Raw genomic sequence first — 62,183 nt, 5'->3', positions numbered from 1 at the left:
TGGTAATATTTTTTAAAAATTATGCATTAATAATACATTAAATCAATAAAAAAAACCATTACACACACTACCGTGTATTTGACACGCACACATATATATACTCTTTGTTTATTGTCAAACTTTTGTTATTGCTTAAAGTCTACGGTCAAATTGAGAACAGATTAGTATTGTTTATCTTTAATATAATTTATATATAGTGTAGTCTTGGCGAAATCTGTGATTAAAGAAGTATAGTAAATAGCCTTTGGCAATAAAACCTTAATAATGTTCAAACTTATAATTTCAATTAATTATAGACGAATTTCGACTACCGCGGAACCACTAGTTTATACAAAAACATGGCTCACATTCTCACACACCTGTATTCGTTTAGCAAATAAATTGCGGCATCGGTACCTTGGTTCGCGTGTCGTTGAGCCATATCTGGAAGGCGTCGGGGTCCGTGGGCGGCTGGAACCTGCCGGGCGGCGGGCGCGCGTCCACGCTCTCCTCGGCGTTGGCAGCGGCCGCGATGCGCTGTTTATTCTTCTCTATACGCATTTGTTTGTTCGATATTTGTCTCTGTCGTAAAAGGAACAATTTTTTTTTTATTGCTTAGATGGATGGACGATCTCAAAGCCCACCTGGTCTTAAGTGGTTACTGGAGCCCATAGACATTTACAACGCAAATGCGCCAACCACCTTGAGATATAAGTTCTAAGGTCTCAGTATAGTTACAAAGGCTGCCCCACCCTTCAAGCCGAAACGCATTACTGCTTAAAGGCAGAAAAAGGCGGGGTGGTGGTACCTACCCGTGCGGGTAAAAAATAAATAAAGCGTCTCTAATTTTTTTATGATCGACGTATGTATGTTATCAAGATTTGTGTGACACAATTGAGGCTTTTTAAGCTAAATATAAAGAAATTTAACGTCCAGGTTAACGTAGCGGTAATTCTTAGTTAAAATTAAATTATTTGGATAATAATTTATGCAAAATAGAAAACTCGATCTTATAATTGCCCAATTCGATTCGCATTCTCAGCCCGCTTTATCCTGTCCAATCGTAGATACACGCGACTGATGATGATGACATCACGGTCATGGAGGGCCGAACCTCAAATACCGAGTACAAAATCCTGTGGTTCTTTTTTCTCTCCTACCTATGCTGATAGCCTTGAGAGGCTATTTCAGCTTCTACTTGCCGAGTAAGTAAGCTCACGTGGCTCAAACCGGAGTGTTGCTAACACTGACTCTAGCAACAGCAGTACTTCGTAGAATCTACCACCGCACCGGATCGAAAACGCAACCCACTGAGAAGATCCGGCGAGAAACTCAGTGAGCTGTGTCTATGGGTCAATTTACTCGTCGAACCTTTCGTCGCAAGCGATGGATTCGGCGAGGACAGTGACCGGTGCTTGATGTGCCTAAAAGCACCGTTAATGGATCGGTAGGATCCGTAATGACGTGTTTAGGGCAAACTGGGGCAAGGACGTAGCGACCGCAAAAAATTTTCGAATTGTAGGTACCTACTTCAACTTTATACTTATAATAATTAGCGTTTAATTTTAGCGGTAGGCAGCGGCTTGGCTCTGCCCCTGGCATTGCTGAAGTCCATGGGCGAGGGTAACCACTCACCATTAGGTGGGCCGTACGCTCGTATGCCTACAAGGGCAATAAAAAAAAAAATTTTTTTTAAATTTAATTCAGTAACAAAAGTGGAAATTTCACTTCACGTACCTGGAGATCTTCAAAGCTTTTGATATCTAAATCACGGATGGCTTCGTCAAATTCATCCGTGTCTCCGTCTTCCATAATTTCCTGTAAGACATAAATACATGCATTTATTCTCATTGCAATAATGGACGGATATATAGAATATATAAATAAGACTGAGCCTTACAGTAATAAGAAAAGCTAATACAGCAAAGGAGAGGCTGAGATGGTTTAGTCGTATACGTCAAGGTTCACATGATCATGTCAAAATCGAGAGGTAGAGAAAGAGCAGTAGCCTCAATCGAAAAGGTAATGAAGGTCTTACGAAAGATGTCGAGAGCGAAGCAAATGGTGAATGATAGGAGAGGCAAGAAGGTGAATAAAATAAATATCTGAAAAGATATAAATCACAAGATGACCCGTAATCTCATATACATCGTTGTTTAGAAACTTGTATAAGTATGTATATTGATTGTACATATACAAGTTTTTAAAGTTATCAATGTATATGAGATTACGGGTCATCTTGCGATTTATATCCTTTCAGTTACTTATTTTATTCATCTTCTTGCCTCTCCTACATTAATTGGACCATGGTCTTCTGAGTCATTTCACTCGCTCCGTAGAAGATCTTTTCGTTGTCGTCTTCCAAAAGAAGCAAAGTCACAAGCCAAAACAATTAGGGATAATTTTCTTCTCTGTTTGTTGAACAGACAAACAAACGAACTATTGACGAACTATTTTTTTGGAAATTGTCAATAATGTATGAAAAGCGAAAATGTAACTTATAAATATAATTTAAATCGTGCTGTAACCGTGATTTGACAAACTCTAGTTAAATTAAGGAGTGACGAATAATAGCTTCAATAGAAATATTGAGTAGATTTTGATATACTTATGGGTAATAATAGATTACAATAATATATCAGAAGTGACAGTTTTTGTAACATGATTTTATGTAAATAGTAATCCAAAAAATAAATGATATTTAAACTAACATGTAATGCCAGCAGTTGGTTTAACTGTTCTTCATCCTCTGCAAGTCTCTCTTCTCTTTTTCTTGCGTTAATTTCTAAGAGCCGTTTGGCCATCTCTTTCTTTCTTTCCTTTTGTTGCTCCGCTGCAGAACAGGCAATAGATATTTCTAATTAACTGTGTGGTATATACATAATTTTACATATTGGAACTATGCTGCATTTCATTATAACACTATTCGCGAAACACAAACTTAACTATACTGTGGGTGGCGCATTTGCGTTGTAGATGTCTATCAATGGCGGATCCAGGGGGAGGGTCATGGGGGGTCATGACCACCCCCTGAGCTGGGTCCAGGACTTAGGTGGCCCACTAATTGAATATAATGATTTTATTTATATATTTTGTCACCATACAGAATTTATGTAACTACATACCTTCAATATTTAATTAATTTAATATAATATAATAACTTTGTATAATGGCAAACGTTTGGGAACGAGCGCATCTAAATTTTACTATGTAACCCCCTCCTGGCGCCAAAGCTGGATCCGCCCTTGATGTCTATGGGCTCCGGTAACTACTTAACCCCAGGTGGGCTGTGAGCTCGCTACCCATCCAAGCAATAAAAAAGAAAAATAATTAGTTAAACAAACTTTTGCTTAATTTTGTTTTACTTAGAAGGGTTACTGAGCTCTCAGCTCACCTGGTTTTATGTCTTTAATGAGGCCCACAGACATAAAACTGATTGCAGTCACTCATCGTGAGAAATGAGGTTGAAATCTCAAAAAATGGTTGTACAATAGATGACCCAAGCATGGTATCTGTGTGTGGTTGTGGTACAGAAAATATGCCCTATCACCTGTAAAACCTTTCCCTATGGACAGTTTACTTCAGATTTTTCATTTTTAATTCCTTGTTTAATTTACGCACGGAAAAGGGTCTCCGAATGTAAAATTACAAGTTCAGACATTTGTTAAACATGGTGCAGGGTAACATACTAACATGTTTTTTAAAATAGTAGCAAAATAACGAATGAATTAATGAAAAATGATTCAAGGATAGTTGTCAAAGTTTGATTCAATCGATTGCTCTTAGGACAACTAGTTACAGATGAATTCAGTCTTTACCGGTCAAAGTAGAAGAACTACTTGAGCTTTGTATAACAGGCAATTGAAGCTTCTTCACATTGGCATCGTAGTAATCAGCATTTGCCCATTTCGTGATCTCCTCCTTGTAATCAAGAGCCACCGAACAATGCTCTTGAAGAATCTCTTCCGCTCGAGACATTGTAATAGCGTTCACATGAACGGGATATTTTAATTGGAGTAGTTTGTGTAAGTAGAATATCATTTCACTGCCACCTACAAACATGTATTAAGAAATGACTCACACTTGTTTTAATTTTCACAAAAAACCTTTGATCCGGTATACATACCTAAGTTTATTCTCCTAGCGTGTTCTGCAATAACTTTTCCTTTTATAACAGGGATTATATGTATGGTATGATATCCACAATTTACAAGTAGCGCTGTGTCACCAATGTCATTCTTATAAAAGCTAAACAGAGAATCCACACCATAACTTACAGCAGGAATACCATAGCCTTCAAATAAAAGTTCTGACATCACTGAAAACAATATAATTCAAAACATTTTTTTTTATGTCGATAATAGTAGCACAGCTATGGTAGAATTAAATTTACAATAGTATAACATGTTACAGTTTACAATAATATAATATGATCTCGTAAATGAGTAATATTGATTTTTTTTTAATAATTTAGAGTGTAGATATTTTGTATGTATTTTACATGGTTGATTACATTTTGATTTGAAGTCATTGCAAGTCCACACAGATGGTACCTCTATCCTAACACCCTTGTTGTTCCTATCAAGTAGCCAAACCGAGAATTAAGCATCTGCTGCCCACCTAACACAATAGCAAAAGACTATGAGAGCCATGTGGCCTTAACTTCAAGGACTGCTTTTAATCACTTTGAAAAATTTATAATAAAACAAAAATAAATTACATTGCCTGCTATAATTAGGAGTGACAAAAGCTTCTGTCATCACAATGGGATGATTAACGGCACCTTCACTGTCTATTCCCAGGTGTGAGAAAATATAATCACAAACTTGTTCCTGCACCTCAAAATGTGTCACTACATTTTTGTCGAACTGAGTTTTTAGCTGAAATCTAATTTTTATAACAAATGAATAAATCAGTTACATTATATTTTTATGTGAAACCCTATTTGATACCCTTAACTATGATTCTTTATTTACTTTTTATTTGAAACCAAGGTAAGATTTAATTGCCAGAGGCAGGTACGTGGAGTTTTCCAACTAAACATCCCATATTTCAATGCCCACTTGACAATATCCACACTACCTGGGATAAGCTACTACTAAATAAGGTCAGAGTTTAATTTAATGCATCAGTAGGTTTTTAGAGTTGTCTTAATACACAGGTTGCATCTCATTGTTTTCATAAAATCCACCATCAAACCCCACACTGGCATTCAAGTGAAATTCTAATTTTATACTTGGCTGAAGATCCCCAATGATATATAGTTTGGTAAAAAAGTTTCTCAATTATGAAAATATAATTTTTATTCTCTATGTAATTTGTAAAAAAAAATTATTCATTTTATAATGAAGATACTTGCCTTACTGCTTCTATATTTATTATGTCATTGCCTATTTGAATGGGTGGCGTTACAGGTGGTTCGGCATCTTTTTTGCACCGATCTTTACGAGGTCTCGCGATAAGGTTTTTAAATATTAAATGAGGCTCTTCAGATATAGACCAGCCTACACGACATTGATACGAACCTAAAAAATGTATCATTTAAATGATCACATAAAAACTTATTTATTTGTAAACTTCTTGTTAGAATGAACTAATTGTAGCTTACCATTGTCTATAATCAAAGGTATATGTTCAAATTTCAGTGTTGGAGAGTATTCGTGAACAACGTCTGGGACAGTTTTATAGTCTTTAAAAATTATAACATTTTCTTCATCCATTTTAGCAGTTCTCGTAGATAATTTCGTGTTTTAATTGTAAATTTAGTATAGCATAGAAATACACTTATACATAAGAAAATTGAAATTTAACCTATGTTTATTCATTAAATTTCAATTAAAAATACAAATGTTTACATCTTCGCTAATGCTATGATCAGGGGGGTGCAACTCCCATACAAAGGAAAATAACATTCAACTAGCGTCATCTTTAGGAACCGGCGAGGTCATTTTTGAAACGTTTTGGCTTTAATGAACTAATAAATTCACTAGATGGCAGATACGAGTTCTGACTCAATAAAAAAGGTTAGCGTACTTTGAAGCAGTGCTTCCACTTTTAGGGAATTCTCCCTTTTTTAGGGAAAAATAGCTGATATTTTGGATGATAAAGACAATTAAAAAAATACCAGGATTTAGGATATTTCTGGGTAAAAAGCAAAGCCTATACTAGTAACTGTTGTGAATTTTAAAATAAACGATAATTAACGTAAAACAATGAACATTTTATTTTATGGAGAGAGAATGACATTAAGTCGAGTTGACAAGTAAAAGAATAAAACAGAGTTGTGTATAAAAACTATAAAGAAGGTTTGATTCAACAGTAACCCTCTAGTAAAGTAAATCATAGATTAAGCCACTGCTTTTTTCTTAGGGATTCCCCAGAATCCCAATAAGTATAATCCGCCAAACTTTTATTTACCTATTTTCGTTGATGTCACCAGAACTTACTTGTATTGTAATATACAAGTACTTCATGTACCATGAAATATTATCATGGTAATTTCATTTACGAAAACCTTGTAATTGTCATTTCACTTTTGCTAGCAGTTCCTTCTTCAAAGACTGAGGTGGAAAGATTATTCAGTGTTCTCAAATGTAAAAACTGACAAAAGAAACAGGCTTTCTAATGAAACCCTGAACGGCTTGCTTCATAGAAAGTTCCCAACTTTGCCAGCAAACAATTGCTCAATTTTAGAACCGAACAGTGTTAGGTTGCGTGCAGCAAAAGAAAATAAAAGTAATGCGTCGACTTCCTTGAAAATTCTAATCCTATAGATCTATGATCTTCTGGGGGCGTTTATATTATATATACCTACATTAAATAATATGCTGTGGTTTATTTTCTGTATTTTATTTATGCTTTCTATATAAAGGATTTATGAAAGTTGTCTAGGAAATTTTAGGGAAAATTCAAAAGAAACTAGGGTAAAATGTGTTAAAAAAAACGTAAGTGGAAACACTGCTTTGAAGTTTTCAAAATTCCAGGGCCGTAAAACAATCTCAAAAAAAAAAAAGTTTTCAAAATGTCGTAACGATTTAATTTTTTAAATAGTTTTTTTTTGGTCTTGGTGTGAGTTATTTTACGTTGTAGTATTAATTTAGAGCATCTTTTAGCTTTATGAGAATATTAGACGATTAGACATTGAGAAACTCCGTTTTGAATTCTCTTTAGACATAACTTGGCTCCAATACTTTTTTCTTCGTTAGCGTTTCGTAAGCCTGTGTAACTATTTTCATTTCTTACAGAAAGTTTATTATTAAAAATCAGCATGCCTCGAAGAACGAAAATGAAATGCTATTTCGGATGCCTTGATAACGGTGAGTTTACACTATTTTCCCGGTATATTATTTGCTAACAGAATTATTATTCATAATATAATTAAATGAATTAGCACCAACTAATGGTCCTTCCTATTTCTGCTGCCTAGCTATCATATATGTTAAGTTTGATCAAAACAGTCGGTATTAAGTCTCGTGCTATCACACACACACCTCAGATAATAAAATTGTCTCGAGTGGGTGGAAGTATTTATGTTTTGCAACTCAGCGTATTATATGCTTATTGTCAAGTGGGCCCGAACTAGTTTTTTGGAATGATCAATCAGTCATGCTTTCCTGTTTAAATAAAATACAGCACAATTGATCTAACATCCAAAGTTAGATGATGGCATTCACGTTTTGTTTCCTGGTGTTTGATAACCAAGTTACACCAAGTGGCCTGTGACCACGTTCATCCTTCTACCCAATATAATATAATGTTTTTATTTTTGTAGACAAAGGTTTGATAATGACAAAATTTTATGGAAAAATTATAAGGAGCACTAAAATGTCTGAAACATGAAAAGATTGATGCACTATATTTGAACCAGAACGTGTTATGTAATATATTAATTTGTAAGTATGATTACATTAACACTAAATTTTTCATGGTCGTATTTTTTCAATATTTGTTACATACTTAAGATACTTTGTTTCTCCGTTTCAGAAGAGAAACTGATTCAGCAAGGAACGTGAACTCTCAAGGGATCTTAATTTTTTTTAAATATGTTTATAATTTATAAATTAATAATTGAAATAGTTCATAAGAACTAAATTGATGCCAATTTTGTTTTTAAATAGGTTGTTTAGTTCTTATAGTTATAGTATTACGTTTGAATAGTTGTAATTAGTAAGTTAGTAATATATGAAAATACTGATATACATTTTTGTAAATAACCTTTTGTAAATTCTACGAGTAGATGATTTTAATTAATGTCAACGGTCTTCAAAAGCATTATTTGCAATTATTTAGATTAACTGTGGAATATATTTGCTAAGTTGTGTTTTCTGTATGAGCAGATATAATTGAAAATGCCCAAACATGATTATGTTTCTTACATTTTCATTATGTGAAATCAATATGCTTGTGACTGAGTATATTAATAATTTATTAAAACTTCAGTGATAGACAGGAACCCTTATGGCACTGCTGAAGTTTATAAGCACTGGTGACCACTTATCATGAGCCGGGTTGCGTGCTCGTCTGCTGTTGAGTGCAATAAAAAATTTCGAAACCCTTTCTATTATTTAGATGTAATATTAATGTACATTTAATTTGGATTAAAAGATAAATTTACATTTTATGTTTGCATGTGTATGATTATAATTCATTTGCATGTAACGAACATCAGTTTCTTTTGTAACAAAATGCAAACTAATGGTTTGTAATGAATGTAATTAACTTTAAGATGATTTTCTTTCAATCTGCTGTTTGTTTCATCTAGTATTACCAAAGCTAAAGCATCAGAAACGTCAGAATAGAAATAATTTAGATAGGGAATAAAAGTATAACTAATGTAATCATGTCTAAAATTACTATAAGCGTCATTAAGTACAAACTATCAATATTTAAGAGTACTTTAAATCATCATTACATTTTTTAAACATTTTTTGTTTTTCAAATCATGTAACAAAACGTTTGTGCAGAACAAAATGTCACATGTTATGAACATGATTGTGGGTTAATCGTTTCTTAAATTTCTAAATATTTATAAGAGTGCTAAGATTAATTTAGTATTCACTTTGTGTGTGTATTATCTCTACAATGCTAGTTTAAATGACAATTATTGTATGACGAAGCATAGGTAGTGTTTATAGATGTAATATTTTCATACAAGGTCATGATCTGTCACGATCAACTTTAAGCAAGAACTGCTATTGTTAAGAAACAAATTTATTAAATTTAATTCAAATTGTCTACTATGTTTGTAATGGAAAGCTGACATGTTTATATTTCGCACAAATGACTTAATTGACATTGAATGATTTGATTATCTAGACTTAATTAACTTTTAGATAACTTTCGATTTAATGTGTACGCTAGTAGGATTAATCTAGAGGAGTTATTGTTATTCGAAATTTTATACAATTGTACGTTCATACAATCTTTTAACAGAAAATTGTTTGTAATATAGGGAAATTAAATAGCTTACAGAGAATTACAGCTTTTTATTTTAAAAAACTGTTTTCTCTCTGTATGAAAAGATCTTATCGATTAGAATGCTGAACACAATCAAAGATTCCTTAATATCTCATAAGTACTACCGGGAATTTCAGCGATTCTAAACGATAAGATTTTTTCATAAAGAGAGTTATTAAAAATATTAAAATTACTAAAAAAGCCACCTGGTGGGGGGTAGGGAGACTAATAATCGACCGTAGCGACGCCTGCTGGACCGGGCTTTAACTAAAGCAAAAATAAAAATGAGAGTTGCGCATCTATCTCGAATATATTAAGTGTATAATCTATGGCTATGATCATAGATTTCATCATTTTTTTAAAGGTGTTTTATGACCTGGTAATTAAGACCTTTAGTCAAGTCTTATTTTAATTAGAATGAAAACTTTTTTATATGAAAAATTATATTTTGAAATGAAATGAATAAAATATGGCATGAAATTAAATGGAACGAAATGAAATGAGACGAGATGATATGGGATGAAATATTATTATAATCTCAGTAAAATGGTGGTCATTTACTGAGACTTTTTCCGTGGACTTTTTGGAGGATCCTGAGATGTTTCTTTCAGCGGCTTTGTTTCATTTTCCCACATTTGTGCACTTTCACAGATATTAAACAGATAATAAACAGATAATATATAATAATATTACAGATTCAAACCTGACGAAATACTAAATAGACAAAATAAAGCATATCACACAACTTCACTCCTCACGTTCCCGCGAAAAAAGTTAGATTTCATGAAGTACGGTACTATGATTCCATCAGGGTACTATCTATAGATTCCATTAGTAATTCCATTATTCCAACTGGAAAAGACGAAGGTACTACATACACCATACATCTTTATCTTTTATGTGCCTTTTTTTCAACCTAATCTTAGAGGGTTATCCAGCGTAACTTAACGAGTGGGTGAGCTCACGGGGCTCTAACTTGTTGACGTTGCTAACACTAGCCCTAGCAAAAGTAGTGCTTCGCAGAATCTGATGATGATTCATCCGACCGATTTCGGCCATGGCGACCACTTTGACTCCTATCCGTCGATTTGGCGCTCGTGCGCTCGAAGATGGCTTATATAGCCTATCTTCGCGGCAAAACTCCTTGCACATTGAGGGCACGTTAGCACGCCGTTCTTGTAATTATAGGTTATGGCAGCAGGAGGGCGGGCCTTCAACTGGTCGCGTTTGTAATCAAGGTCAGCTTGACGCTGATCCTCGAACTCGCGTACTTTGCTGTTCACCATCCTGCGCCATTCTGGCCGCTGTGCTGCCAAGCGCTCCCATTGAGAGGGCTCTATATGACATCTCTTCATGTGTCGTTTCACGACATCCTTGTACCGCAGGAGCTGTCCGCCATACTTTCGCTTGCCATCCTGTAGTTCAGAGAAGAAGATGCGCTTCGCCACTCTTTCCTCCGCCATGCGTGATACATGACCGCACCACCGAAGCTGCCGACGCATTAAATAGGTCTCAATGCCACCAACATTGGCACGTCGCAAGACTTCGGTATTTCGCACTCTATCCGACCATCTGATTTTCATGATGGCACGAAGGCATTTAAGGTGGAAGCGATCCAGAGTGCGAATGTGGCGGCGGTACACACACCATGACTCGGAGGAGTATAGGAGGTTTGGCAGCACAATTGCCATGTATACTGAAATTTTAGTGGCCAACTTAAGGTCATGCGAGCAGAAGACCTTGGAACATAGCTTGCCAAATGCCGCAGCAGCGGCACCAACCCTGCTATTGATCTCATCATCAAGGTCACACTTGGATGTTAAAGTGTTCCCCAGATAGCGAAATTTATCCACCTGCTTCAACTCATCCTCACCAAGCTTTATGGTTAGTGCCTCGTGACCGTGACTGTCCAGGGACATCACCTCCGTCTTATTGACACTAATCTTCAGGCCGAATTTACGGCAGGCTTGGTGAAAAACGGACATCAGCTGTTGCAGGCCGGCTGGGGATTCTGCTAAGAAGCACAAGTCATCAGCATACATGATCTCAGTGATCAATGCATACGACACTTTGGTGCGAGCCTTAAGTCTAGCCAAATTGAAAAGGCTGCCGTCCGTACGAAAGCGGATGCGGACTCCTTGGGAAACAGTTTGTAGAACCTCTCTAACTACGACCGCAAAGTACAAGGCGAACAGAGTAGGCGCTAAGACGCATCCTTGCTTCACCCCACACGTAACGGGAAAGAAGCCCGTCTGTTCACCATCTACAGCGACGCAGCATTGCATGTCGTCATGCAGGAGTCTAAGAAGCGCTACAAACTTCTCCGTGCATCCGAGTTTCCGCAATACCAACCATAAGGCTTCGCGAGGCACGCTGTCAAAAGCCTTCTCCAGGTCAACAAAACAGAGGTACAGCTGACGACCCTGTTCTCTGCTCTTTTCTTGTAGTTGACGCACAGAGAAGATCGCTTCGCATGTGCCTCGGTCCGGTCGGAAGCCAAACTGAGTTTCGGGCAGGATCTTTTCAGATAAGTCCTTTAGGCGGTTTAAGAGTACCCTAGCAAAGACCTTTCCGGGGGCCGATAGGAGCGAAATACCGCGGTAGGAGTTGCAGTCAGATCGGTCGCCCTTGTTTTTATAGAGAGCAGTTATGCGCGATACTTTAAAGCTATCCGGAATGCGCTCTTCCTCCCACATACGACCAAACAGCTCCCACACCAACGTGTGCAACTCCTCTCCACCGTACTTGATCAGCTCTCCTGGTATAAGATCAGCGCCAGCCGCCCTTTTATCTTTTTGCTGTCTGATGGCAGCAACAATCTCGTCACGTAATAGAGGCTCGTCCAGCTCAAGGGCAAGAGGGAGTTGAGGCATTAAAGCGATGCTTTGCAGATCTGCTGATCGATCCACATTCAGCAGGGCATTGAAGTGCTCTGCCCAGCGCTTTAGTATATCCGCCTTGCTTGTTAAGAGGTACCTACTATCTAGAGACTTTAAAGGAACCTTTGCATGGTTGGATGTACCCATCAGCTTACGCACCTCGCTATAAAACTCACCGAGCTGGTTTGTGTCAGTGAGCCATTGCATATGACTAGTTTTGTCCTGCCACCACTTGTCTTTTATTTGTCGTGACAGTTTGCGCAATTCTAGGTCACTAGCTTTGACCGCCGCCACGCTTCCTTTACGTCTTCTGTGCTGTCGCAGGAGATCACGGTGTTTGTCGAGTGCTGCCCGCAAAACTCCATCATTTCCATCAAACCAGTCTTCATTGCGACGGCATTTCCTACCCAGTGCAATTGAAGCGGTATCCATGATATGAGATGATAAAGTTCCCCAGTCAGCATCAACATCGCCTGTCTCATTAACTGGTAATAGCTTTTTAGACAACGCTTCAGCATAGTTCTTCCTCACCTCAGGATCTCTTAGCTTCTCTATATCCAAAGACGCAAGCTTTTTCATAGGAGATCTACGCGGGCGGTGGAGGCGGAGTCGTAGTTTAGTGACAATAAGTCGGTGGTCAGACCAGCAGTGCGCACCACGCATAACACGGGTGATCTGTACTTGACTGAAATCTCTTTGCTTTACGATAGCATAGTCGATCAAATGCCAGTGCTTGGATCTTGGGTGCATCCATGTTGTCTTGTACTTAGCGGCAAGTCTAAACATAGTGTTCGTAATTGCTAGACCGTATTGAGCACAAAGACTGAGCAGCAACTGACCATTGCTGTTCATGTTGCCGACTCCGTGTCTACCCAGAACTCCAGGCCAAGCCTCATAGTCCCGACCAACCCTGGCATTGAAGTCGCCCAGCAATAGTACCTGCTCTCTGGCGTTTATGCTGTCAAGGCAAAGAGTCACTTCCCCATAGAATTTGTCCTTGATGTCATCAGACTTGTCAAGCGTTGGAGCATAGACACTGATGACATTAAGGTAATTGTCTTTGTCCAGATGAAGGCGCAGTGTGGTAACGCGGTCTGAGATATGTACAGGGTACTCCTCTAATCGCTTTATTAAGTGGTTCTTGATGGCAAATCCTACGCCTGAATGTCGTGTTTCAGAGACAGCGGTACCTTTCCAGAAGAAGGTATAACCAGCACCTACTTCCACCAGCTCTCCTTCATCGGCAAGGTGTGTTTCGCTGAGAGCAGCCACATCTACGTTGTAGCGATGAAGTTCCCGAGCTACTATGGCGGTCTTGCGTTCAGGGCAGGCGTTGCCATCTCGATCAAGAAGCGTTCTCACGTTCCACGCACCAAATGTCATGATATATGTTTTTATGTTTTTTCTTTTGCAACGTCGACCACGATTTGACTGATGCAGTGGCAGCCGCGGTTACTACCACTTATCAAGTTGGGACAAGCATTTTTTAGGGCACCTTTTCTAGCCCCCTCCCCGGCTGAGCGGGGAAAGCAGTGCCTCCCTAAACAGGGCTGCTTTGTCATCTCGGGTGCTGCCGAACCCGCGCTGTCGCCCCAAACTTGCAGCGCAAGAACGACCACGGTGCGTACTCGCACCCCCGAGACCGCCTGTGTGCAGGTATCGGACAAAGCCTAGCTTACATCAGGCTAGACCTCTCTACTTCTACCCATCGCCACAGGACTTTTGCTTGTTCGGAGTCCATTAACGGAAGCGGTCAGATACGCAGGATATATTTGGGTGCGCAAACGTTTGCGCTCACGCAGGCGCACACCCTCGTCCTACCCTTCTTGGATCAGTGGAACGGGAAACCGCTACGACTGAAGAAGGGGTTGGATGTTGTGTCTGGCCGACGGCGACTATATGCCCTCCACCGTCGCCCTAGGCCATCCACCTTGCCTTGCTGACCCGTCGAGTCCGCCAAGTCACGTTGCATATCTGCGTTGTGTTGCCTTCCTCGCCAAGTCAGACTTTGTGTGTTTAGCGGGAGGGAGCCGCGTGTAGGGATGGGTATTAAAGAGATGAGGAGAAGAGGGAGTTAGGAGTAGGAAGGACAGGATACTGTAGCCACGGAAGAGTAGGTTGTGGTCTATAGCAGCTCAGGGAAGGCGGGATCGCGTGCCCGTGCACTCAATAATATACTACCGGACAGATAGTATATTTGAGCGCCCCCTGCCCCTGCCGCAGAATCTATCACCAGACCCGAAAGGCGACCCACTGAGAAGATCCATCAAGAAACTCATTGGACTATGTCTTTGGTTTAATTTACTCGCCGAACAGACAGTATCGACGAGAACGGTGATCGGTGCTATCTAAAAGCACCATTAGTGGATCGGGAACATCCGAAATTTATGTGCCAAAACAGTTAATAAACCTCCGTTATTATACGTTTAAACCTAAAGAAACACTACCTACAATAACAAAATAAATAAATTCACATCTCTTTTTTTTCAATTGCACACTTATAGGAAATAATGAGCCTACAGGCGTAAAAGACTGCTGTCATCTATGCAGTCGTCGTGGCCTAAAGGATAAGACGTCCGGTGCATTCGTATCTAGCGATGCAACGGTGTTCGAATCCCCCAGGCGGGTACTAATTTTTCTAATTAAATACGTACCTACTTAACAAGTGTTCACGATTGACTTTCACGGTGAAGGTTAATCCTTCACATTACTGAATAATTTACATAATTACTGGTGGTAGGACCTCTTGTGAGTCCGCACGGGTTGGTACCACCTGTTTCTGCCGTGTAGCAGTGATGCGTTTCAGTTTGAATGGTGGGGCAGCCGTTGTAACTATACTGAGACCTTACAACTTATATCTCTCTTGCGTTGTAGATGTCTATGTGCTCCAGTAACCGTTAAGTGGTGGTATCAGGTGGGCTGTGAGCTCGTCCACCCATCTAAGCAATAAAATAAAAAAGCATGAAATTTTAAGTACCTATACTATTTATGAAGTGAAATGAACAGAAACTACACTATTTACTATAGAACGGCATTCGATAAAATTGAGTAAAAATCAAATCAAAAGGTTGAGTTGAAATGAGATAAAGCTTATTTATAGTCCTTACTAAAATTGTTGTGATTCAATCTGACGTATCTGGGTTTCAATCGATTTTTTTCTCCCAACTGGCTAGCTTTTCGCTGGTAGTCTAAGGGGCTATTCTACCGTACCGTATTTACCATAAGAGCACACGGGGCCCGTGCCCAGGGCCCCCATTCTCAGGGGGCCCCTAAGGACCGACAATTTCTCTCACACATTTAATCGGTTTCCGTTATCGTGATCGTAACCAAAAAACCAGCAGCATTCTAATATAATTAATGACATATTATATCATACCGTATTTGATTACCTATAATAAATGGTCATACTCAGTAAAAAAATGTTATTATAATTCGCTTTTTTTACTTTCCAAAAGGGCCTCAAATTCTTGTGTGCTCAAGGGCCCCAGCCTAATTTAAGACGTCCCTGGCTATTCTAGCAACTTTTGGTGGGGTAGGTGAGTTTACAGGCTCAATATTAGAGAATTTGGTAACATTAGCAACATCAAGAACCGAATTCGGGAATAGCTGAATCTACCAACAAAACCACCGTGGGTTCCGTTTGAAGGCTGTGCTGTAACGGCTGAAAGGATAAACTTTACAATTGAAAGTTAGACCTTAATGTCTCAAAGCCTTTAGGTGTCACGATCTCAAGGAGCTTAGGTCTCAAGATGAATGGCGAATAGAAGTAGTAGTGGACTTAAAGCCAAGGCCGAGAGCTTGTTGACCCTTAAGTACTTGCATAAATATAAAAACGTTACTATCAAGCAAAGTAGCCTATGGGCATGATTGTATCTATGGTCTCAGTAAAGTACAGACTTTACATTTGAGTTGAAGATCCTCACCTTTGTTCGTCTCGTTAAGGTTGAGGAACTCCACACTGGCCTAAGTTGACTAAACGCGGCTCTGGCTTTATTTATATGAGCCGTAATGTCTGCCTCGGTGCCTCCACTATCGTCCACAATGCTGCCCAGGTAACAGAAGCTTCCCACCTGCTCGATGTGCCTCCCTTTGATCAACATAGGAGCCGAATCGGTGGTATTTATGCGCATTTCTTTTGTTTTTGAGAAATTAATACGCAGCCCTACCTTTTCAGCTTCATCTACTAGATCATCTGCTTTGTTTTGTAGCTGCCGATTGGTTGCTAGGAGGCAAATGTCATCAGCAAAGTCGATGTCCTCTAGGTCTTCATCCGCGGTCCAAGGTAGCCCTTGTCGGCATTTACAGGTGACTCTGCGCATCACATCATCAAGCACCACTATAAACAGCAGGGGAGACAGCAAGCAACCTTGCTTGACGCCTGCGGTGACCACGATACTATCCGTGAGTTTTCCCCTGTGGAGCATTCTACACGACGATCCATAGTCAAGCGCTTTTATGACATTTATGAACTTGTCGGGCACGCCTTTTTTCTTCAAAACAGTCCAAATGCTGGACCAACTGACACTGTCAAAGGCCTTTTCGAAGTCGATAAACAATGTGAAAACTTCACACTGCATCTCCTGACATTGTTCTAGGATCATTCGTAAAAGGTTTATTTGGTCCGAGCATAAACGTCCTGGTCTAAACCCTGCCTGTTCTTCTCTGAGGTCAGTGTCAACCACTTTGGCTATCCTCATCAGCATTCATAGATTATACATTAATATAATTGTATCATGACAAAACTGAAGTCATCCATGGTCAGAGAACTATGAAAATGATGAACTATGAAGATGAACTATGAAATCAAGTGAATCTTTGCAATAAAATACATATCTTCAACTAATATAAGAACTTTATTCACAATACTGTTTTAATTCACATATCAACAAATGGCAACTATTTAATATTTCTCTACTTAATTTACATCATTTACATGACCTTACGGAATGTGGTCTGGCATGAACAAAATCAAGGCCAAATGGCTACTAATGCATGTACAGTTTTGTGGTTCACATAATAAATAATATTTATCAAATCATAATTAAAACACAATTTTTATACATGTAATATTCTATCATATTTCTGAATGGCTGACACTAAAATTGAAATACAATATTTACTTCAATTGATGTGTTTTTAATCAAGCAATCTACTTTTTATGTTTGATTAAGTTTTATGAACCATAATAGAGCATATAAGAATTGTTTATGAATTTGTAACAGCATTCTATCAATGTAACAATAGCAACAAATTATATATTTTTTTAATTTACAATGTTATGTCATAAAAAATTTATGCCTTAGCTCCAACCACAGTGCCAGCCTGTTTGTCGATTTGTTCCTTCTCCAGTTGCTTGCCGAGATATTCCCTAAAAAAAAAGGAACTAATGTACTATCTGACATTCACAAGAAACTTTCTATAGATTTTGTTTATATTATTTTCGTTATATGTCAGCTACTTAATTAATAAATACATAAATAGGAAAACAAGTTTTTTTTTAATTAGTGCTTACAGTTAATTTTTGTTTTTTTACTGGTTTTTAATTTACATTATTTTTAACATCACTCCCAGATTGAGTTAGTTTCAGCGAAATGCATGACTGCTTCGTAGTATAAATAGACATGGTGGTGGTATTTTCTCGTTCAGAGTCAACAAAGGCTGTACTACAAGTACAGATATGGCGTAAATGTTATTTCTCAAAATTAGTACTGTTTTCATACCAGTTGTGAACCATAAGTTTCTGCACGGCGAGCAAGGCTTCGTAACGTACATTCGGATCGTCGTGACTCAGGAGGTACATGACACGTTGTTTACCACCAAGTTGTTCGATGATGCTGTATAATGAAATATTTCGTTAATATTATGTTTTACAGCGGAGGATCATTCATTGTGGCGGACTATGGGAAAGGCCTACATCCAGCAGTGGAGATGGAGAGATACAGGCTGACGATGATGGTGTTTTACGACAACTTAAAAACATTAACTTTACATAACGTAAGTTATGAAAATAGACAATCCACGTTGAATAACTAAGCTTGGATTTCTTCTTGCTTTAGCTGGTGTATAAAAATTATTTTTATAGAAACGTACTGTTTGCCGCGCGGATAGTGGCGCACATATTCTCCGATGTCATAGCAAGCGACGGCGAGTACGACAGGGTCGCGGCTCTTCTCCAGCAAGTGCACCAGGGTGCGGAGCAGTTCTTGGCCACGTTCGTTCAAACGAGCCGCGTTTTCGCGCCAGAACTTGGCCGATTTGTGTACCGGCGACCATTCCAGGCTGGAAATTAAAGTATTCGTTTGTTATTTTCTTAAAATAGTTCATTAGCGGCGCACCTGTATCTTTCGCATTCTTGATATCCATAAGCATTGGGGACCACCCACCATTAGATGCTTTTTTTTTATTGCCCTTGTAGGCAGACGAGCACACGGCCTACCTGATGGTGAGTGGTTACCGTCGCCCATGGATTTCACCAATGCCAGGAGCAGAACCGAGCCGCTGCCTACCTCAATGTGCCAATGCTCATCTGCTTATTAAATATCTAGGAAAGGTGTGCATTTCACAGTAATAGAAGTTAAATTTTCATTCTCTCATCTCAAGCTATAAATATTTATATTAGTGTCTTTTTCAGTTTCCTTTTGTTAGTCAGCAACAAATATCAGTAGTACCAGATTTTAAGAAAAATATTTAAACTATCTTAATTCATAAATAAATCTTACCGGCCACTCTTTACTTCAGTAGCATATTGATCAAAAGAACTAAGATCCTGTACGGAAGCTTGTAGACGTTCATTCAAATATTCCACATCATTCATAATATCCTCATCATCAGAACGCTTCTGTTCAAGGATTGACAGTTGCTTGAGTACCTTGCACTGTACCATGGCAATGCAGTGCTCTTTGGCAACCTAAAAAACGTAATGGTTGCTTTATTAACTGAGGATGAAGACTAAATAGTTCATCATATTAAGCTATGTTGTTCAATTGGTGGACTTTAAATGGAAAAGTTAAAATTACACCTAAATATACTTTATTTGTTTACTTGTCCCCAATGTTAGCTTTATGAATCAGGCTTTTGTCTCCATATTTAGTGTTATTAATTTAGTCGAATATTGATTTTCATTTAATAAATTATTTAATTTCATACTTTTTGTATGTTTTCATACTTTTATAAATAAATTAAATTCGTTTTTGTTCCTCTGGATTATAGAATACAACAATTAATAATTATTTTTCTTCAATTTTTTTTAAACACTACTGAATTAAACATACTCCTTTGGAAGCTAGGTAGGTCCGTATTGGGATACGATTTCACTACCAACTGTTTCCTTTTCAAAAGCGTTTTATTACACCCTGCATTTAGATATGTTTAATTTCTATAAAATTACCTGTTGATCTTCAGGTTTTTCAATTAAATTCCTGAACACTGCGAGCACAATACGCGTGACCTTCTCTTTAACGGAGTCGCTAAGGATATCAGCTAAGATTGGAATAACATTGAACTTGTTCATTTTTTCAGCCAATAGGGGATTGAATGTCAAAACCCAGAGACAAAATACAAGTTGGTATTGAACCTAGAAAGAAAATATAATTGTTATTATAGTTTGCTCATATTGCTAATTGATATAATGAATATTGAATGAAATATTTTTCGGTCACTTTGGACGTGACAAACTTATCATACTCTAGTTTATTATTATTAAGTGACTAAAATAAATAAAAATGTAGATGCCGAAGACAGTTCCTAGGTTGTAAAAGCGGAATCATTATTTTATTTGATTTAATAAAAAAGTGATGGGCTTTCAGTTATTTAAATTGTAATATGGTAAGTGTTAAATATTTATTTAACACCCCAATAAATATTTGTAATATATTCTTTTTAAGAGGCAACTTACCTGGAAGTTCACTCTGGAGGCCAGAATCGACAGTAAGGTGGATATACCATCGACAGAGAGGAAAGCAAAGCGGTATTCATCGATACGCAGCATCATCTGCAGACACCGGGCCACAGACTGGATATAGTCGTTGTTCTGTTTAAAAACAAATTTAACAATTTATTGATTGCTGATACACCATTTATTGTGTTTATTATATTTTAGCAATAATCTGTAGTATAATAACTACCCTATATAGGTGTGAAAACCTAAACATTTTTTTTTTAATACAATTTCATAATTCTCACATTAGATCGTAATTGATACAAATTTTACACAATAATTCTTAATCATTTATTTACAAAAATAATCTTACTCACAGTAACATTTTTCTTTAATGGATTATGTATGCAATGAGTTCAGAGTAATAGAGTCACAAAGGATTTAAATTATAGCTTTGTAATGATTTGGCCGAAGTTATATGTGATGATATCATTTTGTATTTTTCATCCAGTGTAATGTAGCATATCATATATATTATGTTTCACTAAATATTAAACAGTTTATTTTTAAGATTTTTAAAATTCCCAATCAACTACTCCATTAATACAAATGTTTTGGAAAATTATAGAATCCTTAAATTAGTAAGTTAAAGCACATTTAAATTTTGCCTTCTTTTAAATATCACCAATTTAACTTTTATAAAATCATTTATGTGTACAACATTTATAATATGTGTTAGAAGAATTATACAATTTTTATGTTACATTTATTTTTATCACTAAATAGCATTTGTACAGACTCAAAATTAATAAGCTATAATATACACAAAATTATATAAGATTACGACATAACAATATAGTCATTCACAGTTATGTTAGGACACAAAATTTTTACAGGCAGTTGTTAGTATTTTTTGTTACAAAATTTACACAAGGATATTGGCGCCGATATCTACATGTTACACAGAATACCTTATGCAGGCCAGGCGGCAAGTCCTCATGCGGTTTTAGCTCGTCAAAAGAGCTGTAAAGGCTCGAATATTTTTCATTTCCTGCATCAGAATGATGAGCCTTCTCCTTGTGATGTTTGTGTTTATCGGAGAACTTTTCTTTCTCATGCTCCAACATAACCTGCTCAGCATGCTCTAACTCAGCTGTCATTTCCTCGGCCTTCCCAGAAAACAAACCCTTTCAATGACATGTTGCCTACTTCCTCAAAGCCCCAACGATGATTGCTTGCTGGCGATGCTCACACCAATATATTACAAAATGGTACCTTTCAGATTCTCTCACCATCAGTGAGTAAATTTTAATGTCATCTACTCAACGCAAATGTTTTGTGCATACATATATTTTTAGTAGAATATATTTTAGTTTAACATTAAGGTGACAGTTCCGCAATGAGAATGAAACAATATCAATTGATCAGTCTAATCACTAGGTATCAGTCTACAAACCAATGTATGTATATTTATTAGAATACTTCTTTTAAACTAAAAGTTAATGCACCGTTTATTTATTAGCTGTTGAAATTTTAAGGAAATACCTTTAGAGTATGCTAAATTTGATGAAATTTTAAAACTAATATTTCTAATGCTCCGATGACCTATGATAATCCTTTGTATTATTTCAAGTAGTTTTTCAACTTTCAATATCATTTATTCAATTGAGTACTCATAAACTTCAAAATCAACAACTACAGGCCATACCTAATTAAACATTGAGTGCTGGAAAACAACCAGCCAATACATAAACCTAAAGACAACTGGATCCAATGTTTTAGTAACTGCAATCATCATCTTGTATCACTATGAAACCGTGAAAAGCACACAATTCAACTTAATAGTTTAATCAATTTAACAATTGATTGTATGTCTGCGGTAGGCTTACTGGATATATTTATAAACTATGAAAAAAATTGAGAATATGGTGAAAGGTTCTGTTTAGACACATAAATGATTTTAGTCAATTTGGTACTGTTCTAAGCTTGCATAACTTTTCCATAGGTAATTTATGCATATTGAAAATAAAATTGAATTTAATTCTGATTGTACGACTGAAAAACAGTTCTCAAGATTCAAATGAATAGATTGGTGAGTTTGTGTTATTTATTGTCTTTATTTATAGTTTATGTTTTAATATAAATGTTGGGGACAGTCAAGTTAGTTCAGGAAAGGTTTAAGTGAATCTGTATTTTATTATAATGAATTTTACTCTGTATTATCACAAGTGTAGATGATAATTGAATGTAAAGTTAAGTAGTATAATATACAGTATAAGCATCTCAAATAACAGTCAAAACAAAAAGAAAATGGCATGCACAAGACTCTCATGCAATTATGAAATAAATTTTTAATTGTCTAGTTCCTGTTTAATTTTAATATATACTTTTTTTACATTATTAACCTTGAATGAAAGAGTTTGCTTACATTGGTCTTGAGTTGATCTTTAAGCCAGGAGAGATAGAAGTGCAAATCACTTTTGTCCATCAGCTGCGGATGCCAGCAAGCTAGCTTGGCAATGATGCGAGCAGTCATGTGCTGGACAAATTCATCCTGACGGTTCAGCAAATTCAGGAAGGGCTGCCAAACGTTGCCAGAGAATTTCGTCTCACGAAATATCTTCACCCTCGATTTATCTTCCTGTAGATGTTTTTGAGTTAAATCTTTATTTAAATAGTAATTAGGAAATAGAAATTGTTAGTCGAAGCTGGGGAAGACAGGTTAGCTCAGGATTCCATAAGTATTCTTATAAAGATCCAGGAGCATGGCAATTATTGAAGTTGATATGTTAGGCAATGTTTAGTATCTGACTTTATAATTAGTCTACAGAGTTGGACATGCCCAATGTATAAACTTGGGAAAAGTGGTAATGGAAACCAATAGATGTTACAATATGAATATCACCACCCACCATAATACATGAGGCCAGTCTCATTTTTATTTTTTATAATGGAATAATCTAATCATTTAATAACTAATAATACCAATTATATTTTTGATAATTAATTTAAACAGGTAATCTAATAATATATTTTCTTCTATTTGTTCCTGTCCAAGAAATGTAAATAATCAGAGGAAAAATACATTTATGAACTAGTACCACTATCCAAAACACCATCATCACAAACAGCTTTTAACGAAAATAATACCAATCAATTTAAAAAGTGATACTGTATTACTTTACTCTAAAACATTATGTTTTAATGTCATGTTTATGGAACCTATTTGGGTTCTATAAAGGTGTTTTATGATATGGCTTTGAATTATCTTACTTACAGAAAGAATGTCATCAATGAGCACAAGAATGTATTGAATGGTGTGGTCCTTGCTGATATGCGTCAGGAGGTTGAGAAAGACTTCGGCACAGGCATCAGGATTCTTGTCAGGCAGATCTTTTTGGCCGCGCTGGTCTAAGTTCACGATAAAATCGTGATCGCGCTGAGTGATCATCTGCGACCTAACAGATATTACATTTTATACCAGTTCACAATGTCATTTGACAGAGACCACAAGAATCAATACTCACTGCAGATATGACTGCCAGTTAATCCGAGTTTGGCGTATCTCACTTGCCCGGATCTGTAGGACGCTGGTGGCCGCAATCATGTCTGAAATATTTACCATTTGCCAAGTTTTACCGAGATGAGAATTTTTGTATTGTATAGTTTTCCAGACTAAACTTACCGATTTTTTCGTCACCTAGCGTTGGAATTAACTGACTAACATTTTCCTCGCTAACATTAGCCATTTTGGCCAAATATATTATCGATTAAATGTTCTAAAACTGAGAAAAGCTTCAATATCTGTGTTTTTTTAGAAAAACAGACAATCCGACACTGCTCAGGTGAGAGGTCTTGTGACTGTAGGAAATGAAGTTAGTAGTTAATCTTTACAAGTAATCATTCTTACCTTCCCTTACAAACACCTTTGTGGCTGGAAAGAAAGAGACAGTAGTATAAGAAATACGGTTGTCGTCTCTGCATTTTTACAAAACTGCAACTTTTGCCAAGAAATGTCAATTTTTTTTTTGGTTAGTCCGTGGGACGATGAATTCTACTGACTAATGCAAGCGGAGCACCAATAAAGAATGTTTCAAAATCGGGATTTTTTTTTTCCCTTTTGAGAGCTTTTACTGCGAGCGCTGCGGAAACGGTTAAAGTTTCGCTAAAATAATGTATGAGAATTGTTCCCCTTTAAAATATCTAAAAAAAAGTCCGCGACAGCATAAGTCTATATTTGTTAAGGTTGGCTCTCTATAGCGTTTTTTATGCTAACCAAATTTATTCTAAAATAAAGCATTATTTGTGAAGGTGTTTTTACAAAGATGATATTCTGCGTAAATGAAGAGGCGGGTAAAATTTTGCGTTATGCCAAAGTAACTATTCCACGCGGACGAAGTCGCGGGCAAAAGTTACTGTATTATATGTTTCACTTGGATTGCTGGATTGCTAGTTAGTTTGACTTCTTATTGAATTATTAACCCTCAGACACAGCCCACTGAGTTTCTCGCCGGATCTTGGGTCGGTCAGTGGCTCAGTGGGTCGCGTTTTCGATCCGGTGGTAGATTCTGTGAAGCACGGCTCTTGCTAGGGTTCGTGTTAGCAACTTCGTCAGGTTTGAGCCCCGTGAGCTCACCTACTAGTTAAGGAGAAGCTGAAATAGCCTCTCAAGGCTATCAGCTTAGGTAGGAGTAAAAAAAAATTGAATTATTAAAACGGGTGGTGGCATTCACGTTGTAATTTGCATTCAGTAACCCTTTGTCTTAGGTGGGCCATGAGTTCCTTCAACGATATACGCAATGAGTTGCTAAATTAACTTAATTAAACGGGTATAGAGAAATAGTTCATTTAAACATATATGTAACGGTGCTTTGACTGTATAGACTATGTTTCCTTTACTTCTCCAAAACAAAATCGTATGGTTCAGGGTCCCTTCAAATCAAAATGTTTTGAATCCCAATCATTCTTAGTGACCATATTTAACGTTTGTTTTATGTTTGAATTGAATGACTTAACTTACATTAGAGCAAGAAAAGCTTTGGTTAAAAGTTAGTAAAAAATATATAAAGATTTGGCTAAAAGACTAGATTCCATGTCATATAAAATAAATAAAAACAAGAATTTTAAATATATCTATTAGGTTTATTTAATAATTATATTCATATATTCATACATCTCGAATATATTAAGTGTATAATCTATGATTATATTAATACCTAAGGCTACTTACATAGATTATACACTTAATATATTTGAGGCTACTTAAATCAATATCAATATCAAAGGTGTGTGTGTACTACAACAACCGATTATAAATAAATTTTAATTGAATTCATCATAGATTATACACTTAATATATTTACATAAATAAAGTCAAATTATATAAATGTAATACATGTGCAAGATTGATTTTTACTCACGGTTGTACTTTTCCTCTTGGTTTTCTCGCCGTTTAACATGAGAACCCATAACGAAATAAAAAAAAAATATAAATACAAAATACTACTTTGGCTTCCCTATCAATTACTTTAGTTACATATTATAATGTTAAAAAAATTGTTGTAGAAACATATTTTGCGTTATTGACGCGTGGAATCGTGACATTCGGCTGTAAATAAAATTTGGGAACTGGCCAGTTCTTTTGTCATGACTGCTTTACAATCAGAAAATTGTCAAACTAATGACTTAAATGACTTATTTCCGATGTCTATTGAATCGTTGCGGTTTTCATTAGATAACTCGATACAAATTATATTTACTGGGTACTACAATGGTTACAATGTTGAAGTGAGGTCACCTGAAGAAATTACTCTTTTGTATCACATGGGCTGTTTTGGGAAGGGATCTGCCTCGAGGTCACGACCCGCACTTGTAAACAGTGATCGTTATCCAGAAATAATAAGGAAAAGGCAATATTTACAAAGGAACAATTGGTACAAAAAATTTGGTGATAGTGGGTGTACACTGGTTTCAAGTACTCTTTTGAAAGAATTAGATGAGTTGACGACCAAAATTGTCAGTGATGGTGAAAAGTTAAAGAAAAAAGATATAATAGATCTAGTATCCAGCGATGAAGAGTTTAGTCATGATGATGTAGACACAGAGAATGCTGTCAATCAATCTTTTTCTAGTAGCGAAAAAGATGAAATTACAGTAGTAATACCTAATAGTGATTCTGAAGAAGAAAATTATTTTGCGGCACTAAAGCCACAATGCTGTGTAAATAAAATTAAAATGCAAGAAAAATTAATATTAACTCCAGAAGAAGCATTCTTCTTAGCTTATGGACTTGGAAGTTTACAAGTAGTATACAATAATAATATTTTAGATTTAGAACAGTGTTGGACATTACTTTGTTCTAATGATAGACATTTTGTGGACAGATATGTAGTTTATCATTATTTTAGATCAAAAGGATATGTTGTGAAACCAGGGATCAAGTTTGGAGGAGACTTTTGTAAGAATTTTTGTTTATACTGGATATTACCCAAACATCACTTGACAAGCCAATGTAGTCCACAAATCTGACCACAAATCTTAAAACTAATATTTTATTCATAATTTTTACTCATTTAATTTAATAAAGGATTAACTTAAAGTAAATATTTGCATCAATGTTCTTTATCATCTAAAAAAAATTTGTTCACTAATTATTCATACTTTGAATTATTTTCACGTAATAGGATAGGTATCTTCAGTTGAATTAATTGGTTTATTTAATATTTATTGGTTGCAGTACTGTACAAAGATGGCCCTGGCATAAGACATGCAGACTATATCATTGTTATAAAGTCTGATACAAAACAAGACGACTTAATTACTATTCTCGGTCATGTAAGAGTAGCCACAACTACTGTTAAGGTAAAAAGTATTTTGTTTGTATATATATTTTTGTAAGAATTAAATTGCCAAGTTCCCAATGAATTCATTATGGTGCTTGTTAATATTGAATATTTGCTTGTAGCAGCGATTCTAGTATAGTGGTACAAATTCCTGTATGTGTCCTAACAGCAAGACAAAGCCCACAGAGTTTCTCGCCAGATGTTCCCAGTGGGTCGCAATTCTGAACTGGTGATAGATTCTGCGAAGCACTGTTCTTGCTAGGGCTAGTGTTAGCAAATTCTCTCAGGTTGAGCCCATGAGCTCACTTAGCCGTCCGGGCGTAGCTGGAATAGCCTCTTAGGAGATCAGCAAATAGGAAAAAAAGTGGCTCAAGATTATATGGCTCAAGATATGTCTTTTGCATTTACAATCAGCTACAAACATGACCAAAAGAGTTACATCTTGTTTATAAAAACAACATAACTTTAGTACTTCATAGTCAATCATTCATTTATAACAACAGCAATATAATTAATTAGTCAAGATGGATTCTTCTGAGTTTGTCATAAAATTTATAATGATTTATATTAAAGACTTTATACACTGGATTTCTAGCACCTCTGTTAAAATTCATAAACTTAGTTAAATATTTGTTTTAATGATTACATAAATATTTTGGAAAAGTAATTGTCAGGTTATTTTTCAGGAAATACTGTTGGTTGAAGTTTTGAAACCTAATGGAGTAACCTCGAAACTACCAGAAAGTCTACATTTATACCATGTTAAGGAGGTATTATTGACAAGAAACATTCCAATGACAATAAATAATGATGATTAAATATTTTATTTTTATTAACACTAACTACTATTATGAGTTTAAATTATGCTCTTCTTATAGCTTTCTTAACTCCTGTTCTTCTATATTCACTTCTTTCTTTCAAATATTCCTCAGTGCATATCTTTTTGAATTCTTCATTATTGTACCAATTTGATAGACAATCCTTTAAAGCTGCATTGGGTGATCTGCATTTAACCACCATTAATAATGAAGCATCTTTGCAACATTTTTCAAATTGAGCTACTTCTTCAATGCATTTTTCTTGTTTAGCCTTTTCTCTGATAAGTTTTGGTATCATAACATCTATTTCAACTTTTCTGAGACTTCTATCATCAGGATCGCCTGTAATTATAGATTAAGATTCAGTTATGATGGGTGTTTTCATATAGGCTTTTTATCAGACCAGCATTTATACAAATTATAAAATACCTAGGCCTTTTGGACCAGCCGAAAAAGTTGGCGGTAACACAGATTTTTCTGCCGCCATTACTGACAGCGACTATTTGTGTAAAATTGTATACGGTAACGGAAAAGTAATTGATTTTAATTTTTTCGTATTAGGCAGATTGTAGACACCTTTTTACTTTATTTACATTATAGCATGTTAAAAAAATTTACGTGACGGCAGACTGACAAGTGACCAGTGTGACCAGATTTCGTTTGACGAATCTACTGCTTGTGGAGGTTAAAATCTACTGAATTCTACCAAAAGAGAACGAGAAATACTAAAAATCAATTATACTTTTTTTTGCTGTCGTGTTACAACGTAAAAACATGAATGTTTCCTTGATCAAACAATAGAATAATAATAATAACAAAGAAAACACCATTAATTCAAGAGACCAATGTTCTTTTTTTTTTATTAAATTCAAAATAAAAAAAAATAAAAAAATAATAAAATGAAACTTAAACTTAAAATTCCTCGTCTTTATGTTGGGTAACATTTTCATAAAGTTGTTTTGAACCCATTAACATGATAATACTTCTGTCAGGATCAAATGTGCGACTTCCTCCTACCAACTGTCGTAGCCCCTCTTTTCCATGCATTATTGCAACAACATTCTTATTATTAAATCAATTTCGATCTTGATTTTAAACCTATTAATATTAGAAAATATTCTTTCTATTTTGGCATTTGACAAAGGTAGTATCGTCATTTGCTTCACAATTCGGGACAAATTGCTATACCTTGGCTTGCTATTCGCATCACAGATTTGGCTGACATCACTCCAAAATTTATTCACCATAAAAGATTCAGACGTCGAACAAGAAGTTGACAACAAATTAGACACGGAAACATCTCATTTTAATTATATTCTTTGTCAACAATTTCCTTTTTTTTTTTTTTCCTACCTAAACTGAGAGCCTTGAGAGGCTATTTCAGCGTAACCCTAACGTTTGTAGGTGAGCTCACGGGGCTCAAACCTGACGACGATGCTAACACGAACCCTAGCAAGAGCCGTGCTTCGCAGAATCTACCACCGGATCGGAAACGCGACCCACTGAGAAGATCCGGCTAGAAACTCAGTGGGCTGTGTCTAGGAGTTAATTTACTCGTCGAGCCCTTCGTCGCAAGCGACGGGTTCGACAAGAACGGTGACCGGTGCTTGAAGTACCTAGAAGCACCGTTAGTGGATCGGGAGGATCCGAGATGATGTGTTTTGGGTGACGTCGACTGCTTTCCATTCTGTCCGCAGGATCGGGAATGTAGTTACCGGCGGCCACGATGAGAGGGTTCTCGTGTCGTGCCGCTTTATCGAAGTGGCGCATCGACGCCGACTGAAGATTGCTGATGGACTCTAAGTCCAGGTCGTCATGGAGGTCGACGTTCCTGACGAACCACGGGGCTCCGACGGCTATCCTGCAAAAATGGGATTGAATAATTTGGAAGGATTTTAAGTGAGTGCGGGCCGCGTGAGCGAACACTACACTTGCATAGGTCATGACGGGGCGTATGCAAGTTTTGTAGAGTGTCACCTTATTTCTAAGGGACATTTTACTTCGCCTGCATATCATCGGGTAGAGACGTCCTAGTATAAAGGCGGCACGGTCGCGTACCGTCTTGATGTGGGGGCGGAATGTCATCCTACTGTCGAGGGTGACGCCTAAATATTTGACCTTTGGGGCCCACGGTATGGGCTGGTCGAACATCACCACACTTTGCATGTTTTCTGTTACAACTACAAGGATATCGCGATGAATGGGACATCGTGATATCCTTGTGTATATTTATGTTTCATTTTAAGCTCCCGAAATATCCCGAATGTATCCAAAATGCCAAAAAAGTACTAGATTACCTGAAAAGACTGAATTCTACTAAAATATACCAAATAATTTTTACATACTAAATTCTGTTGCCAGTACCTCAGAATCTACCAAAAAAGTAGAAATCTACTAAATCTGGTCACGCTGCAAGTGACAGTATTGAATGACATTATTGACGCATTTGTGTTTACTTTTCCTATACTGGAAAGGCGAATGAATCATACCAAATGCTCTTGTCTGCTTTTTATTATTTTATAAAAGGCAAAATGAATTTACCTTACGGTAATTGTAGCCAGACGGCTGGCTGATCCTCAGACGGCTGGCTGATCCTTCGGCTGGTCGTAGGACCGTCGAGGCGATTCGCCCGGTCCTTGTGGATTGGGTGAATCGTAACAGAGGACGCCTCACTTTCCGGCTCACGCTTTCAGTGCTCACTGGGCATGGTTGCTTCGGTGAGTTCCTGCACCGGATTAGAGCCGAGCCGACGGCACCATTGTGATTGCGACTTGGACACGGCAGAGCATACGCTCGTCGCCTGCCCCGCATGGGAGGGGTGGCGCCGTGTCCTTGTCGCAAAAGTAGGAAACGACTTGTCGTTGCCGAGTGTTCTGGCATCGATGCTCGGCGACGACGAGTCGTGGAAGGCGATGCTCGACTTCTGCGAGTGCACCATCTCGCAGAAGGAGGCGGCGGGGCGCGTGAGAGACGCACAATCCCGCCGCCGTCGAGCGGGGGCCAGGGAGGCGGATCTCGCCCAAGCCCTGGCCCTCTAAGGTTTTCGGGTCCCCCCTCACATGTCGGTCTGGGAACCGGCGAGGGGGGCCTAAGAAGACGACGTGCAAGCTGCTCTGCACGCGTTTTACGCAAGAGCATCCGGGTGATGGAAGGCCGGCTATCCTCGACCCACGCTGGTTCTGGTCCAGTGGGGTATTCCGTAGGATAGCTCACTCTAACCGGCGCCATCTAGGCGGGCTTCGGATAGCCTGCCGACCGAGAGGGCTGGTGGTCGTGGCGCCGACGACCGCCGGTCCGGCGTCCAGAGGGGGAGGGTGATGGGAGAGATGTGCTCCGCACTAAACGCTTCACTTTCGCTAGCAACGTCGTCAGATTTGAGCCCCGTGTGCCCACCTACTAGTTAAGGTTACGCTGAAATAGCCTCTCAAGGCTTATCAGCTTAGGTAAGAAAAAAAAGACATCGAATTGTACGTTAATTAATGATGACTAAGAAACGTTCGGAAATTGATAGAGGAAGTTTCGCGTTGAACCTAGATTTTTTTAGGGTGTCATTGTGTTTTGTATTTTCATAAATATCCTGGACCATACTGTGATATTTTTTTTTTGTTTACTTGAAGAAAAAAAACTTTTCAAACGCTTAAGCTGAGAAAAAATATTTTTTCTGAATAAGATTTCTCTTTTTCAAAAGGTTCACATGATTAATGAACGGAAGTAAGACATGAGAAAGCATTTTCTGCGTGAGTTGAGTAAATGTCATTTTGTCAAACTAGTAGTCAAGTCACCCGAGGTTCATACTAAACTGATTCTTTGCATTACTGTGTTTTTTATATGTTATTTCTATTGTGAAATTTAACTAGAAGAAATACACTTGATTAGATGTAAGTAGCTACAAGAAAAAAAATTGGAGTCCTGCACAACTTTGGGATACCTACCCACCGCATCATTGTTTCGATTGCGCTTTCTGTGGCGATATGAGTACTGTTATGTTTTATATGTTTTGCAGTGTGAAAGTTAAGAGGTAGAAACTGAAATGGATCGTCTTCTTCGTCTTGGTGGTGGAATGGCGGGCTTATCACAGGCGCCACCTCCTACCGATGCTCCAGCAGTGGACACCGCGGAGCAAGTGTACATCTCTTCCCTAGCACTCCTTAAAATGCTGAAACATGGACGTGCTGGCGTTCCTATGGAGGTTATGGGTCTCATGCTCGGTCAGTAAAACAAGTTTTTCATGAAATTATTATGATTATAAACTTGGTAAATTAAATTAGATCTGTAACAAAATGTGAATACACATTCATTAAAATCACAAAATTCTATTTTTAGTAGTAGAAGTCGGTCTTAGTGACTAAAGTATTCAACCAAATGTACGATTTTATGTTGCCTGTATTTGTGGAAATTCTAAAGAAAATATTTTATTTCAGGAGAGTTTGTAGATGACTATACAGTTCGAGTTATTGATGTATTTGCTATGCCACAAACCGGGACTGGAGTATCTGTAGAGGCTGTTGATCCAGTCTTCCAAGCTAAGATGTTGGACATGTTGAAACAAACAGGACGACCCGAAATGGTTGTTGGATGGTTAGTGTCTTTAAAGTAAATTATACAAAATAAGAATTACAATAATATTGAAAAGAAATAAGTCAACATTGCACAATGACATTCAAAACAGATTATTATTTTAGTTTTTATAATACTTAATCAACTTTGTATGTCTAAGATGTTAGTTTTCTGTTAAGATATATGGCGAAATATATTGTGGTGCTAAGGTGTCTTATGAGCTTGCTCTTATAAATGAAGTACCACTACCCTACTTATCTTCTACAATGATGCAGCGTTGACTTTAGGTTTAAAGGATGGGGACAATCTTTTCACCATACAATTGGGACATAGACCTCATGTCTTAAGGTGGGTGGCAGTTTTGACATAATTACTTCTAAGCTTTTTTATTATTATTGCTTAGACGGGTGGATAAACTCACTCCGCACCTGGTGCTTAGTGGTTACTGGAGCCCATAGACATTTACAATGTAAATGTCACCATCTTGGTTTGCATACATAAACTTAAAGTAAATTATAAGAACTTTACTAATTTATGTAGAATATAGTATTCTGCCCATAGCATAGGTTTTGACACTGGATAGTTGTTACTATTGTGATGTTCATTGTTCAACATTGATTTACAGGTATCATTCACATCCTGGCTTTGGTTGTTGGTTATCTGGTGTGGATATCAACACTCAACAGTCATTTGAAGCATTATCGGAACGTGCAGTAGCTGTTGTGGTTGATCCCATCCAGTCGGTAAAGGGTAAAGTTGTGATAGACGCGTTCCGCCTTATCAACTCAAATATGATGGTACTTGGACAAGAGCCCAGACAAACCACCTCAAATCTCGGGCACCTCCAGAAACCATCTGTACAAGCTCTTATACATGGATTAAATCGTCACTACTATTCAATTAGTATAAATTATAGAAAGAACGAGTTGGAACAAAAAATGTTGTTGAATTTACATAAGAAGTCCTGGATGGATGGACTAACTTTATCTGACTACAAAGAGCATTGTTCTGTTAATGAGTCCACAGTTACCGACATGCTGGAATTAGCTAAAAACTATAATAAGGCTTTAGAAGATGAGGAGAAGATGACTCCAGAACAATTAGCCATTAAGAATGTAGGCAAACAAGATCCTAAAAGACATTTAGAGGAGAAAGTGGATGTGCTCATGGCCAACAACATAGTCCAGTGTCTAGGAGCTATGCTTGACACTTTGGTATTCAAATGATTTTTGATGTGACAGACAGTATATACAATAAGTCTTAAAATAACTAGGATGGTTATCTTTAACACGTCTCATGGTTTTGTAATGTAAAAATAACTGTACTATTTTACTGAATTGTACCTAAAACACTAAATAAAAGTCTTTATTAGTGATAACATTTATTAATTAAACAATTTTTGTGCTCCTATTTCATTTTGAATTTTTATTAGTCTCTTTTTAACTGTAGGATAGTACTTTAAATTTGTGAAATCTATGTCAAACATTGGTTGTTGATTCTTTTGAGAGTTGACAATATTACGAATGATAGATTTCAATTTTTGAAATGCTTCTTCATTATCGTCCACTACGATCTGATGAGTAATAAAACATATATGCACATATAACATTTTCATCATTAAGTTCTGCAAGTCAAGGCATCCGCAATCAAGACACTTAAAATCAACAAAAATTATCATCAATGGGAGAAATTGCCATTTTCGTATTGAGGACAGACATTTCAAGGCAATCGGAGCTTTGCTGATGTAATGCTGTTGTGAATCAGTCATGAGTGCGATCGGTAACTACTTAACTTAAGGTGGAAAGTATATTCACCCATACTCTTATTATAATAAAATCATATTGTAATTAAAACAAAAAAAAACTCGGTTTGTGCAGTGCCAATGCTCTTAATTAAATATAAAGAAAATAAGTAATAAGGTGGTGTCTGGGCTAAAGGCATTGTAAAAAAATTGGGCAATCCAAAAAAAATCTGTTGGATTTCGTAAGTTCTAACAGACATTATGTAAGTAAGTTCTGGATTTAGGGTATGTACATTACAAGGTTGTTGGTTTGTATACATACAGTGTCCCAGAAAAGACCTGGACATTTTCGATGGATTTCATCGTAATCATCTCTTATATTTGTTGTAAAAGATTCGCTGGGTATCTGTGAAACAAACATGTATTGTCAGGAAAACGGTTCTCCCATATACACAGCAAAATATCAATAGTTACTTTTTCATAAAAATCCATTTGATGAATTATTGAATCTGGATTATCGATTTTGGTATCGTGTCGTTGCACCGTTTCCGCTGTAAAAATATGAGACAAGATTATTATAATGCACCAGCTGACCCGGCAGACTTCGTAGCGCCTCAATCGATTAATAAAGGACCTAAACTTTTGTATAAAATAAATTTAAAACAAAAGGAATCCGTCCGACGCGGGCCACATCAACAAATTTACTATTTTTATTTAATTCCGAGCATTTTCATATTTACCTTTTTAAACCTTCTCTGAACTTCCACAAGCCGTTTTCGAGTTTTAGCGAGACTAACGAACAGCAAATAATTTATATATATTTAGATACTCTCATAGAAGCGATTATTATTAAAATATACTCTCCGAATTTGGAATATGGCTACCTTTTATTTGACAGAAGTTTTAAAATTATTATACAGTGTGGGTAGTTTTTTTTTCTACAACTGCGGGTATTTATTTATCAGTTTACTCCGAGGCGAAGTGGAGCAATGTTACGCAAAACAATATAATATAATATAACAATATAAGATAATAAGCAAACTATACGCAACTATTTCGTAATAATCACTGCGTCAGGATCTACACTATAGCATAGTGACATGACTCCTTATGAGGACATTGCTAAACCCTACAGCTAGTATCAAATGGTAGAAGTTCTATTGTCAAAGAGTTCAAAGGATTTTTATTAATAAATGGCAGTTTTAAATACCTACATACATACAAATGAAGTGGGAGTGAATGCTTCCGTATAACATTTTAGTACAACTATTTCACACTAATTATATGTAGTAATTCTTCAAAAAATGATATAGAGAGCGACTACGAGATTTTCTCAAAAAAAATTACAAACTAATATACAAAAGTTAAACTCACTATAAGAAATATTTCTTGCATCGCTGGATTGCATCAGGCCTGTTTCAGTCAGAAATGCAAGCCAGAGATCTTGGTCATCGAGTGATCCGCCTGATCCGAGTCGTGGAAGAGCCCGCGCAGGCCACGGTAGTCGAGTGCTAATTGAACGTATGTTTTTTGTGTTTGCTGTGACATAGAAATTAGGAAAATGTTTGTACACAACGTTTCAGATTTTTAGATTTTGACTTTAAGTAGTATCCTTATTAAATTTAATAAAAATCTTACGTTACGGACGTTTTTTCCCGGTTAGGGTACCCCTCCGCATCGTTCTGTAAGGAACTTCGTTCCAAAATTTGAATAGGTACTTACTAATCGTATGCCTACAGATACTTATGTGGATGTTGAAGTTCGTGTAAGGTTGACCGAAGATTTGCCAATTGAGAGATTAAAAAAGAATATGTATCGACAATCGACTCAACCTGGCTTTTTTGTAATGTAGCCAATTACTACAATACTAATTGCTACACAAATTTAATCTAAGTATTTCTATTCTTAGCTGAATGAGTGTTTTATAACTTCGTTTCTCCAAAGCATTTTACCTTCCTTTTCCGTCTGAGGTTCGATCAGCATTCCACTAGGGTCAACATAATTTTTGTTTTGTCCATTGTTGTTATCTTGTGAAATGAATGTTACCGATTTCGAGGATTTCGAACCGTCGGGAACGACTGACAACCCTAAAATACACGTTTTTAATGAAAAAAGTGAGATCTTAATCGTAACTCATTTTAAAAATATTAGATTCTTTCGTTGGGTTCCGTTCAATTTCCGGTAGGTGTTTTCATTTTTACCCCCCGTGGCCGGGTATCTGTCAACTGTGATTTCCCACCGATTATTTTGCAAGAATTTTGCTTTGTTTATTCTAAGTTAATTTGGACGTTGACTGATGTTAATTTTATTAAAACCAATAAGCTTAAATGTAGAAAATAATTACAACAAAGAATTTTATATTTCGAAGAGATGAATGCATTAAATAGTCTGTATCAGTTTGAAAGTGGAGTGTAATTATTTTAAAGAGTTAAAACTTTTTGGTGGAAATTAAGAAATGAAGTCTTATCTCTTTTCTGCAAAACGAGTTTTAGCATAGAGTTTAGACTGACAGTTGTGAATTTCTCGTCATTGTTCAAAACAGTTTGCTTATCTCTCCACATGAAACGAAGACCCATAAAAGTTCCATAGTTATCAACAGATAGATGTTTTCGTTGATCGGCCAATTATAGGTTTGTTTTGTAAAAATTACTCAGATTAAGTTTTAAATTGTTATTTTAAATTGATTTTATATACCTAGTAATAATTTACGCAAGCTTTTAATGTAAGGATTAGGCGACATTTTAAAATAAATATTAATTTTGTCTTGTAAGAGTTATAAAATACTATATTTGTGCGAATTCATAATGATTGTGCAGATTTATTTGTAGAGGTAAATAGTTTGGTTAATTATGGATGAAGTTGAGATACCAAATTACTGTTTTTTCGGGACATTTGTAATGAGCTCTTCAAGTAATACATTATTTTCAGATTACGGTGTTTCTTTAAAAACTAAATCTACTCAAGCTTGTAGTAACATGTTCATTGGTGTCACAAATCTTAGTAGGACTGAAGTTTAATGTGACGAGATAAGATTATTTATTTCCTGAATTTTTTATCGAAACCAGGCGTCTCGGAGCATCAGATGCATCTACTTTTATAAGTACACATAGATACCTTTCCAAGTAGACGATGCATATCTACTAAAATCCACACTCTTCGGGCGGTAAATACTTGGTTGTTTGTCGTTTTTAGATTTTGTTGGTTTAATTTCAGTTCTAAAATAAATGTTTTATGAATATTTGCTACTACTTCCGGTATCGAATTTACGAGGACGATTTTAGTATTGAGTTATATCGATGCGAATACAATAGTACAGTGATTTCCTATTTGCATTTCAACAAATTTCGATTAAAATATGATAACGTAATATTTTTTGCCCCACCTATTCGTTAGTAACCTAAGGGGCTCTTCCAGCTACACTCGGGCGGGTGGGTGAGCTTACTAGCACAGCTTGGGAATTTGCTGACACTTGGCATAGAAAGAGCAGTGATTCGTTGGATCTACCACCGGATCGGAATCGTGACCTTCTGAGAAAATCCGACGAGAAACTGTGGTTTTTCTATGGGCTACGTTGCACGTCGAACTCTCAGACTCTCGACGCGAACGGTGACCGGTGCTTGGAGAGACTAGAAGTACCGAGAGTGGATTCCTGAGGTTCCGATAAGACATGTTTAGAACGACGGTGGCTTTGCGTTGCTCCGTCGTCTGGGCCGGTTATGTAATTCGAGGCGGCCACGATAAGAGGGATATGGTATGGCGACCCTTTTGTGAAGAAATAATAAAGTTTTAATGCTTTGCGAATTATAAGTGGTTAAGTTAATCCAACCAAACATTTCTATGAATAGTTTAAAATAACCAAACACAAACTTTTTAATTTGGCTCCGTTCTTGATAGGAACTGTGTTCGTTTTCAAAACTAAAATACTCATCGGTCCCCTGCGATTCTTTATATAAAGAATAGAGACTTTCGTTTATTTGGCTTGGTTTTTCTTGGGTTGGTTTACACGATTCCTCTGACGATGTACCACTCTGTTTACAGTAAATGTTTTTTTTAAATAGTAGTAAATACAAATTTTTACTGATTCCATATCTACTTTGATGCATACAAGGAATAAATATCAATCTCACATACCCGGTCCACTTTGATGCATACAAGGAGTAAATGGTATTTTATTTCTATGTATGTATTAAGGCTTGAAATTTTTCGAAAAATTAGTTATGAGGACAGTTTACTTTTATCCACTTAGGTGCATGGTGAAGTTTTAAAATTCCCGGCTGTCAAAGTTTGTAACTGTCCCTTTATGATTGCTCAAGGTGCCTTTTTATATTATAACACAAGAGACTCAGTTTTATTTAAAACTTTAACATTTTATGACGTTTAAAAAATAAATTGTTACGATTTAAAAAGCAAAGCATCCAGTTAATAATAACATATTTGGCCATGATAAATAAAATTATCAGACACTTTGAATCCAGTCTAGATCGTTCAGACTACTTATTCGGTAACAATAAAACTGTGCTTCTTCAGCCAGGTGAAAAATATATTAAGCTAAAATATTTCCACGATTTAGACTATATTTTAGAAACGTTAAATATTTCTAAAAATAATAAGCCCGTGATTAAATCACATAAGCGTTTTAATTGCGTTTGCGGACTGAAAAAAACCATATTCGAATATTTTTTACTTTTTTCACTATCACTATAGTACCTAATAGATAACATGTTATTAATTATTTAATTTAAAAAAATACGAACACACGACATTAGCGTAAACGTATTGATTCCATTTGCATAGTTTCTCACGGCCTTCCTCACTTCGCTGTCCATCATTAACGAGCACTCGGATTCTATTATGAACTCGCTGTGTTCTTTCCCTTCTGGTAGGCACTAAAATCGTAAAATTCTATACTTTTTTTTCAAGTCTTTGATTCACCCATCCAATCAATCACTCACGTGTAGTAGTCGCGACTTTAAGCTTTTTGAATAAACGGTTACAGGCCAACCGAAAAGGACTAGCACAGTCCTATGGCTATTTTTCTCAAGGAGCGTTGATGTCAGATAGGCGATCGGCCGTAAAATTATAAGTCAGTTCAAACTATCACAGTGATACGTGGTGTGTTTACCTTATAAGTGGGTGAAGACTAAGTGGATAAAGACAAGTATGTAACATATCTTAACAAAATAAAGCGCTAAAAATTTATAGACAAGAATACAGCCCATATTAATTTATTGCGTATCTGAATGAACAAGCTCACGGTCACTCATCTTAAGATATGAGGTCTAAATCTCAATTTGCATAACGGCTGATCAACTCTTCAATGACTGCTTTTCGGCAAAAAATAAGAAGATGCAGGGACGTTTCTTTGTGAGCTTACAATACATCCTACGGTCATTAAAAGGCAATTGCGATTTCAGGACGCTCGTACAATACTAAAAGAACGCTAATTATCATTCGCCGATGTATCCTTAGTCGTATTTTACGAAACCTACGAGAAATGGCGGTGGTGTTATTTTTAACACTAGAGAAAGAGAGAGAGAGAGAGAGATAGAGTGTATTCTTTATTGTACACCCAAATACAAACAGTGCGATACATTAAATACAAAAAAGTACAACTGGCGGTATTAACTGGCGGCGCTAAGAGCGATCTCTTCCAGACAACCATCAGGTGGACAAGAATCATTTGGAAACGAACTACGCGTGGTGTACCAATCCAGTGAAACTACACTACGGTATGATGTCACAAATGCCCGGGGGGCGCACATAACCGCTGCCCGCAGATTACGTCTCTGTTAGATTATTCACTGAGTCACTACAGTGCAGTGCATTTCACCTAACATACAGTACTGCTTTATACAAACCATAATAATTTCATTCAGTATTCCGGTTATAATTATGCGTCCAGAAAGCAATACTTGCAGCGTCGATCGTTCCAAGTGATTCATCATGGAAGCTCGGTCTTTTTGGGCTGCGTCACGTGACCTTAAATGTATGTAAGTTTTGGAAGTTTTTGATGTTATAAGTGTATAAACTGTATGAATTTACAACGGTAAATAGATGTTTAAATTTCTGTAATTTTATTTATTGTAATGTATCACATTATAAATTGAATCACCTATCAAGAAAGTTGTTTAGTTTAATAAATTATAAAACGTTATTAAAATTAAATTTTTTTTTGTATGTTGCTTACGCTTTTCTCTCGAGTTGCCTCTTAGCCAAAGTCGCTTTGTCTCTGTAAGAAGCCAGAATTAAATACGGTCGCAGTCCGCGTAACTTCAGCATCAAAGCACCAAGTAAATCCATGGCTACAATTTTCACTTTACCGTCCTTCACAAAAGCTTCCTCACGACCTGGATGAAGAATGCGTTTTTTATTTTATTAATACTACTTCCTACTCATTTATTGGATTCTTTATTTTTATTTCGTTATTTGTACATCCAAGATGTGCTGTTATAGTTTGCGGAAACTATTATTCTTGGAATATATTTGTGTTGTTGCCGAATACTTGCAGATATTCAATATGTTTTTTCCATGTATTACAGTGCAAACACTGCCTGCCTTCAAGCAAGACAATGTCGTTGGCAAAAAACATTAGTTTAAGGGCTTTCAGTGTGAATTATTTTATTATAACAAGTTTTAATTTCATTCGACTTTCAAAAATACGATTAAGCAAAATAGTAAACAAGCGTCAAAGAGATTGCAGATAAATTAGACTAATGGCTCGTGCGATGGCGAGGGCGAGACGTAAGAAAGCCGAAATGCAAATTTTTATGCTCGTGACGTGAAATGTTCAAGTAGTGTTTGTCATGTAGTGTGTGTGTTAACGAAGCTGTATACTATACTGTACTGTGATCTACAATAAAACTAATTTAAATGGGATTACTTAGCCCATATGAATCGCCGTCTCGTTCACCGTAAGTCAAAAATTCACCGGCCAGCAGCATGTCGTCAAATTTGTCCCTTGAAATTTCAATGAAATTGACGGAATGATGGTTAAGCGCTGTTGTGTGTTGTTTGCCAATTTCTATGTTTGAAGGAAATTCTTTGGACAGACGTCGCATAAAGGATCCTGTGAATTTAAAATATGAGACTGATCCAAACACCAATACTGTTCGTCTAAATTTCGTGACGAGCACACTGAAATAAACGAATTAAATCGTTTTCTGAATTCGTATGTACAGTTGTCGTTTTTGTTAGGTTTATTCTATTCAAAATTAACGTTATTATTGAGGCCTATAACTTAATGGATCAAGTATTTAGCTGGCGTTTTTAGATATTTTACGAGTTTGAAAATTTATTTGACTATTCAAAAAAAATATTATAACAGAATGGAACCCATTCACTATCTGTCCGAAGCGCTATAGAAGCGGTAGCCACTACTTTTGTCATTGGCCTTGTCAGCAGATTGTTTGAGCGGCGGTACTCCTTCTGTCAGACGAGAGACATTATTGTTTGTGATGCAACACGACAGTCTTACCTTTACCAACAGCTTCGTATCCCACTAGAACTACAATAGATACATCTGTGGTATCTGCAAAGGGTACAAAAGGAGACACGCGAGCTCTTGATAACTGCTCGATGTACAACAAACGAAGAAGACGCCTCAGAGCAAATGTGGTTACGTCAGGGGTCATTTCCATTTTTAAAGTTCGCTGGTAAATATTTAATTAAAAGTGGGATTAGTGATATGAGCGTTGAGTAATATGAATTTAATTATGAAAGTGAATTTAAACAATTTTTTTATTCCTTAAATGGGTGGACGAGCTCACAATCCACCTGGTGTTAAGTGGTTACCGGAGCCCATAGAAATCTACAACGTAAATGCGCCAACCATCTTTGGATATAAGTTCTAAGGTCTCAGTATAGTTACAACGGCTGCCTCACCCTTCAAACCGTAACGCATTACTGCTTCACGGCAGAAATAGTCGGGGTGGTGGTACCTTACCTGTGCGGACTCACAAGAGGTCCTACCACCAGTAAAAAGCGGAAAAGAGAATACACCATTTTTATCTACTATTATTGTTTGTCAAGTATGAATTCCATTAGACTACATTTAACTACAAAGAAGAGAAATTTCTATCGTTGCTTTGTTATTTCCGATACAAGTAACACAAGCAGCATTCAATTGTGTTTGTGCTGAGAATAAAATAAATAGTCAACAAAGAAACCTGTTCAATTGGATCCAGCTCTTCAGCATCCAAGCTCATTAGGGCTGGAAAGGTATTGACTGTGACATCTTTATACCCGGGAGATGAACAAACTGGGTTGGCACGTAGATCCAATACTATTAATCGCCGCAACTGCCGCATGTACACGGCTAGTTCTAATAGCATGCTAAGGCGATTATTTCGGACGTGCAGCTCTCGAAGCCTAGTAGTATATGTAAAGCAGATAATAGACTTTGTTATTTTAATGTTGTAAGATGCATTTGAATATTCACAATATCATCACGAAAGTAGTATTGCTGAGGCTGAGCAAAATTTTGTTCTAATAGCTCTAGTTCATTTATTATGCATAATACTGTTTTATCATTCTGTATTTATATAGTTTATATATATTAAATTTCAAATTGTGGCCATATTGTTTCGATCTTTTAATTTATATTTTCAAAACTTAGAACTTAGAACTCTCTTGGCATTTCAGAGCTCTCTATTATAGTACAATTAAATTACAGAGAGTGTGAGTAGATCAAATAAATACGTGAATATCAATTATCGGGCAACTCGTATGGATGCACGGCGAGGATTTAGTGATTGTATTAAATTGTTGAATTCACAGTGAAATTAAAATTAAATTAAACTTTATTTAACATTAGGAAAGGCGGTTCAGAAATTTAACCAATTTAATTAAATGTAATACATTAACTTTATTAAACAGTTTATTTTTATAGAAAAATAAACCCGTGTACAGGGAATATCTTCATCACGATTAAAGTAATTCGGTTGCATTTAATATTATTACAGCAATCAGGAGAAAAATTACATAGATGTAGGAAAATTATATAAGATGTAGGATAATAATAGTTGCGAATGGAATATGAAAAAATAGGAGAAATAAGTCGTCGGTGTTACATGTCTGTAGTTTTGTTTCTAATGCTGTTTTTCTAATTACCTAGAGCATGCCGTAAACATTTTCATTGAACTTAGACTATTTTCATTCAGGTTAAGGTATTCAAGGTGCAAAAGGGTCCACAGTCCCGAGCGCGGTCCTAACTCGAAACTTGATATGTTATTGTATGAGACATCCAACCAAAGGAGATTGAGATTATTCAAATTTTCAAGCCGCTGTATATGATTGAAGGAAAGATCTAAGCGTCGCAAGCATCTGAAATATATTTTTGTAATTAACTAGCCGTACTTGTCCGCTTCGCTGGGTATTTAAAATTAACATTATCATTTATTGTCATTATTATTAGGGAGTCCAACACTCCTATAAATATTAGCCTATCCATTAAGTCATGTATAACGGAACATCCGTAAATATCACTGTAGATTTATATATTAGTATAGGTTTGGAAATAAAAGTGCTAAAATTAATTAAAACAATGGCTGTTTTCCAAGAACCTTCGTATTATGTTAGCTTTCAAAATACATTGCTACCGGTGAAGTGATTAAGGTACCTTAAGTTTTGCAGACCGCTAATACTCTTGATATTATTATGAGATAGGTCCAGTATTGTTATAGACCAGAAGGCGCTCAAATCATTGATTTTTTTAACTGAATTAAATTTATAATGTACTTCCGTTAAGAACCACTGTGCTGTAAAAATAATAACAGTCATAAAACAGGAAGCGATAACATTCGTTTTTGATAGATAGATATTAAAATATTTACGAGCGTCATATTCCAAGACTGTGCTTAGCCTGTTAAAGGATACGGAGAGGTATTGAAGGTATGGCAAGTGAGATAAGACGTTCAGTTCCACTAAATAGTTTGAAGAGAGATCAAGGTACACCAAATACTTATAATGCTCCAGCACTTCGATATTGACGAGATACTAAAAAGAAAGTAAACGTCAAATATAAAAAAAAAAAATTAAAATAAGGATTTTATAAGGAATGCGGAGCAGTGATAACCTTCGAGGAGAGATCCAATTTTATATAAACGAAGTCTCCCAATATAGGAATTCGTTTCAAATATGTGAGTCTCGGGGCGATTGCCTCCCGCGTGAGTACACCGCCGACAATCTCTGGTTCGTCGTCGTCACTGTGTACATGTACCACCGGTGAATACACATCGGCGTATAGCTCCGGAAACGTGTAAAAACATCCCCACAGTTGATCTTCATTCATCAACTGAGTGACGTTAATCGGAAACTGGAAATCAAAGGTGCTGTTAATATTGATTGGTATGAAAATTTCTTAAACAAAATTTCATTTAACCGAAAATTTGGATTGTGGAAAATGTTTTAGAAATACTAGCTATGGAAAACCCTTTTAGTTATGAAATCTGCCTACTCAAAGGAAATTTCTTACTCAAAGGAGGCGGTTGACCGACGGTCACTCTTCAGTCTATAATTTTTAGGGAAAAATATTTTTATAAAGATATTATATTTACTCTGTGATAAAATGTATTACGGTAGCATAAAGTTAAGCTTGAAGTAAATAATAATACGAGTATTACCATAAAATAATTCAATAGTCAGCGCATTTGTACGCGACAGTATAACTTTAAGCCAATCAAATGCAATTTATGGTCTAAAGTACATATGTACGTAAAATTAGATGTTTCATATTATTAGATACGGTATTAAAATTAATTCATTTATGTTCCACGCCTTTGCCTGGTAAGACAATTGCATGCAATAAAAATATAACAGAGCAATTTAAGACTCCTATTTTAACGCCGAAATTAGAATTTAATAAAATAACGTATAATACATACATAGTTGTATTTACTGATAAAAGAAACTAGTGAATCGGATAATCTTCTCAATAATCGATACTTTATTGTGATATAGGAGGCATTTGATGCGGAAAATGGGCTTACTTGTTCCTCGAACAAATCCTCTTCACTTTTGTTACGTAGTTCCGAGGGAACAAACAAATGTGTCGAATAGTTTTTTGCTGGCAAACCAATGCTTCGACGTCTCAATATGTTTTGACCTGAAATTTGATCTCATTTTGCTCGTAGATGCATAGAGTTATAGTAAGCCGTTTGTGGGTTAGCACATTTTTTGATAATAAGTTAATTAAATAGTTAGATCGTTTCTGATATCACCGTTTTTTTTTTTTTTTTTTTTTTTTTTGGTCAGGAGGAAATCGCCGGACTTCCGCCCTTTTCTGGGGATACTGGGCGGGGTATGTCAGAGTCGAACTGACTAAAACCTCCTGTCGCTCAACAACCAACGTCCAAACCTCGCATGAGACAGAACTCATGACAAGGCAAAGGGGGGAAAGTGAAGCGTTTAGTGCGGAGCACATCTCTCCCATCACCCTCCCCCTCGGGACGCCGGACTGGCGGTCGTCGGCGCCACGACCACCAGCCCTCTCGGTCGGCAGACTGTCCGAAGCCCGCCTAGATGGCGCCGGTTAGAGTGGGTTACCCTACGGAATACCCCGCTGGGCCAGAACCAGCGTGGGTCGAGGATAGCCGGCCTTCCATCACCCGGATGCTCTTGCGTAAAACGCGTGCAGAGCAGCTTGCACGTCGTCTTCTTAGGCCCCCCTCGCCGGTCCCCAGACCGACATGTGAGGGGGACCCGAAACACTTAGAGGGCCAGGGCTTGGGCGAGATCCGCCTCCCTGGCCCCCGCTCGACGGCGGCGGGATTGTGCGTCTCTCACGCGCCCCGCCGCCTCCTTCTGCGAGATGGTGCACTCGCAGAAGTCGAGCATCGCCTTCCACGACTCGTCGTCGCCGAGCATCGATGCCACAACACTCGGCAACGACAAGTCGGTTCCTATTTTTGCGACGAGGACACGGCGCCACCCCTCCCATGCGGGGCAGGCGACGAGCGTATGCTCTGCCGTGTCCAAGTCGCAACCACAATGGTGGCACTCTGCCGTCGGCTCGGCTGTGATCCGGTGCAGGAACTCACCGAAACAACCATGCCCAGTGAGCACCTGCGTAAGCCGGAAAGTGAGGCGTCCTCTGTCACGATTCACCCAATCCACAAGGACCGGGCGAATCGCCTCGACGGTCCTACGACCAGCCGAAGGATCAGCCAGCCGTCTGGACCATGACTCCAGCACGGACCGCCGAGATTGGGCCCTCCGTGCTCTGACCACACTGGGGCTGGGACGCGCCACGCCCCGGGCACGAAGTTCAGCCCGCCACCTATAGTCAGCGGCGAGCGCCTCCGCTTCCAGAACCCAAGGCGGCGTCCCAGCCAGTACACACGCCGCCTCAAAGGAGATGGTGCGATAACCACGGATGACCCTGACCGCGATGGTGCGTTGCGGCCGTTGCAGCAGCTTCGCCACCCCCACGGCCAGGGACTGGCCCCACACGGGCGCCCCGTATAGGGCCATTGATCGCACCACCCCCGTATAGAGACGGCGCGTCACCTGGTCAGGCCCCCCGACGTTGGGCAGAAGCCGGCTTAGCGCGCCGGCCACCCCCAACAAACGAGGGACCAGGTTCTGAAAGTGAGCACGGAAGGTCCAACGACTGTCCAGAATGAGGCCGAGGTACTTCAACTGCACCCCGACCCCGATACGGACGCCTCCAACCACGATATGGGCATCGACAGGTGGCACTCTCCGGGGCCTGTGGAACCACATGGCCTCGGATTTACTGAGCGCCACGTCGAGGCCCAATCTCCTAATTTTGCCGACGACATGCGCCACCCCAGCCGTAGCAAGACGGGCAGACTCAGCAAAACTCCCCCCCCGGGCCACGACCAACGTGTCGTCCGCGTAACATATTACGCTCAGGCCCGGGAGGAGGGCACCTCTCAGCACCCAGTCATACCCGATATTCCACAAAAGGGGGCCGAGCACCGACCCCTGTGGAACACCGCGCACGACCGGGAACCGGTGCAGGATCCCACCATGTCCGGTACACGTGACCGATCTGTCCTCTAAGTAGGAACCCACCAGCCGGCGAAGGTAGGGGGGCACTCTATGTCGTTCCAGCGCCCCCCCTATCACGGACCAGGGCAGGGTGTTAAACGCATTGGCGATATCGAGCGACACCGCCAAAGCCACCCCACCCCTGGAGACGGCCTCCTCCGAGAGGGCCCGCACGCGAAGGATCGCGTCTACCGTTGAGCGGCCCTCTCGGAAGCCATACTGCTCCGCCGACAGATCGGGTCCCACCCCGACCAGATGCTGGATGATGCGGGCTGCCAGAATGCGTTCCAGCAGCTTGCCCACCTCATCCAGCAACACGATGGGACGGTACCCGGCGGCAGTATCCGCCGGGCGCCCCTCCTTTCTCAACAGCACGAGTCTGCCCGTCCTCCACGATGAAGGAAACCGTCCCGACTCGAGGCAGGAGTTGTAAAGTCTCAAGAGTCGGTCCCCTAGGGCACCAAGAGCCAAGGCCCAAACCCGGCCATGGACGCCATCCGGGCCGGGTGCAGTGTCCTTCGCGCACATTTTGCGAACGGCCACACGGAGCTCCGCCCCCGTTATATGGGGCACCTCAGCAGGGACTTCGCCGTCGTAGTCCGGCGGCGCGTCCATAGCGGGAGCGACAAATCCCTCCCGCTCCTGCGGGAAAAGCACCGAGACGATGTCCCGCAGCTGCTGAGGCTGGAGACGCTCCGTGATCGGGGGGGCCCATGGGCGCATTTTATTGCGCACCATATGATAGGGCCGCCCCCACGGATCCTCATCCAGCGTCTCCAAGAGACCCTCCATGTGTTGGTTCTTGGCTCTTCTGATGGCCAGCTGCAATGCCCTCTGCGCGACGCGGAATGCGCCGTGCAGCCGGGCCTCTGCTGCCGCGAACGCAATCGGATCGTTGCGCCGCGGCAGGCGGCGGCGGCGATGCCTGGCGCACTCGCGCCTCGCCCGAACGCACTCCACGCGGAGTTGCGCAATTTCGGGCGACCACCAGTACGCCTGGCGATTAGGAAGTCGAGGGCCGATCCGGGGCATCGACGCATCACAGATGCGACGCATCGTGTCCCGGAACCACCCTGCCTCTCCCTCGACCTCGACCGGGTGTGGACGCATGGGCGCCCACGCCGCCACCGTAGAGGCTTCCATCAGGAGCTCCTTATTCAGGCGCTTCAGTGCCCACTTGGGGAATGACCGGGACGCACCACGGGGGTAGTCCCCGTGGACGTCCGCGACTGTGGAGCGGGCGGAGAGATCAAACCGAATATATCGGTGATCTGACAGTGTCTCCGCCCCCTCCAAAACTCTCCAGTCGCGGATACGGCGTGCGATGGCCGGGCTTGCGAACGTAACGTCCACAATAGACTCGCCCTGCCACCGCACGCACGTCGCAACCGAACCTCTATTCAACAAACAGAGACCGGCCGCGTTCGCCCACCTCTCCAGTAGCCTACCACGAGCGTCCGAGCGGGGGGAGCCCCATGCGACAGACTTCGCATTGAGATCCCCCGCGAGAATCACTGGACGGGGAGCGAGGCGGCGAGCAATCGCCCCGATCCCGCCCAGGAAATGCCCGAACTCGACAGTAGGCCTGTTCGGAGAGAAGTACGCCCCGATCACGACGGTCCCTTCCAACTGCACCGCGACGAACCCTTGGCCCCTGGTCACCATCGCCAGGGGGGGGATCGCCGCGTCTCTTCTTATGGCTATGGCCGCCAGGCCGCCATCGTCCCCGAACCAGCAATCATTTGCCGGGGGAACGAAATATGGCTCGGCGACCACAGCCACATCTATAGACCACTCCGCCATACTCTGAGACAGCATGTCCTGAGCTCTGGCGGAGTGGTTCAGGTTTCCTTGGAGGAAGCGATAGGTGCGGTCCATTACTGTTGGACCACATCCATCGCTCCCTCCCCTTCACCGCTGCCCCCACCCTCCGGCACCGGTGCCGCAGCGGGGATTACAGCGTTGGCCAGTGCTCCTCTGGCCAACTTTCTCCTCTGCCGGCGCTTTGACTTCCGGTGCCGGTTGCGTTCGGTGTTATCACCGGACGGGAGGCACGCCTTTCCTCCCGCCCGGTGGTTAGCCCCGCGCCCGGCCGCAGCGCACAGAGCGCAGTGCGGGGCGGCCGCGCAGGACGCCGCTTTATGGCCCGGCTGGCCGCAGCGGAAACACAGACCGCTGCGGTCAACCGAGCTAGTGCACCTGGCGAGACCGTGTCCGGTGCTAAAGCACCGGAGACATCGCCAGGCGCGTGGTTCAAGCAGGCGCACGTGGGCCGCTATCCAGCCCACGCGCAGCCTGCCTGGATTCCCCGACGGTCCCCCGGGCGGAGGAGCAGCCAGGGAGGCAGCCGTCTCCAACGGGCAACGCACCCACACTGAGCTGGCCCCGTTATAACCACGGCGCAGCTCACCCACGGTTACATTCTCCGGTGCACAGTTGCCCTGGGTAGCGACGGCCGCTCTCACCTCATCCCTGGTGGTGCAGTCGTCCAGGCCGGTCACTCTTAATTCCGCCATTTTTACCGGCCTGTGCACCCGCACCTCCTCCTCAGGCAAGACCATACGGAGCTTCGCCGCCAGACGCTCCGCGATGCCGGGACTATCGGCACCGGGACACTCTAACAGCTTGGCCCCATTGGCCGTCTGCCTGCTGCGGAGGCCCTCCTCCGCCCCAATCTCGTCCAGGTTGACTGCTTCACGCGCCCGGGCCATCACATCATTATATGTGATGCCCTTGGCCTCAGCGGCAGGCAGTAAAGTTAGAACCACTGCCGCTGATCGCGGCGCCCGCGACGACTTCTTCCCTTTTTTTTTTGTTTTTTTGTTTTTCTTGGCGGCTACAGGTGCTCGACCCTGTTGGGGTGCAGCCTGAACCGCCATGGCCACTGGTGCTCTACCCATTTGGGGAGCTGCCAGTGAGGCCTTTTTGGCACCCCGCCGGGCCACCACGTTCCACCCCTCGTCCATGTCTGACGGGGGCGGAGGCAGCGGACGGGACTGGGGTGCTTGTGATGGAGGCTTCGCGTTAGCGCCGCCCCCTCGCTTAGTTCGATCCCGTCCCGGGCCCGACCTGGTGGCCGGAGCCCGTACGGGAGCGGAGCGGGTGGCCAAAGCACCCGTCACTGCCGGTTGCCTAACGTCGGCCGAAACAGTCACTCTCGCCTCGAGAGCCGCTAGCCTCCCGCCCAGCTTTTCTACTACAGCCTGGACGGTGCGGTTGATGACCTCGTCCAGGCTGAAGGTCTTCGGTTCTGGCGGAGCCAGCATCCGTGGCCCCGCGAGTGCTTGCTGCCGCGCGGCGGCGGTCGTCTCTCTAGAGCGCGGTGACGGGAGACGCGGACGCTCCTGTGCCGCACGCGGTGGTGGCAGCACAGGCCACTGATCACCAGTCAGCGCCGGGAGACGGGAGCTCCGAGGGGCTCCAGCGACCCAGGACGTCGCTGCTCCATCATCGGGCCGTTGCCGAGCTTGGAGCTGTGCTCGAAGTCTCAAATTCTCCGCCATCAGCTGTACCACCTGGTCATTGGCAGAAGCAACCGATGGCAGAACTTTCGAGACCTGCGAGACCACTTCTCGCAGTTTACGACCAGCGGCTTTGGTCTTGGTGCCATTGGCCGCGTATGATTTCACGGTCTTCATGGCCCTGTCTATGACCATGGCAGGATCCTGAAGGCCGCTCTCTTCCTCCTCTGTCGTCTGCCCATCCAACGAGGCGACAGACATTGACACTGATGATGGCGCCGGTGACGGCGCGCCCCTTTTCCGGGCGGGTCTCCCTCTAGGGGGCGGCATCTCCTCCGCAGCAGAGGCTGCATCGGAGATTACCAACACCTTTTCCGGCGGGGCATCTGCGCCAGAGGATGACGCTGGCTCCCCTACCCCCTCACGAGAGGAAGCTCGCCAAGACTTCCTCTTCCGCCTAATCTTCTTGGCGGTTGTCCCTTTCGGACCAGCCGCCTCGCCTTCGCTGACGAGCGCAGAGCGCGTCGAGCCAGCGCTGTCACACCTCGGTTCGACGGGTTTTCCGCTGCCCGTCGCACAGCCCCCTTCATCGTGGCATGCTTTGCCCCCCCCAGAATACGCGGGGCAGCATGCTCCCACCGAGGTGGAAGCACGGAGGGATTCTCCACCTAGGGTGGTACCCTCCTGGGGTAATTTTATTTTTAAGTTTGCCATCATTTTTTGGTCCTTTGTTATTTAACCAGGGGTCGGTCCCCTGGGACGGCCCTTACGACTGGACTCCCTCCAGCCACTCATCTCATCACCGGGCACGTCACAAGCTTAAGATTAGGGCATTTTTTATAGAGGTACACATCCTCGCGGCCCCTGCTAGGCAGCGGCCCCCGTCCCCTACTCGGTAGGGATTACGGTATGCTTCTACGAAGCCACGCCGGTAAACCGGTACCCCCCTCTGGAGGGCCTTCCCCTGTAGCCGCCAAGAGGCAGCCGGGGACATGGCAACCAGCGACCGGAAGGGAGTGCCCTCCGGTTCACTTCTCATCCACGTGGGGTCTACCATTGCTGACAGACCCACACGTCTGACCACGACGTGGCCACGCCGGCGTACCGGTACCCTCCTCTGGAGGGCCTTCCCCTTTAGCAGTCAAAGAGCTGCCGGGGACATGGCCTAGCCTCCAAAAGGTCTCCAGAAGGGAGCCTTCTCCCGCTTCACGCACCCTTTGTCCAGCAAAGGTGGGAAAAGGGAACACCGTGTGCAGTCTTCTTAGTTCGCGGCACCCCTCTGCAGACAATGCTGCTCCACGGTATCGGGGTGCACACTTAAGCCCCACCGCCGCGACAAGGCGAGACCACGTTGTGTGGGGACTGATATCACCGTAAAGCAAACACTCGTATTTAGGAAGAAATCGGTAAAAATGTATCGAAATCAATTTTATCGGGTGTGGACACTCTCTCCAATATTAAATATTGAATCTGAGCTTTTACCTCTATTATAATTTTCGATGCTGACATTGATTATTATTATTATTATTACTGATTAGTGCAACCTTAAACTACTGCAACAGTTGCTTATCCTTCAGTTTTTGCTAGACATAGACATAATTAAAACTACTTTTACTGGTCGCGGGCGACTAAGACGACCCCGTCAATACGAAAACTGTAGTATTCGTAACTTCGGAAATAATGTCACAAAAGACGCGAGATTAATGCATTAATAATTTTTTTTTTAATTGTTACTAAATATAATAGTTTCCTGTCAGCAACATTATTGTACAATTACCCTTGTTTACTTCTATAAAGCTTTTACTTTTACCTGATGCAAGGATGTCTAACGGCTGCATTGAGAGATAATTTATTTTCGAAACCTCTGCCCATGTTCTTAGCAAACTGCCCACACGAAGTCCACTGGCCCTCGTACGCTTTCGTTCTTTAAGTGTTTCCGATTCTATACTTTCAGTGTCTATACTTGTTTTTTTTATGTCCAACACAATATTGGGATGTCTACTAGTCATGTTAAATTATTAAATTATTTCAAGGTTGTTGTTTTTATCACGTCATATAACGACGTTTCTATTATGTACGAATATGCCAAAATCTAACATTTTGTATTTATTGATTTCATTTTAAAAAGAGGCTCAATACCTTTACAAAGACATCGAGAATATTATCTTTAGTTTTATTTTATTAGTTTTATTTATTATCATTTCAAGCAGATGAGTCAAGCCGCTACTTAGTGTAAAAATGTGGTTCACAAACTGATTTTAAATAAAAAAAGTTGTCGAAATACGATTTCATGAGCATACTTCCGGATATCGCTGGCGGCTAGTTAAGAGTAAAGGTGTTTTAATTATATTTTAAAATCAAAGCTGTGTCTGAAAAGCTCTTCCGAAAGAACTATGAGGTAACGAACTCTAGCTTTTGTTTTGCAGTCTCTTTTGAGGTTATGAAAACTACTCGCCGGTTTTGTAAAACACAGTACATTTTGGCTTTTAAATAGGTCTGGAAAGCTTTTAGACTCTAAATAATTGCGATGGAATGTCGTTGTTTGCTTACAGCCCATTTCTTTTTGTTTTTTTGTTGTATTTAGGTAGAAATATAACCTTACCTTAATTATTTTATAGTTTGATACCTTTTATTATGACAAATATATATATGTCCTATTAACTAATGTTATTATGACCTACTAAGATTCTCGGTGGATCGAGATTCCGATCCGGTTGTGGAATCATCGAAGCATTACTCTTGCTAGGGTTAGTGTTATTAAGTACTCCTAGGCTGAGCCCCGTGAGCTCATTGGAATGGCGTCTTAAGCTACCAAGGCTTAGGAAAAAATATATTTTTTTTATCTCATGCATACAAGTGAAAGTTTATATGTTGTTTCGTAGCCTAAACTCTGGCACACGATTTATCCGATCCACTTAAAACTTAGTCAAGTTTCTGTTGATTCTTCGTGAAAGGTTTTTATCATAAGAGAATTATCGCAATAAATGACCCGTAACTTTGTAGTTTCAACACTGGAGCGTATTATTATTTAGTGATCACTGCGAATGTTTAGTATTTTATATGAGTACTTTAATCGTTGCCGTAAAGAAAATACGTTCCGAAGTTTTATGTCAATCTTTTATTTTGAAAATGCAGTAAAATGGACTTTTAATTATTTTTTATGTAATGTACCAAAACCTAGGTACGGCACAATTATATTTAACGTTAAACGATAATTTTACCTAATAACTCTAAGAATAAAGTCCACTGACTTTACTTAGTGTCTATTAAGGCTATACACTTTGTTCATGTTGATGTGTGATGTAACTAAAGAAAATGCAGGTAGCACTAAATACGTTGTGTTCGTTAGGTATTACACCTCTATAAGCTGACTTGATGAATTAAAAATGTGATTTCTTAAAACTTTCTACGATCGCCGCATGAGTTTCCGTAGGTATATATATATATGTACTTATTCCCGATACTGGTTGATTACTGGTGTTAGGACGTCTTGTGAGTCCGCACGGGTAGGCACCACCACCCTGCCTATTTCTGCCGTGAAGTAGTAATGCGTTTCGGTTTGAAGGGTGGGGCAGTCGTTGTAACTATACTGAGACCTTAGAACGCATATATCAAGGTGGGTGGTGGCATTTACGTTGTAGATGTTTAAGGGCTCCAGTAACCACTTACCACCAGGTAGGCTATGAGCTCGTCCACCCATCTAAGCAATAAAAAAAATTAAAAACCTAAAACGTCTCGTAGCAATTGACTCGTAGTAGGTTTCATCCCGTAACTTTTGTTTTAAGATTACGACAAGATTTGTCCCGGGATGAGCTCTCTGTCCGTAGTAGCCAAGCAACTTATTACGTTTACATTTAGTGGATACCACCAACTGAAACTAGGTTAATATATCGAGTTTTATGATTTGCGAGGAGGAACATCACGTGTAGTCGCGATCCTCAGCAGCGAGGGAAAGATATAGAAACGCACACCGTTTTAGCATAAGTATACCTTTTAATGTTCTGTAATTTTATATTAATAAATGTAACATATCTGACGTTTTATGAATTGACTAGCGACCCGCCCTCGCTTCGCTTCGGAAACATTAAAACACACATGAAACCAAAAAAAAAAAATAAAAAATAAAAATAAAAAAAGTAGCCTATGTTCATCAGGGACAATGTCGGCTTCTAATGGAAAAAGAATTTTTCAAATCGGTCCAGTAGCTTCGGAGCCTATTCGAAACAAACAAACAAACAAATATTTCCTCTTTATAATATTAGTATAGAGTATAGATAATTTTCATTGAATGAGATGATGAGAGACGAGTTCCGTGTATCGAGTTACATGTACTAAAATTATGTTTTGTTTGTTAGATATACGACAAGGTTCCAATTAAGCTTTAAAAAACTATACGAACTTTCATTTTTGTGGGCAAGAATTATCAATTGTAAAAGAATACTACGACGCAGACTTAATTTAAAATCGTTCTCGACAGTGCGTTTCCAGAGGACTTTTTTGTCTCGTACCATCCGGCTATGGAATGAGCTCCCCTCCACGGTGTTTCCCAAGCGCTATGACATGTCCTTCTTTAAAAGAGGCTTGTGGAGAGTATTATGCGGTAGGCAGCGGCTTGGCTCTGCCCCTGGCATTGCTGAAGTCCATGGGAGACGATAACCACTCACCATTAGGTGGGCCGTATGCTCAACTGCCTACAAGGGCAATAAAGAAAAGAAAAAAAATTAAGTGGTCATGGTAAAAATTAGGTAAAAATATCTGAATTTTGAAGTTTATTATTTTAAAGTAGACATTATTTTACACAACAACAAAATGTCATTTTTCAAAGTTATCTGCAGGGCTTTGTGAATATGAAGGAGTGTCTCGTAGACTGCGCTCGTTTGAACATTGAATGAAAAAGAAAAGTGTCGTGTTTCTTAGACCGCGCTGCCATCAGCGTCGCGACGAGGGAAAAATTTCAATTTAGAAGACATTTCACTAAAAAATTCTTTAGGAACATTCATGCGAGAAACTCGTAAGCAAGAATATGGAATTTATTGCACGAAAAAGGTTAGAAAGCTTATTCACGATAACACTGCAGTTCGAAATTGTTCTTTTAGCGGTAGGCTTGGCAATGCCTATAGCAACGTTGACGTTTACAAGCGATAGTGACCACTAAACTCCTGTATACTCGTCTGCTTTAACTTCTTCTTCTTCTTGCTTCGGTTTCCTCAATACTGAGGGTCGTGACCACCTCGCACCAACAGTTTATTGCGGACCATTCCACGCCATTTGCCTTTATCTGCCGCCGAGTGTAGAGCATCGTGAACTGTGGTGTCGAGGGTAGTGCGGATCTGGTCAGTCCAACGTGTAGGGCCTCTACTTCGTGGTCTTCTTCCATTCAACTTGCCAGTCACCATTAGCTTCTCTAAGCTGCCGTGATCCTTTCTTACCTTAACTAGCAATAAAAAAAATTGTAGACAATTTAGCATTCAATTTTCGGTAGTTATATGAAGAATAGATTCAAACTGAAGCTTTATTTGCGGGTTCGAGTATCCCCCTCTCTTAATTAACGGAACTTGGTAATTAAATCCTGGCAAGTGGTCAAAGGGCACCGTTTCAACATGTAGAATATGAACTTTAGCCGTCCGACCTCATTTTGAATGGAACATGAAAGGGACATCTGACCGCCGCCGCGTTGGATCTCTAGTTAAGCACGTATTACAATGTTTTAATTGAGATAATTTATTTCTTTAATATGTTCGTTAAAGCCTTAATATCCCAGGTAAACAACAGCGTGACTTTTAGTTGTTTGTTTGTTAATGTTATATGTGTTATTTATGCGATCATGTTGAAACTTAAGTGTTATTTGTGACACTTTGGTGTATTTTTTGTAATTTTTTTTTGGATATTTATTGTACTATTAACGTTGTAGGTACAAATGGTTTGGTACTTTTTTGACAGTAAATGATGTGAACCAGGCGACGTTGATATACTGCGTATAGTGTATTCGTTGTTGTTTTAAGTAGTAAGGAATAGAATAGAGAACCATAGTAAAAATAGGCACAAGCCACTGTCTATCCTGGGAAAATTAAAGGCTTCCACTGCGTAACAAATTTAAGAAGTAAGCTATGAGTACTCTTAGTACAAAATAATAATTTGAAAAATAAACAATTCCTAATATTATGTAATTATAGTTTTATCGATAATTATGATTTCTTTTTAACATTTTATAGTTTTGTAATCAATAATTAATTGTATCAAAAATATTCATAGCGTTATTATGTATAAAGATAGTAGTTACCGGATATGTTAATGTTTTGTTTTTTATGACATATTATTAGTTAAATAAATTAATAATTATGTCGTGTAATAAATATATATGTGTAATGCACCGTATTACAAATGATTTCTAGTGAAATGTATATTAAGTTAAATTGATTAAGTCCATAAAATGACACTATATCTTACGCCCATTATTTTGTAATATTTATTTATTATTTTATGAATACGAATACAAAGTAGATATTCTTTTGAATTTCTTAATTCAACATTTATGGATAGCAAAACTGTAACATAAAATTCGACATTGGACTTAAAAATAATGTTTCAATTCAATTCAATGCAATAATAAATATTTGAAATTGCATTTTCATTTATTGTTATGTACATACTTGATTAGAACTTGGTTAAGTTGCAATATGATTATAATTAATCACAATATACCCAACCAAAATACGTACATACATACTATATCTTCTATATATTAATACGTGAAGCAAAAACTTTGTATCCCTTTTTACGAAATTTGCGCGGACGGAGGAGTATGAGTATGAATTCACACTTATAGAGAAGAAGTGCACAATGCTAATATTTTTTTTAAATAATGCATAAAAGATACATTAAATCAATAAAGAAAACATTACACACACATACCATGTATTTGACGCACACACGCATGCATACTATTTATTGTCAAACTTTTGTTCTTCACGTCTGTTGTCAAATTGAGAATAGAATATGGTTTGCCTTTGTTAATATTTTTTATAGTGTAGTCTTGGCGAAATTTGTGATTATAGAAGTATAAAATACAATCATAATAGTGTACAAACTTACAATTCTACTTAATTATAGTCGAATTTCGACTACTGCGGGACCTCTAGTAAAGATAAAGTCGTCTATAGTTTGATATCGTTCACCCAACTCACATGAGCTTAAGCGCTTAATCTTTTCCTATGCTTTGTTGTAATCCTAACAAAAACTATGTTTTTACTAGCGAATAAGCCATTATATTATGTATTGTAATAGTAACAAAATTTAGAAATACTCTTGGTGTATGACAAAAGATAGCTATTATAGAATTATAGAGATATATTTGTGGAGATTTGATGATCATAGAATCTTTCAACCAAAAAGGGTATATTCAAGATAATCCAATGAACACAATCGATTTTTATTATTGAAAGTACACATCCTGTATCTCTATTTCCCATATAAGTAGTTTACATTCTACTCATATATATTTTTTGGATGTCGGAGTAAAATAATTGAAATTGTGGTTCGTTCTTTCGTTATTTACTTACGCATATGTGAAAGTGTAGATGCCTTTATATAATAGATATTTTGTTAGTTAAAACGAAACAATAAACACATAACACATAATAACTAGAGGTCCCGCAGTAGTCGAAATTCGACTATAATTAATTGGAATTGTAAATTTGTACACTATATTGATTGTATTTTATACTTCTATAATCACAAATTTCGCCAAGACTACACTATAAAAATATTAACAAAGACAAACAATATTTATTCTATTCTCAATTTGACAACATACGCCAAGAACAAAAGTTTGTCAATAAATAGTATGCATGCGTGTGTGCGTCAAATACATGGTATGTAGTGTGTGTAATGTTTTCTTTATTGATTTAATGTATCTTTATGCATTATTTAAAAAAAATATTAGCATTGTGCACTTCTTCTCTATATTCTCTATAAGTGTGGAAAATTTCATACTCCTCCGTCCGCGCAATTTTCGTAGAAAGGGATACAAAGATTTTGCTTCACGTATTAATATATAGATAGCATTAGACAGGTAGTAAGGTGTATTTTGCGCCCGTTTGGTTAGGTATTTTTTTTATTGCTTAGATGGGTGGACAAGCCCACAGCCCACCTGGTGTTAAGCCAAATACCGTAAAACTGTGTTTAAATTTTTATAGCATCTGTATTTTATGAAACAAAAGACTATGCTTAGCAAATGGCCAGCAGTCTAAATTCGCTTTTTTTATTGCTTAGATATGTGAACAAGCTCACAGCCTACCTGGTGTTAAGTGGTTACTGGAGCCCAGAGACATCTACAACGTAAATGCACCACCCACCTTGAGATATAAGTTCTAAGGTCTCAGTATAGTTACAACGGCTGCCCCGCCCTTCAAACCGAAACGCATTACTTACAAGAGGTCCTAACACAAGTAAAAAAGACATTGCCTTGCCTATTTCTAGACTGGAGCTTTCATGCTTTCCAGCTTTGTACAACTCAATTGAGAGATTGACATCAAGGGTCAGAATTTGTGATATCTACAAGATCCTGTAACTTTAACACCAAGTTAATAGAGTGTTCGACCATCGAGTGGAGTAAAAACGAGTCCAGGATCTCGAAAACTGTACATTTGGGTGTCTGAATACGAATGTGAACCGGGAAGGGGTTCCTTGGTACAATTTCACCAAGTCAAAATGTCAGTTTAATTAATTAAATCAGTCTACTCGTGTTAATGACGCTTGCAAAAGAAATTCTTAAATGTGAAAACTGTGATGAGAGCCCGTTAAATGATATGTGTGTAATGTCGGTAGCCGTGTAATTTTAAAACGATTCGATATATTATAAATATTACTTAACGTGAGTATTATAGATATATTTGGATTTTCTGTGTAACAATGTAGTACGTAAAATATGGTAAAACAAAGAAAGTGGAAATGTCTACGTTATTTATGTAATAATATTCCTTATTCCTATTTATGTTGTTTGAATTAATACAAAATTAAATTATTAAGTTCATTAGGTGGTAGGACGTAGGTAGGTTAACGCGTTTTACTGGTGGTAGGACCTCTTGTGAGTCCGCACGGGTAGGTACCACCGACCTGCCTATTTCTGCCGTGAAGCAGTAATGCGTTTCGGTTTGAAGGGTGGGGCAGCTGTTGTAACTATACTGAGATCTTAGAACTTATATCAAAAGGTGGGTGGCGCATTGACGTTGTAGATGTTCAGGGGCTCCAGTAACCACTTAACAACAGGTGGGCTGTGAGCTCGTCCACCAATCTAAGCAATAAATAAAAAATAACAATAACGAAAAATTTTCATTTCGATTTCTTTATTCTTACGGGATTTTATTTGTGTTGTTTATGATGTGCCTTAAGTAGATAGGAAACGTTTTATTGCAATAATGCTGAATGTTCCATTGTGCAGAGTATCGTCGGTTCATTAATCAAAGTTCAGAGGTGACAGTAAGGCATTGTCCGGCTGAGTTTAGGAGCTGCATTATTTACGTTGATACACAAGGACAAGGTGATTAATGATGCTTTTGAAAGTACATTGTTAATCTTTGGTCGCCTGAACTCACTGAAAACATCTTTTGAAGTTATCTTAAGAACAGACAATTGCATGTCTTTTTGGAAGATATAAATATATAGATATTTAATTCGAAGATTCATAGATTTTTTTTGTTAAGGGTCACAGAAATTTATTTTTCCCACTAAATTTTTTATTATTAAATTATAATATTATCTTATATTTATTACTTTATATACCAACATATTATTGTATTTTTAAAACTTGTAACTTTTGAAACGCTTTTTATTTGGTTAAATCAATGGTTCGGTGCTGCAGTAGGTACTGACCATTGTGCCGCTTAATTGTATGCAATAACAATTACATACGACTTTAGCTTCAGTCTGAAGACGAACGTCGATATTGACTATTCACCCAATCCATCTTATGCAAACTTAAAACAGTAAATGTTTTAATATAAACAAATGAATTCATGTTTTTATTAAAAATCTGTTACATACATACGACTTAATTATCAAATTAGTGTATTGTCATCGGTCCTCGATAAATCTACAAAGTTTGAATGAAATCTGGCCGTTTAAAGTGGGTCAAAATCGCGTCTAAAGGAGTCGGTTACAAACATACAAACATACATACAAGTGAAGCTAATATAAAACGTGTAAAAACCATACTTTGATCTCGCTGTCTTTATGTGGATGCATCTGTGCAGACACTATCTGGTGTTGGGATATTTCCAGAGCTTGATGTTTATCACAACATGAAATATCCATTCGGTTAAACTGTGAAAATGCGAGAACTCAGTTTTATGGACAATTTAGTTTCAATAAATTTCAGTATAGCAGTGAAAGTGTAACATAGCATATATAAAGGATACAGTCTTCAGAGAACAGTTGATTTATTCAGATTGAGGGATCGATCAAATTCAAGTGGAGCTCCTTTCAAATTTAAATAAAGCCACAGTTTTAGATTTGAGTAGGAGAGAAGAAAAATCTTTGACCTATTAAGCGATGTGACTTTATAATGATCAACATTTCTATGATGCTTTTAAATTTATTTTTTTATGATACGCATATTAATTAAGTCTTCTTTTTCTCGTGGGGTCGGCACAGCTAATTTTTCTCTTCCATTCTCTTCTATCAGCCGTCATCTCAACACTCACTCCTCTCTCTCTCATATCGTCATTCACACACTCCATCCATATCTTCTTCGGTCGACCTCTTCCCCCTCTACCTTGCAATACCATTTCCATACATCTCCTAGTCACATGCATCTGCATTAAGTGCAAGAATAAAAATATAGAATCTCACAAAAGTAATAAACATTCGAAATATAACACGAATTCAGAAAGTATAATGTGTTGCGTCTCTTAACCTACATTCAGTGACATTTCTTGATTTTATTTGTATGTGGATATTGTTACGTATATGGTAAGGGTTTTCCCGTTTCCTTTTAGCAAACGAAGGTTAAAAGTGAGTTGATTCGGAGACACGCGGTGTCGTGTGTCAAGCCTCATGTTTGCAGACAAAATATTGGGTCGTACGAGTTATTGTATTTGCTATCGACTACAGGGGGGACATGAGGTTTTTTTTTGTTAGGGTTCCCAATTTCCGAATTCTTCATTCTTCACTATTACTTTAATTTCCTGAGCACATCTTTTTACGCTGGAATCAGAACCCTATTAGGCCATATTGCATTTATTGGGAGCCATTTCTTTTTTCTTGGGTATAGTTTCCCAGTAAGCCCTATGTACTTCTAAAAATTCAATCTCACTTTTTCCGTTTATATTCTAAAATAATATATTATATTCTAAAATGTTAGCATGTTTTTATATGATTAAAGTAACTAAAATGAAATTTGTACACCATTTACTTACAATAAATGCTAATGTTACCAAATTAATAATGAAATTAATCATAAGATTCCTTTTCCTGATTGAGTCAAAAGGTACATCTTATTGTACGGCAGTGTAATGATTGATTGTGTGTTCGGACAGAAGGCCTTGTGTCCCTTATTAATGGGGTA

General features: G+C 38.9%; 6 protein-coding genes and 1 long non-coding RNA gene across 13 annotated transcripts in view; 3 read left to right on the top strand and 4 right to left on the bottom strand.

Moving 5' to 3' along the window:
* Positions 1–5,871, bottom strand: part of LOC101737226 (actin-related protein 5) — a 10,688-nt gene extending 4,817 nt beyond the window's left edge. The window contains exons 1-8 of the mRNA XM_038020751.2: positions 5,588–5,871; positions 5,339–5,504; positions 4,700–4,866; positions 4,106–4,297; positions 3,798–4,031; positions 2,691–2,812; positions 1,717–1,797; positions 397–561 (exon numbers count right to left, since the gene is read on the bottom strand). Of these exons, the coding sequence (XP_037876679.1) occupies positions 397–561; positions 1,717–1,797; positions 2,691–2,812; positions 3,798–4,031; positions 4,106–4,297; positions 4,700–4,866; positions 5,339–5,504; positions 5,588–5,699 (1,239 nt within the window). The 5' untranslated portion in view covers positions 5,700–5,871. The remainder of the gene's footprint in view (positions 1–396; positions 562–1,716; positions 1,798–2,690; positions 2,813–3,797; positions 4,032–4,105; positions 4,298–4,699; positions 4,867–5,338; positions 5,505–5,587) is intronic.
* Positions 5,872–6,000: 129 nt separating this feature from the next.
* LOC134201352 (uncharacterized) lies at positions 6,001–8,236 on the top strand. 2 transcript variants are annotated; one of them, XR_009976606.1, is made up of 4 exons: positions 6,001–7,047; positions 7,224–7,295; positions 7,751–7,871; positions 7,963–8,236. It is a non-coding gene; the product is annotated as an uncharacterized LOC134201352 (long non-coding RNA). The 2 variants fall into 2 exon arrangements; XR_009976605.1 differs by lacking the exon at positions 6,001–7,047 and having other exon boundaries at positions 7,054–7,295; positions 7,963–8,233.
* An 8,912-nt stretch (positions 8,237–17,148) lies between these two features.
* On the bottom strand, positions 17,149–25,752 carry LOC733031 (vacuolar ATP synthase subunit H). 4 transcript variants are annotated; one of them, XM_038018385.2, is made up of 12 exons: positions 25,611–25,752; positions 24,101–24,124; positions 23,718–23,799; positions 23,468–23,648; positions 22,619–22,831; positions 21,162–21,359; positions 20,209–20,343; positions 19,702–19,887; positions 19,034–19,221; positions 18,405–18,593; positions 18,035–18,148; positions 17,149–17,682 (listed from the first exon to the last, which is right to left on the bottom strand). In XM_038018385.2, exons 1-12 carry the CDS (start codon positions 25,657–25,659, stop codon positions 17,607–17,609), a joined length of 1,635 nt encoding a protein of 544 aa, XP_037874313.1. In that variant the 5' UTR covers positions 25,660–25,752; the 3' UTR covers positions 17,149–17,606.
* Positions 25,753–25,836: 84 nt separating this feature from the next.
* On the top strand, positions 25,837–27,851 carry LOC101738015 (tRNA-splicing endonuclease subunit Sen2). Its single transcript, XM_004931722.5, has 3 exons — positions 25,837–26,647; positions 26,927–27,051; positions 27,719–27,851. Exons 1-3 carry the CDS (start codon positions 25,837–25,839, stop codon positions 27,848–27,850), a joined length of 1,068 nt encoding a protein of 355 aa, XP_004931779.1. The 3' UTR covers position 27,851.
* Cmc1 (protein) lies at positions 27,841–28,422 on the bottom strand. Its single transcript, NM_001146721.1, is given in 2 exon segments — positions 27,841–28,192; positions 28,280–28,422. Coding segments are annotated over 2 exon segments (357 nt in total). The 5' UTR covers positions 28,338–28,422; the 3' UTR covers positions 27,841–27,893.
* Positions 28,423–31,632: 3,210 nt separating this feature from the next.
* On the top strand, positions 31,633–33,781 carry LOC692958 (26S proteasome non-ATPase regulatory subunit 14). Its single transcript, NM_001046798.1, is given in 4 exon segments — positions 31,633–31,728; positions 31,854–32,058; positions 32,272–32,428; positions 33,033–33,781. Coding segments are annotated over 3 exon segments (936 nt in total). The 5' UTR covers positions 31,633–31,728; positions 31,854–31,880; the 3' UTR covers positions 33,634–33,781.
* LOC101738145 (uncharacterized) lies at positions 33,772–52,705 on the bottom strand. Of its 3 annotated transcripts, XM_004931723.5 has the most exons (19): positions 52,431–52,705; positions 45,134–45,249; positions 44,221–44,460; positions 43,979–44,141; positions 43,765–43,903; positions 43,257–43,469; positions 42,314–42,515; positions 41,623–41,797; positions 41,029–41,214; positions 40,336–40,495; positions 40,007–40,127; positions 38,903–39,034; positions 38,016–38,176; positions 37,263–37,363; positions 36,101–36,235; positions 35,523–35,687; positions 34,623–34,699; positions 34,471–34,554; positions 33,772–33,980 (listed from the first exon to the last, which is right to left on the bottom strand). In XM_004931723.5, exons 1-19 carry the CDS (start codon positions 52,627–52,629, stop codon positions 33,792–33,794), a joined length of 2,958 nt encoding a protein of 985 aa, XP_004931780.2. In that variant the 5' UTR covers positions 52,630–52,705; the 3' UTR covers positions 33,772–33,791. The 3 variants fall into 3 exon arrangements, with proteins under 3 accessions (XP_004931780.2, XP_021207315.1, XP_062531757.1); XM_021351640.3 differs by lacking the exon at positions 34,471–34,554; XM_062675773.1 differs by lacking the exon at positions 34,623–34,699.
* Between the last annotated feature and the right edge of the window lie 9,478 nt (positions 52,706–62,183).

This window comes from Bombyx mori, chromosome 3, assembly GCF_030269925.1.
Source record: "Bombyx mori chromosome 3, ASM3026992v2".
Classification (NCBI taxonomy): domain Eukaryota; kingdom Metazoa; phylum Arthropoda; class Insecta; order Lepidoptera; family Bombycidae; genus Bombyx; species Bombyx mori.
Note: the sequence above shows the minus strand (reverse complement) of the source record. Positions and strands in the feature narration are given on the sequence as shown.

What these genes read in the sequence shown, in the direction of transcription:
- LOC101738015 (XM_004931722.5), top strand. Translation starts at nt 25,837, where the DNA reads ATGACTGCTTTACAATCAGAAAATTGTCAAACTAATGACTTAAATGAC. An exon ending in CAAGTTTGGAGGAGACTTTT is followed by an intron (nt 26,648 to 26,926) that starts GTAAGAATTTTT and finishes TATTGGTTGCAG; the next exon opens with TACTGTACAAAGATGGCCCT. An exon ending in TAGCCACAACTACTGTTAAG is followed by an intron (nt 27,052 to 27,718) that starts GTAAAAAGTATT and finishes GTTATTTTTCAG; the next exon opens with GAAATACTGTTGGTTGAAGT.
- LOC733031 (XM_038018385.2), bottom strand. Translation starts at nt 25,659, where the DNA reads ATGGGTTCTCATGTTAAACGGCGAGAAAACCAAGAGGAAAAGTACAAC. An exon ending in AAAGGTGTTTGTAAGGGAAG is followed by an intron (nt 23,800 to 24,100) that starts GTAAGAATGATT and finishes TAAATATTTCAG; the next exon opens with ACATGATTGCGGCCACCAGC. An exon ending in CACTATCCGCGCGGCAAACA is followed by an intron (nt 18,149 to 18,404) that starts GTACGTTTCTAT and finishes TTCATTATACAG; the next exon opens with CATCATCGAACAACTTGGTG.
- LOC101738145 (XM_004931723.5), bottom strand. Translation starts at nt 52,629, where the DNA reads ATGACTAGTAGACATCCCAATATTGTGTTGGACATAAAAAAAACAAGT. An exon ending in AGTCTTGGAATATGACGCTC is followed by an intron (nt 43,904 to 43,978) that starts GTAAATATTTTA and finishes TTATTTTTACAG; the next exon opens with CACAGTGGTTCTTAACGGAA. An exon ending in ATGTTTACGGCATGCTCTAG is followed by an intron (nt 42,516 to 43,256) that starts GTAATTAGAAAA and finishes ATATACTACTAG; the next exon opens with GCTTCGAGAGCTGCACGTCC.